Source organism: Diceros bicornis, chromosome 3 (genome assembly GCF_020826845.1).
Source record: "Diceros bicornis minor isolate mBicDic1 chromosome 3, mDicBic1.mat.cur, whole genome shotgun sequence".
Taxonomy (NCBI): Eukaryota; Metazoa; Chordata; class Mammalia; order Perissodactyla; family Rhinocerotidae; genus Diceros; species Diceros bicornis.
Window position 1 is genome coordinate 9207460 of NC_080742.1, and position 63426 is coordinate 9270885.

The following is a 63426-nucleotide window of genomic DNA, read 5'->3' on the forward strand; positions in this document are numbered from 1 at the left end:
CAGCGGGGAACAGGCACATAACAAAATATGCAAAGACCTTTGCTGTGCACCAGTCCGAAACTCTGAAGTCAATCTTTGTCTTCTCAGATCCTTAGTGTCATCAGTGACCAACTTAGGTTCGAACACTTGCCTTGGCGTTCTCTTGGGACCGTGAGGAAAAGTACATGAAATCATGTCAGTGAAATCACTTGCTTTTGGAAACATAACTTAGACATATTTATTTACGTATTTACTGTACTTTATTTAATATGCTTTCCTAAAACCAACTAACGTAAGATTGCAACAAGAGCCGCAGTTTACTGTTTCTACAGCTAAGAAACAGAGGAGAAGCAAATATGCAAAGTGCAAGTTTAATGTAACCGCTGGGCTGAAGTGTCCTGTTAGGTTTTGATTTTCCTAGTGATGATGGAAAAATAGGATGTACAGTAAGTTGCATGGTGATGATTATCACAGAGAAATTCCAGTTCATATTGTGTTTTACGTGGTACCTGATTTCTGAAGCAAATATCTCCCATGAGCTTCTCAGGAGAACAAAGGTAATGAAGACATTTCTGTGAATGTCATGCTACAGCAAATGTTTAATGCTGATCCTTCGAAGCTTTTTGTTCTTGATAAAAGCTAAGAATATAACTTGGAAGCACAAACCAATGAAGTGACTTTGAAGAAGATAAAACTAGTCTGGTCCAAGTTTTTGACCAACCTTGGTTGAGAAAGAGAGCTTAGATACATACACAGATTTTGTTATGAAAAATTGTTACTTGATTGTTTTTACCTCCATCAGCGCATGGTAATAAGAGAGTTTTATTTATCTTTAATGAATAAGTCACCGTTAAGGAAAAGAAAGAGACTTGAAGACACGTTCAAGTCAGTTCTTGAAGATATTTTAAAATCGACACACGACTATGTTAACATTTTCGTTCTTGGAATGAAATCCAGGTTTAGAGCCGCCAAAAAAAGATCTCACTGAATGCATAAAATTCCATACCAGAACCACATAGGTATGGATAGGAACACATCTAGTAGAAAAAGGATAAACTAAAACAATGGTTTCAACTCTGTTTTCCTCCCTCCAACAGTCAATTGTCATTAAAAAAAATTCTTATCTTTGTTTGTTTGTCTTCTTTTCTTATTAGATTTTTGCTAAGTCTCACCTCAGGGAATATATATTCAAAGAAGTATAAATGTGACTTGGCCTATCTGTCTATCTTTGGAAAGAATTGCCCTGAAATGCTGAGCTCCTGTAATGAAAAGCTCATTTGCTGAGAATATTTAACACATCTGGAAGGGGAGATGTTCTTAGTGTCCACAATGGTGGAGATATGCTGTTTCTCTATAGATTATTTTCTATTTCTAGGGCTTATTTTTACAAAGCACTTTCCATGTGCTCTCTCTCACTGCATCTGCCACAACGATCCTTTGAACTCCGGCCCTGCCGTCACTGGTGTGACTCTCAGCAGCTTACTTATTCTCCCAATCTTTTCTCCTCATTTGCAACAAGGAGTCCTCCAAACTACAACTCACGTCAGTGTGACCGGAGCATTAAAGGAGATAATGCACATGAAGCATTTAACACAGTGCCTGGTGCAGTAATAATCACTCAATAGCTCCTGGCTTTTATTCATATTGTTGTCATGTTCATAAACACCACAGCTCCAGAAAATCATGTGCATGATTGGGGCTATTGGTCTATGCATGCTTTGGAAAGGTCTGCCTGATTCCTTTGCTCTCATGGGAAATTTGTCTAAACCAGACTCCTTCAAACCTGAGATTCTGTTGTGGATTCTAAGATTTGATGAATTGATTTTGGCAGCAACTCTTCATGTCGGCAACATGTGCTGAAGACTGTAGAGCAGCCACATTTTCTGTTTATGTTTCCATTCAACAAGTAGTTCTCCAGCACCTCCTTTGTGGCAGGCACTGTGCTAGGAGCTGTGAATACTGATGGAAAACAGGATAGTCTTGGATATTACCGCCCAGTTGTGATGGAGAAGAAAAAAATGTATCCTTTATGAAGGGCAACATCTTCATGGGCAGGAACACAATCCATGAATTAGATCTTCTGAATCACGTAGAATCAGATGAGCTATTCCTGGAATCGTAGGGCTCATATTTTTAAGGATGGTCTTCCTGTCTCCTCATCATGTGAGTGTTTGTGTGTGTGTGTGTGTGCATGCGTACACACACACTCTTATAAGCACATACACACACTGTCGATTAATGAGCCTGAATAATTTCCCGATACTTCCTCTCATTTCTTCTAGCTGTCACCTCGATTGTCACTACTATTGATGCTACGAAGGCTTATCCGATAAATGAAAGCAGTAAGTCATTGTCTATGTTTGCTTCTTTATCATGCTATAGACTTTTTTTCATGATCAACTTAACTTTTGTACTTCTCAGGCTTAAAATACAAGAGATCGATTGTTCCTGGCATTGTGGGGCTCATAATTTTCATATTATTCATGACTGTCTCTCCTGTCTGTCAGCAGTTTCCGTATACATATATATTCTTCTATACATACACACACTGCCAAATAATGGGTGTGGACAATTGACTAATACTTACTCTCATTTCTTCTAGTTGTCACTTCTCCTGGTCCTGCAAGAGCTTACCCAACAGAGCAAAGTGGTAAGTTTTTTATATGCTTGCCTTCGTGTCATGCTGTCATATTTCTTTTACTCCTGTTCAAATTTCCTTTGGCGCTTCCCTGGTTCCTAGTTGATAACTCCAATTATTTCTTCAATTGCGGGGCTCGTATTTTTAATGAATATCACTTGTCTCTCTGTTGGCAGATTTTGTGTTTGGTTAAACACACACACACACACACATACACATATGCATCTCACTGTCAAGTGATAGGCATGAACGCTTGAATAATACTTGCTCTCATTTCTTCTAGTGGTCACCGCTGCTGATTCTATGAAAGCTTTTCCAAAAGAGGATAGTGGTAACTTTTTGTATATGTTTACTTCCATGTCATTCTGTAGCATATTTTCCCCTCCTGATCAAATTTTCTGTGGAACTTCCCTTCCTCGTAATCGATAAGACCAATTGTTGTTGGAATTGTGGGGCTCCTATATATACATATATTTTTTATATATATATAAATATATATATATACATACATATATTTTTTTTGTGAAGATTGGCCCTGACCTAACATTTGTTGTCAATCTTCCTCTTTTTGCTTGAGGAAGATTGTCCCTGAACTAACATCTGTGCCAAACTTCCTCTATTTTGTATGTGGGTCGCCACCGCAGCATGGCTTGATGAGCAGTGTATAGGTCCATTCCCAGCATCTGAACTTTCGAATCCCAGGCCGCCAAAGCGGAGTGCGTGTGCTTAACCACTGCACTACCAGGCTGGCTCCCAGTGGGGCTCATATTTTTAATGAATATCTCTCCTGTCTCTCTGTTGTCAGATTTTATATATGTATCACACTGTGAAAGGATATGCAAGAACATTTGACTAATACTTGCTCTCATTTCTTCTAGAGGTCACTGCCATTAATTCCACAAAAGCTTGTCGGACAGATGGTATAAGTACGTTTTTGTTTATGTTTGCCTTTACGTCATGCTACAGCATTTGTTTCCTGTTCATAAACTTTTGAACCTCCTTGGCTTAAGGTAGTAAAACTAGAATGGCTGGATGTTGCAGATTAGACTGAGTGTTACCTTAAATCAATCCATCATTTCCTGGGAGTCATCTTAATACAGTAAATGTCGTTTTGGGGATGAGATGACTGTAAATTAGAGAGTGCAGTGATGGGCTCTGGATTATTTCAACAATGGACTTAATTCGCTCGTCTGGTTTGTTTTCTAATGACTGGCAAACACATGGTATCAAGGTGCTTCTAGATTTTTTTTAAGTCTTTGGTCCTTGCTAGTAGCTAATAACATGAAATGACACATACTGAGAGCTTCCTATACAGAAGGCATTATGCTGGTTATGCATGCATTTTCTTGTCTAATTTTCATAATAATGCTATGAAGTGATAGAATAATTTTTTTCCCCATTTTAATGAGCTAATCCATGAGCTAAAATTAAGTCCCTTGTCCCATGCCACACAGCTGGATCTGAGGTTTCAACCCAAGCTATCTGAATTAAGCGTTCATACACTTACTCAATTGTCTTCTCTTCCTCTAAGGTATAGTCCTAGAGCAAGAAACCCCCAAGCCAAGGCCCTGAGATAAGATGGACACATGGTGGGGGGTGGATAAGTGCACGGGCTTCACAGTATCACAGACTGGACTTGAACCCCAGTTCTTTTAATGACTAGTTGCATCAATATAGGAAAATTACATTTTCTGAGCAACACTTTTCTCATCTGCCAACCAGGAATAATTACACCTAACTCAGTTATTGAAGAGATAAGGTCACCTATGTGGAATGTCTAGCATGGGGTGTCTCATTCAGCTGGCACAGAATCAGCACTGTTTTCTGGCCTTTTTCCCAATAGATGTACAAAGAAAGTTGCTAGAAGCATTGGCTCTAACCCTGCTGATCTTTCCTTCATTTCCAGTATCAAGGGGGCTCTGGACCTCAGATAACACGTTACCTGACCAAGGGCAAGGAGTTATGAACACATCACCTCGGAGATCCCTTTCCACAACAAGAGATAATGATTCTGGGGTTCTGACTCTTGAAGATAACACATATAAAAGGGAGATTTTCTCATGTAGAGACACAGCCTTGTGGTTCACTGAATAGCCATTCTGGCTCACCAATATTGTTATTAGTTATTTTTTGATATCATGTATTTTTTGAAAAACTGCAAAGAGAATTAAGTGCAATTATCCTATGACATCATAGCCACAATGAGAGACATTTGGGAAGGACAGATGTATGAACCATGACCTCCTAAAGTTTCAGAGAATTTGGATTAACCACTCTTCCATTTTATATAACGCCCTCTTCACTAAAACCTCCCACCCACCCCACTGTGAACACCACCAAACTTCCATGGATTGTACCCTTCATAGGAATCTCATTGCATGCACAACGTGTAATGGCCCAGAGGCTTCTGAATCAGAATTCAGCTTTATATTTATGCTTAACCATTTGATGTCTGTGGTATTTATTGCACTCGGAGATGCAGAATTACAGAATGGCTAAGAATGTGTTCTTTAATGTCATGTTGCTGGGATTGATATCTGGTTTCTGGTACGTACTAAATACATGACATCAGGCAAATTACTTCTCTCTCTGCCCTCAATTTATTTGTAAAATGGGAATGATAGTAGTAATCTCACAGGTTATTGTAAAAATCAAATAAGATTAAAGTTTTGCGTGCAAAGATCTCAGAACAAGTGTTTAGCGTTTGTTTAGTTTTTAATGAATATTAGCTCTTACTATTACTTAGAGACATAGTAGGGGTGAAGAAATGGTAAAAGCTATTTATCAGAAATGCTTTTTTCATTCGTTAAAAACATAACCTTACTTTTCATATTTTGGAATGTTCTAAGTGAATTTAGCAGAGGTTGTTGATTGACACGACCTGTAACCTGGATTCTGAGTTGTCTTGTTGGAGTTACCTATAGTAGTGTGGGGAGTAGATGTTTACTTTGGGTTTTGGTGGTGCGGGGTGTCACTGCAATGTAGGTCATTGGAAATAAATAACCGTGACCATCCTCCCATTAATACGTCCCATCCTTTCAAAAGAAAAGGTGAAACTAATCAAACGTCTTCTCTTAGACGCCCTGCAGCTTCAGCTCACCATCACCTCTGCCTACTACACCTACGTCCTCCTCCTCCTCAAGAGCGTGGTCTACTTCGCCATCTTCGCCTTCTGTCTGTTAAGGAGAACAGCAGTCTTTGGCAATGGAGAGTGTTCTAACAGCTGGTGGCACAAAGAAGTCAACTTTTCTTCGTTTATTTTACGTAAAAGTTTCTCCTGAGGATCTAGCTGGGCTTTCACTCTGGGTTTGGTTATTTCAGTTCACGTGTGTACTTTTCTATTATGTCATTATTGTGTAATGGTTTCTCAAACCACTGGGCAAACAGAAAATTTTACTCTCTAACAATGAATTCTGCCATTACTCCAGGGCGAGGCCAAGGGATAGTCCTTTAGCACCACTGTCTCCATGATCTCCATCAGCTCATGCAGCAACCCAAATAGTGATGCCTTCAGAGTACAGACAGCATGCAGCTTCTAGTCATATCCCTTAGTGCCCTTTACCCAGATGACTGCCTTGAAGTCTTCCATTTTACAAATCCTGATGCCAGAATTTCCTACTTGAATTCTGTACTTTGTTTTTCATAACAGGCATAATAAACAAAAATCAAAAGCTTACATTTTTCTGTGTGTACTTGAATTTGATTAAATCTCATTGAAAGTCCAGGGTAAGAAACAGCATGACAACTGAGCTATCAAATCCAGTGTTGGTTGTCATAATGGTCAATGCCACAGTTCTAATTCTTTCCCTGAGATAGTGGTTATGATGCTTTCTTTGGGGCACTGGCTCCAAAGGGAACCACAGTCAAATGAAGGCAACCAGGTTACCTCTCTTTCAAGGGTCACCAGATTCAGACTCATTTGGTTTGGGACATTCCGATACTGTCAGTATAACATCTAATATGACTTGCACTGTGTGTGCTCAGCTCTACACTACTGTTACACAAGCATCGTGTTTCCCGCTCCTCACAATAACCCCATGAGACCTGCACTAACACCAAGAGGCATCATGGTGGAGGGATTATGCCCCTGGACTCTGAACCCTGAGTACCTGGGTTTGAATCCAAGGTCTAGTATTAGCATCTATGTGACCTCAGGCCAGCTATTTGAACTCTCTGTGCCATAACTTCCTCATCTGTAGAATGGAGTTACAGCGCCCTGTCTCCTGGAGTGTGTGGATTAGATGAGATAATAGTGCCTGGTGCTTGCAAGTCCTCAACTGCATTAGCATCCGCTGTTGGCGGGTCTACTTTTGAACAGTAGATACTACACAACAAACAGCACTGAGAGTCATCTCTGATCTTATTTCCCCACAGAGAGGTCGTGTGTGGATGGAATAGGGACTCAGTGAGTTTCTGCTTCGTCCCAGGCAGCCCTGTTAACCCTCTAACAGCCCCAGAGGTTGGTCCAATTATGGTCCACACTGTACAGATTTGGGAAGATTATCTTCTTTCTCAAGATCACTATTTTGTAAGTAATCGTTGTTTAAAGCCAGGTCCCTCTGAACTCAGAGCCAGTGTTTTATTACCCAATATCATGTGGCCTTCTCTTCACTCAGTTTCAACAGGGAAAGACAGAACAAAACAAAAGGTGCGCTGCTTCCTTACTAAAGGCAACCTACAAGGAGTCAGTGAGAATTTTCTTAGGGACTCGTGGGTGTACCTATGTTTATTACGTGTGTATTTACTCTGTCATTACTGTAATTGCTCCCTTTGTTTCCAACAGTATGGAAACCCTAATTTATTCTATGAGGGGGTGTTGTAGATTTGCAACTGCCTTTTGGGGGGCTGCTAATGAAATGGACCGAGAGTCTTGGGCAGAGCAGTACTAGGCAGTGTCTCATGTGGCTTCACACTTCTTAGAGACTTCCTTCCACACTGGGCTTGGGCTGCCCTGAACTAGGTGGTACAGGGAGGGAGAGCACAGGTGGTGGTGGAGGAAACAGCCTGGGTGGTGGGAGGTCGCTGGTGTAGTTGATGGTGTGTTATTTTCTCAGGCTTCTTTTGTTTACATGCTCTTTCCAATGTGGTTGATTCTTGGAAAATGCTCAAAGTCAAACCAACCCCTACTGGTTGTGGTTGTGCAAGCAGTGGCTATGGTGTCATAAATAAATTAAGGACAGTTAATCCACAACCAATTTTGCTCACTTTCAAAAAGCCACAGCTAATGGGAGGAAAATATCCGTCTACACACACATGCAATTGCTGTCAACCATACTGTTAGGGTGTTGGGTAGCAGGTTCCCTGCTTTTTACATACAAAGCTTACTCCAATTAGCTACGGCATGAGTTGGGATTCTCAGGTCCAGGACTGTTCAGATGCTGCATCTCAGTCCACTCTCATGAACCTGTTCTGAAGGAAAGAGCAGACAGAATATCTTGGAGCACTAAAATAATCCTAACAATCCTCCAAGTATCTGGGCTCCTCCATGGTGTTTGATTTACTGAGGCTGATACCTATTGCCTTCATTTTCTCAGTGTAGACCGGGTGACACAGATCTGTGCCCATGAACCTGGTGGCATGGATGGACTATAGATGTGGGCAACAGTGATGTGCTTTTTCCCTCCCAAGAACACAGAGATACAGAGGCCCCGAGTTCAACTGTGTAATTGAATGTCATATACTGAATCATATAAGTCCCCCTAATGAGTCAGAGTCAACCTGAGCAAGGCTTATTAGAGGGCATTAACATCAGTTGAAAGTGTGATTGGGCTCAAAATAGAAGTTGATGATGTACACCTGAAATTTATACAAGGTTATAAACCAATGTTACTGCAATAAACAAAAAATTTAAAAAAAAAGAAGAGGGCTGTTCAGCAATGTGAGCATAAAGAGCAAATGTCCCCAACCCCACCCACCTAGGCATGGTACAGAGTGGGTGCCCAGCCCACAGACTCAATCTGTCCAGTCCCGGGGGGAAGGAGAGATCTACTGTTGAGATCAACGCTTTAGTCTTTCACAGTTTTACTTCATGGCAGCACATTAAAATTACACGCTTCCTTCTTCTTGGTCTGTGCTCTGAGAGCCTTGGCTTCCTATGAGGATCAGCGGCATCTACTGGTTGAGCCCAGCATGTCTGGATGAGAGCTCTTTCTCAGGTTAAATTAATACATTGACGTCTGGCTTAGACATCATCTGTGGGCTTGGTGTATCCGCGACTCCGCTCCTGAGACAGGACGTTCTCACTGTGACAACACCATTGAGCTCCCGAGGTTTCAGTCCCAAGGCAGACCCTGGAGCTGTTCCTCACCCTTCTCCTCCATGGGAAGCTCTTCCTGGTCAGGACCCGGCCTCCCAGTGACCACCCCAGTTGTATTTCTGTCGTTTGGCCCATTCTTAGAACAAACACACATGGAGTTGTTGTGATCTGCACAAATAGCCAGTTTCCACCCCAAACAGCACCATTTCCACAACACATGATTGAGTTTTTCTTGAATGACTCAACGAATAATGAAAGAAAACTAGCAGACATGCTGCCTTCCTATGAAGCATTGAGGTGAATATTCATGTTTAAATAAATAGCTCACCATATAATTTAGTTCAGTTTAATTCAAATTAGCTAAACACAAAGGGAAAATAATGGTAGTGAAATTATAGTGTGGGTCCAAAGTACGAGAACTCAGACTACTTCAGGACCATACTTCTAGGAGAAAGGTACTATTTCATGATAAACTAATACAAAACTTCTGGTGACCTTTTATATATATTCACAGTCCCTCCTTGTTCCCCTTTTGTATTTCCAACACTTTTGGTCAAATACATAATGAAAAAGAAGAAAAATAAAACTAATCATTTTGATATGTTGGATTTTATTACTTTTTAAAATTGTACAAAGAGCACATGTGCATAAGTTAAAAAACACAACGTTAATGTAGGGTGTTAAAAAAGAAATACAAAAGAAATCTGAGGCATGAAACAAAAAAATCCCATTCTGGTAATCAAAATTAAAAGATACTTTGCTTACTAGAAGAGTGCTCTTCCAGTATGTTAAGAAATCTTCTGATTAGGAATACAGCAGAAGCCTTTTCTGCAACTCTTCATTAGCAGATCAGACTCAGTCTCACCAAATACAAGACAGTTCATTCCATTATCTTACCAGTCACAGGCAGGCTACTAAATGTACGTGAATGTGGTACAGTGTCTGTGAGATTTTGCAATAAATATATATACAAATTTATATATATATATATACATATATATATATATTTTTTTTTTTTTGCTGAGGTAGATTCACCCTGTGCTAATAGCTGTGCCAATCCTCCTTTATTTTTTGTATGTGGCTTGACACCACAACCTGCCTGACTAGTGGAACAGGTTCGTGGCCCTGGATCCGAGCCCAGGAACCTGGGCTGCAGAATCAGAAAACTTTAAACTTAACCAGTAGGCCACATGGCGAGTTCATAAATAAGTTTTTTATTAGCCATTCAGTGAAGTAAGCAGTGGATGTCACCACTTCAACCTTCAATAGGGAGACCCCATCTCCTGTCCTTCTTTCCTCTGGTGTCTTTCAATGAGGGGTTTTCACACCAGAAACGAGAGAACACAAAACTGAGATGTGGTGTAAAGGCAAAATGCTCCATTTGCCTATGTCTTTATAACAACGTCTATGCACTGCAGATGAGCTGTGTTACAGACACTTACAGGACCACGGCTGTGGCCACACAAGAATTTATCTAAGGCATTTAGAAAAGGATCTCCTATTCACATGCCCACATTTTTGCTTCATGTCCAACCACTGTTGTGGAAAGAAGGGGCTGAAGTGTGTTGGGTGCTTCTGATGCAGACACGGGGCCTCCAGTCACCACGACTCTGGTCGCCTCTGCTTCCCAAGGACCCCAGATCCATCCACTCCTTTTCCCATCTGTGACTGAATAATCAGGCAGAGTTGCTGCTACTCCAATTTACTTCCTGTTCATTTGCTTGTATTTCTGAGGATGAAATATTTCCTTTGCTGATCTGAAGGGATTTAACAACGTGCCCACCTAGAGGCTCATCAAGAGCTGCTGCTCTGACTGGATCACATCCTTCATCTCGGAAGCTCCAGAACACTGGAGAGACATTCCAGTCCAGGGCCGGGGCGGACGCTGGAACCAGACTGGGGGGCCTGAGTCCCGGCTCTGCCACTTGCTCCCTGTGTGACCTGGGACAAGTTACTCACCCTCTCTAGTCTCACTGGCCTCAGGTGTGAATGGAGACAATAACAGGACCACATCTCACAGGACTGTGGCCTACACAGCACTTGTAAGTTAGGGTTTGTGAACAAACAACATCTGACACGGAGACCCTTTGATTAAGTCAGCAATTATGATCTTGTGTTCATTCTTTAGAAATTTGGGACTCTGAGGTAGTTTTCCTACTTCAGTAATTTATACCTCTGCAGAAAATGTTAAGAAATGTGACATTAACAAAATATGACTGATAAATTCATGTAAATAGGATAAATCTGGTTAAACACTCACGCTCATATTCTTTGATTTTACTTGGAATCTACTGGAAGAAAATGCTCCACATTTAACTACTTTGTTGTTATAGTTTCATTTTCAAAGACTTACTTTAACATAAGAAATACTCATAGTTCTAGAAGTGGTTTTCCATTGTCCTGCTTCCCTTCAGCTGCTTCAGATCCTGCATGGTTAGAAAGGTGATAAAGCAAAATTATTGCATCGCATTAAATTAGAAAGGATTTCTTTAAAATTACAACATATGTCCATAACATTTAAAATGAGAGATACATATGTTTAATCTTCAAGACATTTAAGTTAATAGAACTGTTAATATAAAATACAGTTTTACTTTATTTCTTGGGGTTGAAAGCCTTTAGAATGGGATCTATCCCTTGCACTAATCCAATAAAATGGGTTTCACTTATGTACTTCTAAAATAATTCCTATAGATCAAGAAATATCCCTTGCTGTTATTCCTCCTCCACCTCTCTGAAGAGAAGCTTGCATATGTTTTTCGAGTGCCGATAACTTTGAGCTTTGATCCAAATTACTTAATCTATATATTTTCCAAATTGCTCTCAGTAAATTCTCTTTTTGAAAAGCGACTATAAAACTGGATAAGAAGAACAAAACTAACCATTTCAGCACTCAGGAAATGACCACAGGCATACAACAATATGAGAAGTGCTTATGCTGGAAAAACTGAAGATCTCAGGCAACAACAGTGGTGTGCTTCCCTGGAACTGCTCCCATTCCTTCCCTACCTCTCAACACCCTGCTCAATGGGCATGAAGGTTCTTCCTCTTTAGGGCAGACTATGCAGACTGGCAGAAATGTTACACGGTTGAAGGGAGCGCACTTGATTTGGGGTAGGGAGTGGTGCAATGGTGAACTGACAAACTCAGTTCTGTGCAAGCAGGAGGGCCTGAGGCTCTGCAGCTTTGAAGGTGCGGTCATGGTTTCAGCAAGCATATGCTTGGCTGAAGCTGTGTGTATGCTTAGCAGAGACGTAAAATTGCCCGAGTTAGTCAAACACTGCTGGTTGACTCTGAGGCTGTTCGCATATTTAGAAAAGGTGTGAAAAGACTCAGCAAAAAGTACAAGCTGGGAAAGACTCAAAATGGCCTGAAATTTGAATGTGCTCCCAATACACACACATATCCACCTGGCAGAGCATAGAAGTCTTAATCAAGGTGCATCAGCACAATCTTTGTGCAATCACTAGCTACCACTAAGCTATGTAGACACTGGGGAACACTAGGAAGCTAGACTTAAAAATAAGAGAATTAAAAAAAAAAAAAAGACCTGAGACGAGACATCAGACACCATACCTCACAGGGTTCAAAACTTCACAGATTTAGCTAAGGCAATTTTCTAAGTGAAAAAGCAGTAATAGCAGCATTATGGGGGGAAAAATCAGAATCTAGAGTTGCTACAGTATATTTTCAACAAAATATTTTTCAATAAATTAGAAGCAGGCAAATAATCAGAAAAGTGTGACTATTTTCAATAGAAAAAAAGAAACCCACAATTGAATACAAACTGTCTCTGAATGTATCCAGATATTTTATTTATCAAAGACTTCAAAGCAGCTATTATATATATGTTCAAAGAAGTATGGAAAACCATATTTAAAGAATTAAAGGAAAGTATGACAACAAAAAATGAACAGATATAGATTCCTAAGAAGGAGAAAAGTTACAAAATAAACAGACTAAAAATAAAATCTGGAGTAGAAAAGGATAATGATTGAAGTGAAATATTCACTACAGAGGGTTAAGAGAATATTCACATTAGAAGAAGACACAGTCTGTAAGCTAGTAGTTAGAACAATAGAAATTGTCCAATCTGAATATCAGAGAGAAAAAAGACTGAGGAAAAATTCAGCAGAGCTCAGAGACCTATAAGATAACATCAAGCATACCAACATACATGTAATGGGACACACAGAGAAAGAGAGAAGGGGGAGAAAGAATTATCATGGAAAATGTTTGAAGAAATAATGGCCAAAATCCACAAATTTGTTGTGAATTATTAATCTACACATCTAATAATCTAAACAACCACTGATTAAGATATAGACAAAGGGTCGGCCCTGTGGCTTAGCAGTTAAGTGTGCACGCTCCATTGCTGGCGGCCCGGGTTCGGATCCCGGGCGTGCACTGATGCACCGCTTCTCTGGCCATGCTGAGGCCGTGTCCCACATACAGCTACTAGAAGGATGTGCAACTATGACATACAACTATCTACTGGGGCTTTGAGGGAAAAATAAAAATAATAATAAAAAAAGATATAGACAAAGAAATGCACATGTAGACACATCATAGTCAACCTGCTGAAAGCCAAGGAATGAATGAAAACACAATACTTCAAAATTTATAAGATGTTACTAAAGCAAGACCTAGGGGGAAATTTCTTGCTTTAAATGCCTGTATCAGATAAAAAGAAAAAGATCTAGATCAATCATGAAAAGAAGAACAAGCTAAACCCAGCCGAAGCAGGGTAAGGGAATAATAAAAATTGGAGCGGAAATAATTGAAATGGAAAACAGAACACAAGAGACAAAAATCAGTGACACCAATAGTCTTTCTTTATAAATATCAACAAATTTGACAAATCTGAAGCTAGCATTACCAAGAAGAAGTGAAAGAAGACACAAATTACCAAAATCAAGAAAAAAACCTCACTACCAATCCATCAGAAATTTAAAAGAATTATAAGGGAATAACACAAATAATTTGTCAACAAACCAGATAATTTAGAAGAAATCGATGAATTTGTAGAAAGGCACAAATTGCCAAAATGGTCTCAAGAATAAGTAAAAGGTCTTAATAGACCTATATATAATAAGAAATTGGATTAGTCATTACATATCTTCCCACAAAGAAAATCCCTGGCCCAGATGGTTTCAGTGGAGAATTTATTAAACATTTAAACATGGAATAATATTGATCCTTCACAAGAAGGATTCAATCAGAAAATAGAGACGTTGGTAACACTTCCCAATGTTTTCTGTGAGACCAGCATTACCCTGATATGAAAACCAATGACATAATAAGAAATCCAGAGACCAATAGGCACAAAAATCATGAGCATAAGTAGAACAATTCTCAAGTAAATATTAGCAAATTGAATCCAGAAACATATATACCGGATTACAAACATGACATAGTAAGATTTATCCTAGATGTAACCACTTGTATTAACATCAAAAATCAACTAATGTCATACACCATATTACCTTAATATAGGACAAAAACCACATGATGATCTCAGTAGATGCATACAAAGCTTTGGAAAAATCCAATGCCCATTCATGATAAGAACTCTCTACACACTAGGAATAAAATGGAACTTCCTCAACCTGATAGAGGGCATCTGTGAAAACCCACAGCTACCATCATACTTCATGTCGAAAGACTGATCACTTTTCCCCAAAGACCAGGATCAAGACAAGGATGCCTGCTCTTGCCACTTCTATTCAACACTGTGTTGGAGGTTCTAGATACTGCAACACGAAAAAAACAAAATTAAAGATATCCAGCAGATGGAAAAGGGAAAAGTAAAAGAGTCATTATCCACAGGCAACACGATTCTGTATGTAGAAAATTCCATGGAATCCACACATATATAAAACCAAAACTCAGACTAAAAAACAAGTTAGCAAAGCCACAAGATAAAAATATTCAATATACAAAATTCAATATACAAAATACAGTTGTGTTTCTATATATGAACAACGAACAATTTGAAAATGGAAATGAAAAAAACACCAAAAAAACAATTACAGAGGCCGGCCTGGTGGCGTAGTGGTTAAGTTTGCGCACTCTGCTTTGTTGGCGGCCCAGGGTTTGCTGGTTTGGTCCCAGGTGTGGACCTACACACTGCTCAGCAAGCCATGCTGTGGAGGTGTCCCACATACAAAATAGAGGAAGATTGGCACAGAAGTCAGCTCAGCTATAACCTTCCTCAAGCAAAAAGAGGATGATTGGCAATGGATGTTAGTTAAGGGTCAATCTTCCTCACTAAAAAAACAAACAAACAAAAACAATTACATTCACAGTAAGGTCAAAAAGAATAAAATAATTAGGAATTAATTTAACAAAACAAAAACAACACTTGTATGCTGAAAATTATAAAACAATGCAGAGAAAAATCAAAGAACATCTAAATAAAGGCAGAGGGTGTCCATGTTCATGGATTAAAAGATTCAGCATTGTCATGATGGTAACTCTTCCCAAGTTAATCTATAAATTCAATGCAGCAGGCTTTTGAGGCAAAAATTTACAAGCTCATCCTAAAATTTACATGAAAACACAAAAGACCCAGAATAGCCAAAATGATTCTGATAAAGAACAAAGTTTAGGACTGTTAAGGTCACCCTGAGAAAGCAGTTGGGGGACGGAGCCCCCAAAATGTGATTTGGATGTTGAGACTGACGATGCCACACACCCCAGAGGGACTGACAAAGTTCATTACTTACAAAATCGAGGTCTCAGGGGACAGCAGGGCAGGCCTTTCAAGCAAGGCCTCACAGGACCTGATTTCAAAGTCACATAAAAATAAAATCACGGCAATCAAGCCACTGTCGTTGTGGGGCAAGGAGAGCACACAGGTCAATGGAGAGAACTGAGAGTCCAGAAATAAACCCTTATATTTATGGTGAACAGGTTTTTGAGAAAAGTGCTGAGTTAATACAAGGTGGAAAGGATCATCTTTTCAACAAATGGTCCTGCAACAAGTGGATATCCGCAGACAAAAGAATGAATTTAGTTTCTTACCTCTGCCATACACAAAAATTAATTCAAAATAGCCAGGAGGGGGTGCTAGAAGTTAGTCTAAGTAACAAAATGCAATCAAAATACTGTATATTTTCAGCAGAAAGCATGGTATTGTAAACAAATAGGAAGTGTAACAACATCACATTTTGCATTCGAATGCAACAGCCCAATGAGGACAGAAATTAATCCCTGAATCACAAACAGCCAAGCAGGTTACTTAGGGCACAGGCCCTGGAGACTAGCAGACTTGGTTCAAATTCTTGGCGTGCTCTTTATTAGCTAGACACCTCAACTTAAGTTACTTAACCTCCCTGATCCTCTGTTTCATCTGCAAAATGGGGATCAGAAACACCTACTTTACTCTTGCGAGGAAGGAATGAATATGTACAATGTTTGTCATTCAGTAATGTGTATATGTTATCGTTTCATGGATCAATGATTTCTGTTACACCTTAAAAAATTAATGTGTAGTAAAAGAAATCAATTCAACTCAGAAGTGCTAGAAGACATTTCTACTACCTTTTGAGATCCACCACTGTTAACTGAATGAATGCTCTTCAAGAATATCTTCAGCTCTTTGCTTACTGGCGTGGGAGAGTTATTCTTGAGTTTCTGCAATCTTTCTTAAATTTTCTTCATGGTCCTTTACACTTTATTGTTTAAAAAGAAATTCTATATATACATTCTGAATTCTGTATATATAGAATGGATGGTGGCACGGGTTTTGGAATTTGTTAGACTTGGACTTCAATCCAGGCTCCTTGAGCCACTTCTTAAGTGACCCTGAGCAGGTAAAACTTTTTAAGATTCTGATGGTCTCATCTGTCAAATGTGGTTGATTATAACTAAATTGAAGTATTATTATAAGAGTTAAATTATTATTAGAATTGAATTATGCTTAAGACTGAATTAGACAGCAGCTGTTTAAAAAACAAACAACTTGGCACAATCCCTGGCACGTGGTGGATGAAGAATCCAGAGTCAGCGTTATTATTCCCACTTACAGACACTTTCCCAAGCACACATCCACCAAGTGGCAGTGCTTGGACTCCACCTGTCATGCTGTGTTTTTCAAAGCAATATATCCTCACAGAATTACAAGGTCTCATGTCAAACTCTCCAAAGTGTCCCTTTTTGGCAGCTCCGTCCTGAGAAGGACCATCTCCCCTCAGCTCACTGTTTATTGGATTACATCAGTGGCTGCCTGGGGAGCTGGGTTCCCAGGCTGAGCCCCATGACTGGGCCACTCATAGGGAAAGGAACTCTGGAAGGCTGGCACCATGTGGAGTGGGTCAGAACCCCCTGTTCCCTGAAGACCACATGCTCCTGGCAGCCACAGAGCCTGTGGGAAGAGCAGGCAGGCTGTGAAGCTGTGGTTGAGGTGTCTGGGCTACACTCAGCTTCCCTGGAACCTGCGCCTGGCCCAGCCCTGCCACAGCCCTGGCAGGAGAGGCTGCTGCCTCTGGGAAGCCTCAGGGCAGCACAGAGCAGCACAGCACAAGGGACATAACCTGGGCCCTTTGTCCACCTGGTGTGTCTTCCTCTCTCCTCCACTGTCAACTCCTATTTTAATCACATGTGATGAGGAACGTTTTGCATTAGAGTCTCTTGTTCCCTTCTCTGTCCCAGCCCAGACTGACTCTATGAAACTATTGTTCACCCACAGCTTCTTTTAATCTTCTATGGAAAAAATACACACTATATAATTCAGTTTTACTGACAACCTTGTAAAAATCTTCCAAAATAAACATGTGGTACTTCATCCCATAAGTATATGTAAAATACCCAGGCTTGGCTCCAAGTGCTCTTGACACAGAGGTATGTGCCCTCATGAAGCTCATTACAAACACTCTTGACCTGCCTCACTGTGGTCAGAAAAGGGTACAGATTTGGTATCTCAGTAGCACTGCCAAGGCTTTGAAAATTGCACTGATTGGAACTGCCCACCAAAAGCAGGTAGGAGCTTGCAACCCCTAACTGTGTCAATTCCCTGCAAACAAAACATTCAACATTCTCCATAGTGTTTAAAACTGTGGGGCCAGCCCGTGGCTTAGCATTTAAGTGCACGCGCTCCACTACTTGTGGCCTGGATTCGGATCCCGGGCGCGCACCGACGCACCGCTTGTCGGGCCATGCTGAGGCCGCGTCCCACATAGAGCAGCTAGAGGGATGTGCGACTATGACATACAACTGTCTACTGGGGCTTTGGGGATAAAAGGACGGGGGGAAGAGGAGGATTGGCAACAGATGTTAGCTCAGAGCCGGTCTTCCTCAGCAAAAAGAGGAGGATTAGCATGGATGTTAGCTCAGGGCTGATCTTCCTCACAAAAAAATAATAAAATAAAATAAAATAAAAGCTGCATAGAGCCCCTGACATGATATTAAAAATGTGCAGGAAACAATCCAAAATTATTCAATATATGGAGAACCAGGAAAATCTCAACATCTTGATATGGAAAAGTCATTAACAAATGTCAATCCTGAAATGACACAGATGTTGGGAGAACAGAGAATTTAAAGCAGCTGTTATGACCATGGGAAGAAATGGAGAGAGAGGTAGAGATAGACATAGAGTGTAACACAGATAAGAGAGATATAGAGAAATAGAAAAAGATAGTGGAGATAGGCAGATAGATACACACAGAGAGAAATAGAGATAAGGAGAGAGACAGTAAGAAAGAAGAGAGATGAAGAGAAACAGAGAAGGAGAAGGAGACAGAGCTGGAAGAGAGACAGAAAGAAAGCAGAGAGGGATGGAGAACAATAGGAAGTAGAGAACAAGAAAGAGTTGTGGACCTAGAGATGGAGAGAGGGAGGGATATGAAGAGTGATAGAGAAAGCAAGGGGGGAGACAGAGAAGGAGGATGGTGGAGAGAGAAAGAGCCAGTGCAAGAGGCAGAGGTGTCAGCCATTTATGGAGTCGTCTAAGTCCAGGACGTCATTAGGGTTGGATAAGGTAGTTGCCTAAGTTTAATATTTCTCCTGTATTTATTGGTTGTAATACTCCCACGAAGAAGAACTTTATTCATAAGCTCTGTGGTATCCTGAAATACAGTTTGTACAGAAATAGCAAAGTAAATGTTTGATTCTTTTTTTTATTTCTCTTTTATTTTTTTATTTCTGTTCTTTTAGTAGGAAATGGTATTTGATGCCACAATATGGATGCTAAGAGAAATCATTACTTCTGATTTGTTATTGCTTTCTATTTTTTCAGTAGATAGCTAACAAAATAAGTATTGCTTGGAAAAAACAAGATTCAAATTACAGATCATAAGGTTATTGCTAATCTTTAAAAATGTTTTATTTGCATTTTCTCTCATACTTAAATCTGTGTTCTGTTAGGAAACAAGTTAGGTATAAATAGAAATTTATAAAAATATAAATATGAGCACTATTACAATTACCACTAGCAACACTACACCCAGAAGACGCAATTTAAGATTTTTTCTCTTTCTGTCTCCCTCACTTGCTATATTCCTTCCATTTTCTGTCTCTGTCTCTATCTCTCAGGGTACATTGTATTTCACGAATACATTCTAGCACCAGTAGTGCCATCTTTTCATTATTGTAGTTTATAGTTCTTTTCATATTCTTATGCAGTACTTTTCTTTTATTACATTTTAAGAATTTTTTTTCCACTCTAGTGTGATGGCATTTGCTCCTTTTTGAGCTGTAACCATGACTCTGTCCAGCAAGGAAGTTCTGGGACTCTGAGGCACTTGGGCTAGCTTCCTGCATAGGGACCTGGAATGTTCTCTTACAGAGCTGCTGCTGCGACCCCTCATGTCCCTGCACATGGGGTCCCTGAGACAAAAGGAAGAACAGGCTGGGTCCCCTCCTTTTCTCATTTCCCAGCTGTCTGTTAGGACAGCAGAAGAGGAATCACCTCAGAGAGAGGCCAAAACAATGATGGAGACAGGTATTCTCTACATTCTACTATGAATATCGTAAACATGTATCCAAATACATTTATAAAAGAGGGGGGTGAGAATCCGTGTGCACCACTTCAATTCTCTCGTCATTTCACTATTCTTGCCTGATCACCTATCTAACCCTCTACGAATCCAATCAAATCCAAGATATGGGTACACTTCCTGAGGGGAGGGCTGCCTAATAAAACACAGGATCCCAAGGATATCTGAATTGCAGATGAACAAATTGATTTGATGCATGCACACACACAGCGACACCCACACAGACACGCACGCACACATCCATTTACTTTTGAACAGAGTCAAATGTAGACCAACATAACGGATCCTAATTTCTTTTAATAAAGTGGGTTCAGTTTTTATCAGATTTCTATTGTTGCCTCAAAGTTTACCTACAGACGTGGAAAGGAAGGGGGTTCGGGGCGAGAATAAAGACGCTGCATCGCAGGCCAAGCCCACGGCAGCAGCGTGAACATGGAAACCCTGAGTGGCAGGACAGTTCCCCGACTCAGGACTGCTCCCTGCACTAGGGGACAGGCCAGCTTCATCCGTGCTTCTCCTGCCCACCCCATGGGCTCCAGATGGTCCCTCCCTCTGTCCTGGGCTCTCAGGGCCCCTGGCCTCTCCTCTTCTGGAGAGGGCCTGCTCTCAGCCTGCCACAGGAGGGCTCTCAAGCAACGGGTGGTGAGAGAGGCAGGGCTCCTCCCCCGTCCTCCCCCAGCACGGCCCCCTCTGGGTGATCAGCCTGGTGGTCTTCTAGGAGAGCCCCTCAGTCACTGCCCTGCCTGGGACACTGTCCAGAAGCAGCTCTAACTCCCTGCCTCGTGTCCTGGGCTCACTGTCTTCTGAGCGGGACTGGAGTTCTGAGAGGGTGCTCTGCTCCTCCTGTCATCTCTCCCTTTCCTTCTGAGGCCCAAGGAGGAAGGCATGCTGCGGGCTCTAGCCCTCCTTCTAGCTTTCCTGGCTCCTGGTAAGTAGGCTGCCTAGATGCTCAGGGGAATTTTCTTTTTTTGGCAACGGGAGGCCACACTAAGGAATTCCTATTACCTCTTTCTCATTACTTTTTGTTGTTCCTGTAGCAGCAACTCAGATATCTTCCAACTTGGAAGGAACACAGATGTCAGTCACCAGACAGGCTGGGTCATCTGTTGTAATCACCTGTGATATTAAACAAAGCAGCTACTACCTCCACTGGTACCGGTACAAGAAGGGAATGGCCCCACAACGCCTTCTCTACTACGAGTTCTCCAGCTCACAGGTTGTGAGGGAATCAGGAATCAGTTCATCGAAATACCAAGCTTCTTTAGGCACAAGGAGCACCGGTGAACTTTCAATCAAGAATCTGGAAGAGAGGGATTCTGGTGTGTATTACTGTGCTGCCTGGGAGAGGCACAGTGATTCAGACCTCCCCTACACTGCACTAAAAATTTTGCTTGTGGCTGCCAAGAGCAGCCTTGGCAACAGGATAGACCAGCCCCTGTCTCCCTTCCTGCCCTGACTTCACTGTGCTCTGAACAAAGAGAGACCCTGAGCTCCATGCCCAACCCCCACCATTATATCCCACTGGCCTCCCTCCTCCCCAATGATGCATAGCACTTCCCTAAAGATGGATCTCCCATCTCCAGGCCTTAGGCAAGCAGTCTGACTGGCAGGATATTCTTTCAGCTCTCCTAGGAGCTGATAGAGTCCATTCAATCTGCTTCTCGGGACAGATAAAGTCACCTAGATTTGATCTGTTGGAGGAGACATTTAGCAGAGCAATATGGAAGCTTAGAGGTACTGAATCATTTATGCAACCATTTCCCAGAGAATGGAGAATGAGAAATGATAGAATGAAAATCTTGGACTTCATGAACTCCTCAAGCTGGTATCTGATTTATCTTTTGAACAAACAGATACTTCCCTCATCGTAACCAACCATGGCACTGTTGATACAGTGAAAGTGTAGGAATAAAGTGATTGTTGTAGAGATTCCAACCATTGTGTTCTACTCACGTCTTCTTTTGAAGTTCAGCCACAGCCAGAACTGTTCTGTCTTAAACAAGTAAAGCCAAGGCTCCTTACACCCCTCCTCCGAACACTGACACAGCCAAGTCCTAAACCGGAATGAGTCTTATCAGATTAGTTTTTTCTCAATAATTAGAATTAAAGTAAACTTTGGGTGAATAGACAATGAATAGAATATATTTGTACTGAAAAGTCATATACGAAAATGCTGTGGCTGCCGTATTGGTTCAGGTTTAGGGGATGTACAATTAATAGTGAAGTACAGAAATGTTGGATTCACATGTGTATGGTCTTTTGTTTATTGGATCCTCTAACTTTCTGCCAGAACTCTTAAACTTGACTCTAGTTTAGAGTTTAAATTCATACAACAGCGTTTCTCAAACTGTGGTCTGTGGACCACCTGCATCAGAAGCACCTGGGAGGCCTTGAATAAAAGTGCAGGCTCTGGGTAACATTCAAGAAAATAAATCAGAATCTTAGAATGAAGGCTGAAAATGTATATTTTTCAGTGACCTCCACATTGATTCTTATTCAAATTCATTTTTAAGAACTGCTGTCCTAGCAGTAACAGATAGGGTGACTTGTCCACCTTTGAAATAGGCGGGTTCACAGCATGACACAAGAAGGCATTCTGCAGAGGTGCTCATTGGCTTCCTCCCAACCCACAAACTCCTCCTCTCTTATCACACCCCTGGATGCTGCTGCTCTAACAGGTCATCGCATTTCTCCATGATAATTCCACCAGAACCACAAGTGAAAATTTCAGTTCCTTCTCACTTCTGCGACCTCAGGCAAGAAGAATTGTATCCTAAATGAACCAGCTCTAACTTGCTCTACTGTACCAGTGACCATGTATGTTAACTATTTTTCAGCTTTATGAAAGTTTTTTCCTTATCTTGAAGCATAAACATGTCCTCATTTATATTTTTCTACTAGTATTACGGCTTTGTTCTGCACATTTATTTCTTTGACCTGCTTTGAATCGAATTTTTGTAATGGGGGTAAGGTAGGAATCTGAATGTGGAGATCCAATTTCTCCCCCAAATTATTGACTAATCCATCGTTACTCGCACTGTTTTTCATTGCCACCCCTGAGATAACTAAGTTTCCATAGACTCACACAGCCCTTTCTGCGCTCTCTCTGCTTTTCCACTGTATGTGTCCACTTCCACGTGACAGTTTCTCTAAGAATACAGCTAGAGATGGAGTCACTGTGTATGCACAACTTCACCTTTACAAATGGGGCCAAATCCTGATTTTGTTTATGCCTGTGCCAGGGACACAGCATTCTAATTAATATAGCTTTATTATGATTCTTGCTTTCTGGTAAGCAAATTTTCTCACTTTTTTTCAAAATTTTCTTGACTGTATTTTATGTGTGGATAAACACTCAATATATGTACATTTACTTATTTATAAAGTAATAAATTACATGAACTATGGTAGAAATGCATTGTGTATATTACAGAATAAACACAAAAATAAACAATTTAAAACTATGTGATATAGAGAAGATTATGTTAAACAAAATAAGCCAGACAGAGAAAGACAAACACCATGGTATGAATTCTCTCATATGTAGAAGATAAACAAATACAGGGACAAAGAGTACACATTAGTGGTTGCCAGAAGGGAAGGGGGTTGGGTGTGGGCATAAAAGGTAAAGGGGCACATATACATAGTGACTAAAATTTCACAATGTTATAAACTACTATGACCTCAATAAAATAATATGATGCATGTGATGAAAAAATACAAATAGTAGTTCTGACGCTCTTCCCACATGCCAGTGTGTTGTCTTACACACCCCACGTTAGACACCACAGCACCACCAGCACCAATGCAAATAACACACTTCATTCTCATTTCTTCCTATTTCCTGACTTGCACACACCCCTAAGACGAATCATACTCAATGTCTCATTTTTTTTCAAAGCAAATTCTCATAACCCCTTTACAGTGCACCTTTGCTTCATTCTCTGAATTACTTCTGGGCTTATGAATGGACACGTGATGGTGACTTTTCATGTTCTTTAAAAGGAAGTTCCCCCAAACCTGAGAAATCTTGGGCTTGCTTAGCTTTATAAAGAGCCCTTTGTGAGGAATGTCCAGGGAGCCCGACTTTCTTGACCTGTTGACTGAGAATACTGGTGTGCGCCTCATAGAGGTTCATTATCTTCACTGGTTATAAACATGAGGTTACTGCTGTGAAAGGGCCTGGCCCCACACCTGGCGTGTCCTGGGTGCTCTGCATGAGGTTGTCGAATTTGAGATGACAGGTTGACTGCATGAAAGGTGCTCACACTAGAAAGGAGGGAGTGGATGTTCTGAACCTGCCTCAGTGGCTCACGGGCCTGTAATATTGAAGGAGTCATCTGTGTTTTGGAAATGGTTTTCCCCTCGTTAAACTGAGAAACAGGGGCCAGCTTGGTAGTGTAGTAGTTAAGTTCCTGTGCTCTGCTTCAGAGGCCTGGGGTTTGCAGGTTTGGATCCCAGGCTCAGAACTATGCACTGCTCATCAAGCCATGCTGTGGCTGCATCCCACATACAAAATAGAGGAGGATAAGCACAGATGTTAGCTCAGGGCCAGTCTTATTCACCAAAAAAAAAAAAGAGAGAGAGAGAGAGAGAGAAACCTTCTGGAAGGAAGGATCCCCCTTTCATCTTTAAGGTCTAAGCTTCTGTGATTCCTTAGCAAATCTGACTTAGTTTTAAAAAAGGGGTTACTAATTCTAGTAAAAAGCAAATGAATTTTTTAAGAAAAAATATTTATTTAACACAGTGTTATAAAGATGTAAATTGGAGAAAAAAGAAAGAAAATTGTATTCACATTCCTCTCATCAAAATGTATTAATTGGTTTCTTCTTCAGTTTTCTTGGCTTGTCCACTTCACTAGTAATTATCCTCTTGTGTACACCTAGTTTAATCCATATGACTGAAATGAACAAGTTGGATTGAATTAGTTCTCAGATTCTATGGTAACCAGAGGAGTACTGTCCAGGGTCAGATAAAGTACGCCAGAGTCTCAGAGGTGAAAGTGAAAGGACCAAACTTGAGTACCTGGATCTCTGCTCATCCATCGGCCTGAGTCTGGATCTGCTCTCACCCACCCACTGCCTCCAGGCTGGCTGAGGTCTGCTTCCATCAGAGCAGGTTCATTCCTGGGAGCAGCAGGAAGACCCGGGATGAGAGGAAGTCCTGCTCCCTCAAGCAATGCCTAGTTCTCTCTTCTTGGGGACCAGTGGGGTCTTGATGAGGACCCTCGAGACTCCACATGAGGGCTGAGAGGGACTCTTTGACTGTGTCCTGCCCAAGAGTTTTCCTCTACTATTTTTTAAACATGTATCTCTTTCAGACGAGTATAACGTTTCAGTGCCCCTCAGAGAAGAGCACAGACACACCACAGCAGGAAGAGAAGTAGAGGACAGGAAAACAAATGTCACCTGTTGAAATCACCTTCTAGGCCCAAGATGGAGCCACTCCTGCCCAGGGTGTCAGGTCAGCAAACTGAAACCTAGATGACTTTCCTGGCCCTGTAAATGCTGCGCTTGACCAGAAACGTAGTCTATCCAGCCAGCCAGCCCCCACCTGCCAAGAATCTGTAATGATCTCCCTGTTCTCAATAAGGTCAGATATGCAACCCCAGCCAACCACCTTAATCAAATATTCCTTCTCTATTCCCCAACTGACCTGCTGGCCTTCTAAGGAAATCGCTGACCTCCCAGCTAGTCCTGCCCTGTTTCTGCATTGCTGCTTCTACGGCTCCATAGATCTCCTCTTGCCCAAAACCCTGGGAAGAGGGCTCCACTGCCTGTGAGGCGCTGGACTCCCCAGTCCATGGATTGTGTTCCCTTGAATAAAGTGATCAAACTCATTACTAAATTGTATTATTTTTGTAATTTCACATGCTGAAAAGAGTATTTAGCTGGAGGTTGGAACAAACTTCATTAAAATCTATGGATGATTATTGTCAACAGTTGATCATTAAATTTGAAGAAAAGAGAAATATAGTATTCAATTGTGGCAATGTGTAATACAATTTATTTCCATAAAACAATAGATGGTTTTGGATTTTCTCACCCACAGTAATCTTTTCTTATTGGTGAAAATCTAGGAAGTAGAAAAAAACAGAAAGAAAACATTTCACCCAATTTCTCACCACCCAAATGTTCTCCATCTATATTGAGACTCTTTCTACCTGTCTTTTGTCACCATAATTGTCACTTTCTTTTCCACTTAACATTTTAACACACTGGGCTGGACATCTGCAGAAGGTATAAATGATAGCCCTGGAATATTCTTTTAGCAAAGTATTCTATTAGCTTTATGTTTGGCCAACACCTCACTAACTCAGCACAACCCAAAAGCCTACATGTGGGGACACTTAAGCTTTGAATCTTGGTTATAGGTGAGCAGGGCTGACTTTCAGTTTTTACTATAGAAGAGGAGCTCAGGAACTGGGTCTAGCCGTACATGCTGAAGGAACCACAACTTCTTCCTCAGGCTAAGTTCCCTTTCCAACTGTTTCCTCCCCTTGGCCATCAGGGTATAATTAGCATAACTAATTAGTCTGACTATACCCTCAGGCCCTGGGTATAATTAGCATAAGTGAAAAGGGACTTTCCTTTTAGTTGGAAGTCTAGCAACCTCTATTTATCAAATCTTCATCTCAGATGCATTCCTCTCTAATCCTTTACAATGCCCTGTCTCACCACTTCCGAGGATATGGTGCAGGAACAGGAAGACCTGGCCCAGCCCCCTGGCCATCACTGCCTCCTGGTTCAATTAAGGATTCTTCCTTTTGCCATGCACACACACACTCAATTCTCCAAAACTGTAATATTCCCTATAATTTCTACTTTACGTAGATCATCACTGAAACCTCTCCATTTTCCAGGTAAAACAAGAATCCCATGACTTCCTGAGCATTTCTGTGCGTCTGGGACTGGGTTACATGCTTGGCTCACATTATCCTGTCTACTCTCCAGGCAACCTAGTGAGGTCCCATTTTACAGATGAGGAAAAGGAGGTGACATAAATTGCCTGGGACTACAGAGCTATCAAATTATTCTAGGGCATTTAAAGCCCTTTCTGATGGGACTTCTGAGTGAAATGCTCCAATGCAGCTGATATGGTGGGCATGGGTTTCTGGCAGAGATTGCTGTTCTATGCTTGTCCCTGCCTCCCAAGCAAGCAGCACACTCATTGCTCTGTTATTATCAAGTGGTAAATGAAGCAGGAGATTTGTCTCCAGCCAGACCTCGCTCCATATCCCTACCTCATTCTCTGTAGGTGTTGTCAAACTCTGAAAACAGAACCCAATTTGAAGGCAAAGCATTTATTTGGGATCAAAGAATTTCAATTCAAGGGCCGCAGATTTAGATAGAAACCCTAACTGTGTCCTCATCACAGGAGATGGCATGAGGGTTTTTATGGGAAAAAAGAGAGTAAGATGAGGTAAGTTGTATTAAAGAAGAGTTTATTGGTGCTGGATGAGGCAAGGATAGGTTTATACTTAATAGACTGGCTTGAGTCATCAGGCAAAAGGGTTGATTTATACTTTCTTGGCTGGTTAGCAATTTGTACATCTGCAAAGTACAATTTCATCAGTTCTTACAAACAGTATATTATTTTCCTTTCTGACTTCTTGGAATGTTGGCAGTTTGGTCCAGTTTGGAAGATAAAGAAAACAAGAAAATAAGCCTCTGAAATGGCTACTCCAGCTCTATTTTGATATGACTCCACTCATGTCATCTTTCACATTTCTTCCTTTTGATCAAGATGTTTCTCCAAAACATTCACCAATCAAACACTGGAAAGTATTGCTGATTGAGTATTGGAAAGCATTACTGATCAGCCATCAAAGCATCATTGGTCTCTTGTCACCAGGAAGGCTCATTCCCAGTTTCTTATATCCCACATAGGAAGGAAAACAGTTTCCTTCAGACCATTTAGGCCACATTCAAGTAACAAGAGGGCCAGAGCAGAGGAAGCCTCTACTGTCAAGTTCTTTTAAGAGTAAGCATCTTCTGCAGTTCCTTGAAATTTCTCGTGTGAATTTGCATATACCTTAGTAATCATTTGAAAACAGTGAGCGACCATTATCCAAGTGGTGTTTTTATAACATCAAGCTATACAGAGGAGACAAAGTTTTACAACAACGAGAATTCTTATAATAAGAAGCAAAATGCTAAGTCCAAATTGGAGAATAAAGAGGAACCAGGAGCAATGCCTGAGGGCAGCCAGTTAAAGATCAAAGAACCACAGGATGTCAGTGGGCACTGTGAAGTGTCAGCGAGACCAAAGGTAGTATGCTAACCCAGGGGAGTCCAGTCCACAGGTATATAACCAAACCTCAAAGACAGTTAACAGGACTAGAATCCAACATCTACAAAGGAGCAAATGTAATTTTTCTCTCCACAATTACCCTCATTTTTCTTTAACCAAAGATAATCACAGGAAAACTAATTTGTTTGTGTTAAGCAAATTAGAGTTTCTGAATTCTGGAGAAATCACATAGGGAGAAAAAGTAAATGTGTCATCTTTGTTCACAAAGATATATCCTACCAAATTGTTGATAGCTTAGGAGAAAAGATTTCTTTAAATTGGGGGGAAAAAAACACATTAGGGCCTCCTCCTTGGTTCGTGTATTTCCATGTAGTTAGTATTTGTTCTTGATTTTTGTTAGAAGTTTCATGACACCATCAGTTTCTCTGTTAGATTTCTATAATTTCTTACACAGTTGATTTTTGTGCTGATTTTGGGGGTCTAAGCTGAGTTGAAACACCTTTTTAACTGAAAATTCTAAGTTTATGTACGCTTTAAAAGCATTGGTAATCACAATTAATGAAAGGAAAATATAAAAGATCTGAAGGAAATTGGTTCTTAAAATTCATTACCTCATTCTCTATCCCCTATGCTTCTGTTTTTGTGGTTAGAAATTTACAATTAAGACATGCCTGCTTGTGAAAGAGCCCAACACCCCCACCTCTACTGAAGGCCTAGGTCAAGGCTAAGACCTCCCAGTATGTGTGAGAAGGGGTCCGGGTAGAGGGGAATGAAACTTACTTTTTCTCTGTTTTCAGGTTGTTTGTTCATTTCATCTTCCCCCTTTCTTAATAAAACAGAACCCTTTCCTCTTCAGGCACCATCTCAGTGCCTGACTCCAGGGAGAAGTGAGCTCTGTGAACTGGTGATAATCAGGGGCGTGGCCAACAGGAGGAACAAGCTCCTCACTCGTCTCCTTACAGAACAATATCATCCTCATTTCCCAAGACGAGTTGCCCAGTTCCTCTGTTTTGAACGCTCACACCACCCTAAACCCCCATGTTCACCCCTCACTGGCTCCTGCTTTGCCCTTTATGAGCTCTGTGACCTTGAGTGAGGTCTTAACTCTTCTTAAAGGGGAGAATTGAGGCTGACACTCAGGTTCCTGATAGGACAAAGTGGGTAGCAAAGTCCTTCACTGAGACAGGAAGAAGAGATGGTTGGGGTGGGAAAGAGTTCACCCTGGGCTGTGTACAAAGTCAGTTTGAGCTCCTACGTCAGACAAATGAACATCCCAGTGGTCAGCTGGATACATGTGCCTGTGGAGCTCAGGAGAAGGTGTGGGATGGAAATGGACCTGTAATTTCCTCCTATCATTACTTACCCCATTTGCCCAGGAGAAATAATGCCATAAACGGGAAGAAATCTCTTAGGCAGAGTAGGTAAAGTGAGAAGAGAAATCTGGAAAACAGCAACTTTTGGTGGACTGGTGAAGAGCAGTCTGTAAAAATACCCTAGGGCAGATTGAATGTCTTGAATTAAGGAAAGAAAAACAGACAAATGGAAACTCAAGAATCCAGAAAAAGGAAACCCAGCCTCATAGAGGAGAATCTGGGGTGTAGTAGAGACATATTGTTCTGAACTTCCAACATAGAGACATATTGTTCTGAACCTCAAACAGAAGCAAACAAACCAGAATAGAGTGTTCAGCCCCCTGAAGGTGCCAGTAACATTCTAAGCTATAGGCTGTGTGGGTAGCTGAACAGATGGAAGCAGATTGAAGAAGCAAAGTCTCTGCAGCTGGTTGCAGTTCTCTGTGGGCCCAATGATACATCACACAGCCTGGACCACCCTCCCTTCCTCCCATCAACTCTGGCCTGACAACTCACTGGGGTTATTGAGGACTGATTCTGTGACAGGCAGTGGGAGAAAGGAGAACATTGCATTAAGTCATGTGGTCTCCCCATTAGGCAGCTCTCCGTGGTTAGGTGCCATACCATTGCATCTTTATTACACACAAAGAACTTAACATAATGTCTTGCACACAGTGGGAGCTTCATGAAGCGTGTTTGGAATAATAAGTCCTCTCAGAGTTCTGTGGTGGCTGTCTGTACTATGTGGTCTGATCTAAGGTGAGGACCTGGCACTAGTGTCTTCACATAGCAGGGATGTGCTAACAGGTAGTGAGGACACTCCTTCACAGTGAGTCAAGAGAGTCACGTTCACCCCCCGCCAGTGGGAGGTTTGACTTCATGACTCAGCCAAGCGACGGTGGTCTGAGACTCTTCTCAGCAGTGGATGCAGACTGCCCTGGAGGAGAGCGCAGTTCATTCAGACACGCTGTCACTCTTCCCAGCATTAGCTCTGACAGCCCTTGGAGCTTGTAAGGTTTTTTTGTCCCCCAATTCCCTTTGACAGATATTCTCTAATTTTGTAATTTTTTAAAAAATTCTAAGTTTTTGCTCATTACTCTCCTCCTTCCCTTCTTTTTCAATGTGTGTGCATGGTGCAGGTCATCTAGAGCAACCTCAGCTTTCCAGAACTAAAGAGCTGTCAAAAACAGTGCACCCGGAAAGTGTGGTAACTGCTGTAACAATTTCTACGACGTCCATACATTGGGATCAAGAAAGCCCTGGTCGAGGCGTGCAGCACCTGCTGCACATTTCATCTGACAACACTGTCACAATGGAGGCAGGCATTCCTCTGGGCAAACTTGAGGCAGACAAGACACCTGCAACTTCCATCTCTACCCTCACTGTTCACTGTGTGGGGAAAGGAGACTCAGCCACTTACTATCATGCCCTCTGGGAGGCGCACAGTGGCAGACGTTGGAGCCATGCCAGTCAGTAAATGTCCAGTGATTCTTCATTCACTGTTAAGAACTGAGAAAGCACAGTTACCACCTGTATGCTTTTACTCAGGTTTCTAAACAAACAATCATATGGGTGACTGTGTATGGAGTTGCCAAATTCTATATTTTCTCACAGAGGAAACTTTGCATAATTAGGTGCAAACAATCACCTTCCTGTTTTCAGGAATCTACTCTCTCCTCAATGTGCTTTCCCATGGCACCCACGTTTATTGATCTGGATCAACCTCTCCACTCTCTCTATTTGATTTTCTGCCAAGATATGCACATCACATCATTTCTGTGACTTCTTTTGTTCTAGTCAGTATACATCACATTAGTTTTTTATGATCCACCTTTCTGCTTTGGTTAAAAAACTGGATATTAGTGCCAGGCCTGTGGCATAGTGGTTAAGTTTGGCGTGTTCAGCTTTGGTGGCCCAGGTTGAAGGGTTGGGATCCTGACTGCAGACCTACACCATTCATCAGCCACACTGTGGCGGCATCCCACGTACAAAGTAGAGGAAGATTGGCACCCATGTGAGCTCAGGGAAAATCTTCCTCAGGAAAAACAATAAATAAACCATACTAGATATTAGATTAAATGCTATACATTTTCCTAGAGGCTAAACTGTAACAAACGCAGCGTGATCTACCACCGCAATAATAATATCAGATGCATGCCCTGGAGAGGTGATATTTATTTGATTTTGCACAAAAGTTATGAACACAGCTACTTGATGAGTCTGAATCAAAGTCTACTTTGGGTTGGAGTTTGAGGATAGTTCATTTTCTGGCTTAAGATTCCACTCACCCAACAGGAAGTGTTTGACTGACTCCTCTGAGCCAGGCGCTGTCACAGCAGACATTACAGATCTCCTCTGCTCTGTCAAGGCTGCAGGTTGCTCCTGTAGAGCCCTTTCTCCTGCTGGGCTGCCATTATCTGGCTACACATGTGGTACAGCAAAGTGGTTAGGACCTAGGCCTCTTGTACAGAGAGATCCAGGTCTGACCCGGGCTCTGACACTGACTAGCTGTGTGTCAGGCTGATGGCTTCTCAGGCCCATTTCTTCACAAGTAAAAGAGAGGTCCTTGCACTTGCCTCACGGGTTGTTGTGAGAGTTCCTGCGATGCTGCACACTAGGAGTTTGGTCCAGTGCATGGCACATTGTGAGAGATCAGTAAATGTTCACTGATAAAAAAAGCAAACAAAATAACAACTAGCACACATAAACATACAGGAACACACAGACACACACACACACACCTTTGTACACCAGGGCTTAGCACAGCATCTGTGATGGTGTGGCTGACTGTTACAGTTTAGTTACAGAGAGATTAACTAGATAGGAAGAGACTCTCACGAGTAGTCATCCCAAATCAATTTAAATCTAAGTGTTCAATCATGGTTCTATAGCCCCTTGACTTACACACATTGGGGAGGACAGTGGCCTTGTACTTGGAGCAAGTAACCTCTATTGAGGGGCAAACAAATCCATATTTGGAGTCATTTCCTCCTCCTGCCCTTCTCCTTAGGGCTGAGGTGAGCTTCCCCAAGGACACTTTGACCACACACACCAAAGGCAAACTAGCCAGAGGAAACCAGCCCTGTCTTAAGTGAACATTTGCCAATTGAACGGTGGTTTAAATGCTGATTCATAGAAACACTGAAAGTATCTTCTAGAACGTACAACACTGAATATAGTGGGAACTCATGTAATAATGTCTCTTGAAGTGAGATGAATATTTTGAGTATTCTTGTGGTGCTCACATTACCTTGTGGGTGGGGGTTTTTGTGTACTGGAATGTCTGAAAGATCCTGATGATTTTGGCTCAACTTATTTTCCTTCAGACCTGAAGTGGGTGAGACACAACGACTCTGAGTAATCGAAGCAACATTATATGACCTAATGAATGCTGAAGAAAATCCAAGAAATTCTTCAAAATTACTATTTTCACATAACAGGTCTTTTACCCAACTCCCCACACATCCTATCACTGTGGGAAAATGTTGTCTGTAACCTAGGAGTCATCTTGTAAAAATCACAATTCAAACAATTTGGAGAATCATCTGAAAATCCTGTTGACTGGTCTTGGGGGCTCTTTGTGCAGCCCTGAGAACGGGTGGAGGAATGGACACAACTCTGGAGTGGTCACCTCTGGATGGTGGCATCATGGACATATTTTTCTATGTCATTTCTGTGGTCCTCAAACTGTCCATTCGAAAACACTTATGACTTTTGAATTTTATTTTAAAATTTATTTAGAGAAAATTCATGTTTCATAATATTAAAACTACATCTGCATATTATTGAGCACTTAGACACCACATGTGAAATTTGGTGATTAGAAAGGCCTGTAATGGGCTAGGTTTCTCCCCTTTTCTCTAACAACTTTGCCTTCTTTTCAAAACAAGACCTGTTTTCTGTCCTGATTCACACTGGTCCCGTCTGCCAAGTAGAGAGAATGTTCATGCGTGGGGTTCTCAGGGTGGCTTACTGGGCTTGGAAATCTCTTTTTCCCTACACTGTAGAGATATGAAATATTACCCACTGTGGTGAAAATACTCAGTCCCCCTTTTTTCTTTGCTAGTTACTGAGATTTGTTTTTATTATTTATTTTTTATTCTTTTTATTATTTTATTGAGGTCATTTTGGTTTATAACATTGTGTAAATGAAAGGTATACATCATTATATTTTGGCTTCTGTACAGAGAGCATCGTGTTCACCACTGAAAGTGTAGTTTCCATTTGTCACCATATACATGTGCCCCTTTACCCATTTTGCCCCCTCCCACCACCTTCCCCTCTGGTAACCACCAATCTGTTCTTCTTGTCTATGTGTTTGTTTGTTTGTTAATCTTTCACATATGAGTGAAATCATGCAATATTTATCTTTCTCTGACTTATTTTGTTTAGCATAATGCCCTCAAGGTCCATCCGTATTGTCACGAATTGCATGATATCCTCCTCTTTATGGCTGAGTAGTATTCCACTGTATATATATATATATATATACCATATCTTCTTTATCCATTCATCTGAGGGTGGGTACTTGGGCTGCTTCCAAGTCTTGGCTATTGTGGATAACATTACAATGAACATAGGGGTGTGTATATCTTTTCAAGTTAGTGTTTCTGTTTTTTTTTAAATACCCAGATGTGAAATAGATGGATCATAGGGTATTTCTGTTTTTAATTTTTTGAGAAACCTCCATACTATTTTCCATAGTGACTGCCCCAGTTGGCGTTCCCTCCAGCAGTGTATGAGTGTTCCCTTTTCTCCACATGCTCTCTAACACGTGCTATTTCTTGTATTTTAATAATAGCAATTCTGACGGTTGTGAGGTGATGTAACCTGGTAGTTTTTTTTTTGTTGGCCAGGAAAGATTTGCCCTGACTTAACATCTTGCCAATCTTTCACTTTTTTTTTCTCCCCAAACACCCAGTGCATGGTTGTATATCCTTGTTGTGAGTCATTCTAGTTCTTCTATGTGAGCCACCACAATAGCATGGCAACTGGCAGATGAGTGGTGTGGTTCCATGACCCGGAAAAGAACCTGGGCTGCCAAAGCAGTGAGCACTGAACTTTAACCACTAGGCCATGAGGGCTGCTTCCTATAGTAGCTTTGATTTGCATTTACCTAGCAATTAGTTATGTTGAACATCTTTTCAGGCGTCTGTAGGCCTTCTGAATATCTTCTTTGGAAAAATGTCTGCTCACAATCTCTGCCTATTTTTTGATCAGGTTTTTCATTTTTTTGTTGTTGAGTTGTATGAGTTCTTTATATATTTTGGAAATTAGCCCCTTACTTGATATATGATTTGCAAATATTTTCTCCCAGTAGGTGGATTGTCTTTTCATTTTGTTGATGGTTTCCTTTGCTATGCAGATGTTTTTAGTTTGATGTAGTCCCATTTGTTTATTTTTTCTTTTGTTTCCCTTGCCTGAGGAGACATAATATTCAAAATGATACTGCTGAGATTGACGTTAAAGAGTGTACCACCTATGTTTCCTTCAAGAAGTTTTACAGTTTCAGATCTTACATTGGAGTTATTAATGCATCAGAATTATTTTTGTGTACAGCGTAAGAATGGCCTACTTTCATTCTTTTGCATGTGGATGTCCAGTTTTCCCAACACCGTTTACTGAAGAGACGTTCCATTCTCAATTGTATGTTCCTGGATCCTTTGTCAAAGATTAGCTGTCCCTAGATGTGTGGTTTTATTTCTGGGCTCTCAATTCTGTTCAGTTTATCTGTGAGTCTGTTTTTCTGCCAGTACCATGCTTTTTTGATTACAACAGCTTTATAGTGTATTTTGAATTCAGAAAGTGTGATACCTCTAGCTTTGTTCTTTTTTCTCAGGATTGTTTTGTCTTTTGTTCTTCCATATAAAGTTTAGGATTCTTTGTTCAATTTCCATGAAAAATGTCATTGGGGTTTTGATTGGGATTGCATTTAATCTGTAGATTGATTTAGGTAACATGAACAATTTAAGCAGGTTAATTCTTCCAATACAGGAGCACAGAACATCTTTCCTTTTCTTTGTGTCTTCTTTGATCTCTTTCAACACTGTCTTATAGTTTTCGGAAGTTTTCACTTCCTTGGTTAAATTTAATCCTAGGTATTTTATTCTTTTTGTTGCGATTGTAAATGGAATTGTATTCTTGATTTATCTTTCTGCTAGTTCACTATTAGAGTATAGAAATACAACTGATTTTTATATGTTGACTCTGTGTCCTTCAGCTTTACTGTTTTCATTTATTATTTTTAATAGTTTTTTGGTGGATTCTTTGGGTTTTCTATATATAAAATGAGATCGTCCACACATAGTGACCATTTGACTTATTCCTTTCCAGGTGTGATATCGTGTATTTCCTTGTCTTGCCTAATTGCTTTGGCTAGGATTTCCAATACTACATTGAATAAGAGTAGGCATCCTTGTCTTGTTCCTGTTCTTGGGGGATAGCTTTCAGTTTTTCACCAACAAGTCTGATGTGATCTGCAGTTTTTCCATATATGGTCTGTATTATGTTGAAATTTTTTTCCTTCTATATGCACTTTATTGAGAGTTTTTTATCGTAAATGAATGCTGAATCTTGTCAAATGATTTCTCTGCATCTATTAAGGTTATCATGTGATTTTTATTCTTCATTTAGTTAATGTAGTGTATCACATTGATTGATTGGTGGATGTTGAACCACACTTGCTTTCCTGAAATAAATCCCACTTACTTGTGATGTATGATCCTTCTAGTGTATTGTTGTATTCAATTTGCTAAGATTTTCTTGAGAATTTTTGTATCTATGCCTGTCAGCAATATTGGCCAGTAATCTTCTTTTTTTGTGTCATCCTTGTGTGTTTTGGTATCAGGGTAATATTGAGCTTGTAAAATGTGTTAGGAAGCATCCCCTTCTCTTCAATTGTTGGAAAAGTTTGAGAAGGATAGGTATTAAATCTTCTTTGTTTAGTAGAATTCACTGGGGAAGTCTTCTGGTCCTGAGATTTTTTATTTTTGGAGGTTTTTGATTGTTCTTCCCATCTCCTTGCAACTGATTGGTCTATTCAGACTCTATTTCTTCTTGATTGAGTTTTGGAAGGTTGTATAATTCTGGAAATTTATCCATTTATTTTCTGGGTTACCCATTTGTTTGCACATAGCTTTTCATAATATTCTCTTATAATCATTTGTATTTCTCTGACATCTCTTGTAATGTCTCCTCTTTGATTTCTGATTTTATTTGTTTGAGACTACTCTTTTTGTTTTTTGGTGAATCTAGCTAAAAGTTTTGTAACTGAGCAAAAAGGGGCCCGTTCTGCCCACCGCAATCCAGTGCCAATCAATTGCAAACAAGTCGGTGGTTGAGAAAGGAAAATTTATACAATTAGCTAGCATAATTGGAAGATGGTGGATTAGTGTCCTAAAGAACCATCTTAAAAGTTGTACAGAATCTTGAGGCAGTTATATAGGAGAAATGGGCAGGGAAGGAGGGCATTTTGGGATGTCCATCATGTGGTGTGACAAACTTCAAGGAGCCTCATTATCTCTTTCTTCTGTCATTTGTGACGGGTACCAACACAGAGTTTTGCTTTCTGGAGGTCACCATGTTCCTGGGGGACTCAGAGAACAAAGTTATCCTTATCACAGGTGGGAGATATATGTAACCAAGAGTCATGGAACTAGCAGATCACGTATTTTGCAAAAGTGAGAGGTGCTTAATCACCTAGGCTAGGTGCAGGCTAGAGCGCATTCTCAGAGACTAGTGATTACAGGGTTACAGTTGCAATATTGCCTCCTTTCCCTAAGATGGCTTCCCTCATGCTAATGTAAGATCTAGCTGTTACAGTTTGTCAACTTTGTTTATCTTTTCAAAGAACCAGCTCTTAGTTTCATTGATCCTGTCTCTTTATTTTACTCCTATAACATTTATTTCCACTCTGAATTTCATGATTTCCCTCCTTATACTGATTTTTGGCTTCATTTGTTCTTCTCTTTCCAGTTCTCATAGCTCTAATGTTAGATTTTATTTGAGATTTTTCTTGTTTTTAGAAGTAGATCTGTATTGCTATAAACTTTCCTCTTAGTACCACTTTTACTGCATTCCATAGATTTTGTTATGTTGTGTTTCATTATCATTTGTCTTTAGGTATTTTTTAAAATTTCTCCTTTGGTTTCTTCATTGATGCAATAGTTATGCAGTGTAATATTTGTGACTTCCAGATTTCTTCTTGCAGTTGATTTATAGTTTAATACACTTGTGATTGGGAAAGATGCTTGATGTGATTTCAATTTTAGTTTAAATAATCTATTATTTCATAGGAGATAGCATTCTATAAATTTCTTCTTTGATTTCAGGAAAGATAATGTCATCAGAGAAATTACTTTCTCGTTTGGGACTGCTGGGTAAAGAATCATATTACCAAATGGTAAAAGTGGCTTTATTAAAAATGGAGAACTTTGTTTACATTCCTCAAGTGTATTTGTGTCGGCATATTTGCATTTCAGTTACTGAAGAGTTTCTTTCTTTCAGAAATACATTCCCAAATTGCTAACGATGTAGCCCTGGTGTTGGTGAGAACAAACGGGCCTTTCCTTTGATGCAATCTCTGAGCTGTTTCAACACAACTAAACACCTGGAAATGAAAAAAAGTCTTAATTCTCTGAATTCTTTTTCTAGTAATTTAGAAAAGTAGTTCGTTGACCAGTTGGGCCTGATCTCTTCTTTTTCAGCTCTTATTCTTTCCATTTTCCATCACTGCCTTTCAATGATTAGAGCCTTGGTGGAAAACAGATACTTGGGTCATTTTATCTGAGGAAAATTTATAAAATAAGGGATGTCACAAAACTTAAATTCAAGTACTTGACATGGAACCCAGAAAATCAAATTGCCAGTACAGAGTTTTTTCACTGCTAGTTACATCATGAAACTTATGGGAAGGCTGAGATTTTGTAAAGCTTTAACCAATGTGATCATACTGGATCAAGACATTTGGAAAAGGGACTAAGCTCATAGTAACTCCCTCTGGTAAGTAACTTTTTTCTATTTTTACCATAATAATTAAATACTGATAAATGCTTTTTAGAAAAAAACACTTTAAGATCACCCTTATCTGACTGCGACATACTTGGCCTCAGCATTTGAAAAGCAAGTTTGCAGCTACTGGTCACTACATATGTAAACAAAGTTACTTGTTAAATGGTTTGTTCAATTCCCTGATTATAAACAGATTGAAATTCTACCATTAGAACACACACACAAAAAATGATAGACTCAGACTAGAAATTAAGATATTTTGAGAACCATATCTGTAAACCATTGGTATAAGTTATTGGTCCCAGTTATTGGTCTTGCTGAAGACCATCTTTTAAGTGAGAGACAATTTTAATAATTACCTCTTTTCTATATTTTGTGATAAATATAGTGCTCCTTTCTCTCAGTAACCTGCAAAACCTGTATTATTCATTTTCATCTCATAACTAATAGCAGTGCAAAAAGTGAATTCTTAAAAAAATTATTAAAAAACATCAATAAATCTCACTTCTTATTACTCTAGCTTCTTAGAGGTAGGCTGAGATCAGTCAAAATTTATGTTATCGCATCTCTTATACTACCTAATGATGGGCTAATTTAAGGGAATTTGTAAGCTAAATAAGCCATTTCAGCTCCAAAGTCCATGAAAAGAGTCTGCATGGTTTTATATCCTCATTTGCTCATGTATCATGTGAACAGGCATTCGTTGAAGATGGTTTCTGTGCTGGATACTGAGGATAAAAGAGGGAACAAGACACACATAGAACAAGTCCCAACATTCTAAAAGCTTCTAGTCTAGTGGATAAGTGTTCTAACTCCATCCAGATCCTTGGAGGCAGTTCTCTGCCTGACCTAGCAAGGAGGACATTAACAAGGAGTTAACTAGCTAGAAGAATTCTGAGTCCCTAAGGGGTGGAGGCATTAGGTCCATTTGGTATTTCTGTATTGAAAGGTTTGTAATGAGTTTTAGATATTTTGTTTATTTGATTCCAAAAATAACCAATGGGAAAAAATGAACAAAAATTGCTAAACCTGTCATTTGGTGAGAGGATGATTAACATCAAGGATTAAAATATTTAACTGGGCAAACATATTCAAGAATGTCACGAGCTGGGTTTGTTTTTTTCTAAATTAAGCCCAGTAAATTTTTTCAATTCTCATTAACCTTAAAGATGAAATCTTGCCTGAATGAGGGAGAACATTTCACAGGGATGTTCCAAGCCTACTGGATCCACTGAAATGAAAGTTTTCAAAGAATTCTCACAAAGTTGATAAAACATTGAAAAAATGAAAGAAATTATAGTTTGGTTTCCGTAGTAATTGTGATGATATGAACAAAGATTTCATAACTTGAAAAGCAACGTTCTGGTCCTTTTTTCCCCAACTGACTACACATTCAATGTAAATTGTAGCAATCAAATTAAATAATTATGACACAGATATAATTCACCTGGGTCCTGCAAACTGTTTTTTAAGAGAGTGTGGTGCAGAGAAAAGTATAGACTTTGCTTTTGGGTCATTTTCTGTATAATCATCCTTTAGCAAATAAATTTTGATTCACTCATAATTGCTCTACTAAAATTATAAAGGTAATACTTGCCAATTATGAAAAGAATTTCAAAATACAAAAAATAATGAAAACATTAAAATTGTACATTAATAGGAATCTCTGTTAACATTTTGATATATTTCCATCCATTCATTCAATCTATGCAACAACCATCTCAAGTGGATGTTGTGAGGATTAAATGTGGTTAAATATGGAAATTTCTAACATGGTGAGTAATGAAAATGTCAATTCTCCTAAATTCACATTACTAGCCTTGGAATTCTACATGAATTCAGGAGTAGAGATAAATGTCTTAGGAAAAAACTTTCAATTTCTAAGACTAATTGTTACCTGCTTCTAAAATGATTAGAATAAAATAAGCATTATCTTAAATATTGTTAGCCTGAATATAAGGTGATAGCTCATTTTCCAGTAGAAATATCTGGATGTAAAAAAAAGAGCAAGTTTTGCAACTTGAATATGTAAATTTATAGTGATATAGGTAAAAGTCAAATATCCACTTATAATATTTAATTTCTTAATTGGATTATAAATGCAAAGTTAAAAATTAGATCAGTACAAATATCATTTGAGGAATGGTGCTCCTTTTGCCCTCACATTTCATTAAAAATTGTGCTCAGACTGTTGAAATGCATCTGAAACATCTACCTTAGAGCAACTTTCTAGGTTATCTCAGGGGGTGAGAGTCTGTTTTGTGATCCTGTACGATGATGTCACTGGATATTTTATCTAAAGACAGTTATCCATTTATAAAGTAAAAAGAAGGCATTTTTTAAAAGTTATTCTTTTATTCTATAAATGTACAATGTAAGCAAAAACTGTAGAGCTTTATTCCCGAGTAATATTTACCAAATGCATGTTCAATTTCTTTAGATTCTTTCATGAGTGGTGGCTCCAAAACTAGCATTGGAGTTCATTTCTCATAGAGATCTTGCCCAAGTCATACATTTTGATCAGAGTAGAGTATTAGAAGAGCATCTTTCAAAATGAGAAGTTACACGAGGACTGAAACATAAGGCGACTCCTGTTTTCTGAGGGATATTTTGGGGAAAGAGAGCCTCACTTTCTCCTCTGGTACTTTCAGTCTGTTTGAATGCTGCGTGTTTTGTGTCTATGTCACAGAGCTAGGATTCGCAAACATATTCTCCCACCTCTCACGTGACATTTGAGTTAGACCTTATTAAACTATCAATCACTGGGGCAGAAAAAGAAATAAGCTATAATGCACAAACTATTTGGCATTTATTTCAACTGCCTATTTCCAAAATCTGTTTGAGAAGTCCTAGAGTCAAATACACAAGTATGGGGTTACCTCATTTTCTGGTGCTCCGCTTTATTGCTCTTTGCAGATACTGCATTTTTTAAGAAAGGAGGTTTGTGACAACCCTGCATCAAGCACCTGTTTTCCAACAACATTTACTCGCTTCATTTCTCTGTGTCACATTTTGGAAATTCTGGGATATTTCAATATTTTCCTCTATTAGTATATTTATTATGGTGATCTGTGATCAGTGATTTTCGATGTTACTATTGCTTTGGGGCGCCATGAACCAGGCCCATATATGATGGTGAAGTTAATCAATCAATGTTGTGTGTGTTCTGACGGCTCCATCTACTGTTTCCCCATCTCTCTCCCTCTCCTTGCGCCTTATTCCCTGAGACACAACAATATTGAACTTCAGCCAATTAATAACCCTACAATGGCCTCTAAGTGTTCAAGTGAAAGGAAGAGCTGCATGACTCTCATTTTAAATTAAAGGCTAGAAATGAGTAAGCTTAGTGAGGAAGGCATATCAAAAGCCAAGATAGGGCAAAAGCTAGGCATCTTGTGCCAGTTAGCCAAGTTGTGACTGCAAAGGGAAAGTTCTTGAAGGAAGTGAAAAGTGCTACTTGAGTGAACACAAAAATGAAAAGAAAGCAAAACAGTCTTCTGTTGATATGGAGGAACTTTTAGCATTCTGCATAGAGGATCAAACCAGCCTCAATGTTCCCTTAAGCCAAAGTCTGGTTCAGAGAAAGGCCCTGACTCTCTTCAATTCTATAAAGCGACTTAAGGAAGCTGCAGAAGAAAAGTTCGAAGTTAGCAGAGGTTGATTTGTGAGGTTTTAGGAAAGAAGCCATCTCCATAACTTGAAGGGCAAGATGAAGCAGCAAGTGCTAATGTAGAAGCTGCAGCAAGTTATCTAGAAGATCTAGCTAAGATAATTCATGAAGGTGGCTGCACCAAACAATGGATTTTCAATGTAGATGAAACAGCCTTCTGTTGGAAGAAGATGCCATTTAGGGCTTTTATAGCTAAAGAAGAGAATTCAATGCCTGGCTTCAAAGCTTCAAAGGACAGGCTGACTCTGTTGTTAGGGGCTAATGCAGCTGATGACTTTACCTTGAGGCCAGTGTTCACTTACCATTGTGAAAATCTTACAGCCCTTAAAAATTATGCTAAAACTACTCTGCCTGTGCTCTATAAATGAAGCAACAAAACCTGGGTGACAGCACATCTTTTTACAACATCTTTAAGCCCACTGTGGAGACCTACTCCTCAGAAAAGACGACTCCTTTCAAAATATTGCTGTTCATTGACAATGCACCTGGTCACCTAAGAGCTCTGCTGGAGATGTACAATGAGATTCATGTGTTTTCATGCCCGCTAACACAACATCCATTCTGCAGCCTATGGGTCAAGGAGTAATTTTCATTTTCAAGTCTTATTATTTATGAAATATATTTCATAAGGCTGTAGCCGCCATAGTGATTTCTCTGATGGATCTGGGCAAAGTAAATTGAAAATCTTCTAGAAAGGATTAGCCATTCTAGATGCCATTAAGCACATTTGTGATTCATTGAAAGTGGTCAAAATATCAACATTAACAGGAATTTGGAAGAGCTTGATTCCAACCTTCGTGGATGACTTTGAGGGGTTCAAGACTTCCATGGAAGAAGTAAATGTAGATGTTGTGGAAATAGCAAGAGAACTAGAATTAGAAGTGGAACCTGAAGATGTGACTGAATTGGTACAATCTCATGACACAACTTTAATGGATGAGGTGTGGCTTCTTTGGGATGAGCAAAGAAACTGGTTTCTTGAGATGGAATCTCTTCCTGGTGAAGATGCTGTGAAGGTTGTTGAAAGGACAACAAAGGATTTAGAATGTTACATAAACTTAGTTGATAAAGCAGCAGCGGGGTCTGAGAGGATTGACTCTAATTTTGAAAAAAGTTCTACTGCAAGTAAAATGCTATCAAACAGCATCAGATGCGGAAGAGAAATTGTTTGTAAAAGCAAGCGTCAATCGATGTAGCAAACATCATTTTTGTCTTATTTTAAGAAAAGGCCAAAGCCATCGCAAACTGTAGCACCCACCACCTTAATCAATCAGCAGCCATCAAGATCGAGGCAAGACCCTACACCAGCAAAATTATTACAACTGGCTGAAGGCTCAGATGGTTTGCATTGTTATGCAATGAAGTATTTTTTAATTAAGGTATGTGCATTCTTTTTAGATGTAATACTATTGCACACTTAAGAGATTATAGTGTAAATATGACTTATATATGCACTGGCAAACCAAAAGCGCTGTGTATCTTGCTTTACTGTGGTATTTCCTTTATTGCAGTGGTCTAGACCAAACCTGCCAGATCTGTGAGTGTGCCTGTACAGTCAGCCTACGAAATAAAAATAGAAGATCAAAATCAGTAAGGAAAGCAGAAGGAAAAAAGATCTATGATTATCTGGCAAGAAGCACAGGGTCAAATTTTATGCTCAATGGTAGGAGAATAAATGTAGTAGAATTCATAGTTTTCATTAACTGATGAAATAAAGCCCACTAAATTGTCAAATAGGACATGTTTTTCCCACCATAAAATTAGGAAAGAACTTCAACTCACGAGTCCTTTAGGAGGCAAGTCAAACAAAGAGTGGACATTGCCTTTAACATCCATTTTATAAAATGGAGGAAATGGTCTTTCAGCAAACCCATTTTATCCCACCACTGCATCAAGGCTATGGGCATCATAACTTGAATGTCAGCCACAGATGGTGACTCTCAGCAGATATGGTCAGGCAGGTAATTTATTTATTTTGTTGTCTAACGTGTCAATAGGAGGATTTGAGGACAGGCATCCTGCCATCTCTCTAGTCATTCTACCTTGAAGGCCCGCTGCCAGGAGTTTCAAGTTGAACTTTCCACGTGAGCTGGAAAGATGTCAGTTTGAGGCTGAAATTTCTGGTGAAAACTCGGAATGCAAATAGGTTGTGCTGTTAATTAGGGAAAAGAGCCATTTGTTTTGGACAACACGAGTGAAGCAGTTCCATATACTAACTGCGTGTTATCAGGCTTTAGCTAATGTTCCCTTTAATTTTCTTATCACTGTGAATGCAGCGGATAAGACAAGACAATGATTGCCTATTAACTGGGTGTGTGCAAGGCACGTTTCCTGTGATTATGGCTTTGAGAATTCCAGGTATGTTAGAGCAAAGTGGAAGGCAAACGAAGTAACACATCTTCACGCTTACTTGCCACGGATCTAATTGCTACCCCAAAATACTGAATCCCTATGAGTAAGGGCATGGTTGGGTCCCAGGAGATTAAAATGTCTTTTTGGAGCATGCAATCATCACAAACAAATAGTTAAAAGTAATGACAATGATAATGACGACCATAATAATGACTAAAATCTCTATTTCTATGGAATTTTTATTTAAATCGCTTTTCAGATATTGTTTCATTTTAGTCTCACTTCAGCTCTGAAAGGGATGTTGAATTGATTTACACTAACATCATCATTTTCAAACAAATAAAGCACCAAATCCTTTCATTTACTTGATTTCTCAGCCACAGAATTTGTTGTGAGCAAAATACACCAGGACCAGAACCCTGGTCTCTTAAGTTGCAGGCCATCAGAGTACCCTAGAATTTGAAGTACCCAGAGAAGCTAAATTATTCCAAGGTGTTTGATACGGGTTGATCACTGTGGAATTATTATACCAATCTATTCGGTGATGGAATAAAACTTGGCACAGGTAGGCATCAGAAGAATGGAATTTTACAAGGTACGAGATGGAAGGCAAGAAGAAATGAAATTGGAATAATAGTTAAGAAAGTTTAGGAAAAACAGGAATGTGATGAGTATTGGACGTAGAAAACTTAGGAGAGATTTTAAAACAAATCTTTGTGGCAAAGAACAGCATAGACAACATTGTGCAAATACTGTAATACGATTTGGCTTTGTGTACATGAAGATTAACATAAAGGACTTAAGTATAACTTAGGTAATTATCATGAAAGTGTTTGTCCAATGGACAAAGTTTATGATTACAGGTAAGTTTTGTGAGTTGATACATTTCCTTTCCAACGGTGAGAGGGTATTGTCAAAGAGCCTGGGCTTTGGAGTCAGGCTGACCTGGATTCACCACTTTCATCCTGCTTATGTGAACTTGGGCGATTATTCTCTGGCCTCAGCTTCCTAATCCATAAATTGGTATGACAGTATGTATCCAGCAGAGATTGTATGAGAATGGAATGAAATAGTGTGAATAAAGTACTTGACACATTGTCTAACACATAATACGTGCTGGATACAAGTTCCTCCAATTCAAATGTAAAGGGAGAATTGTATCCAGGATGGAGAGTTGTTTGCAGCCAATAATATTGACAGAGCAGCACCTCTCCAGAGGATTCAGTTGTACCTCTAACTGCTCAAATGGAAGGATATCTTACTGTTCACTCAGACACAAAAATGAGTTTGGAGGTATTTGTTTCTCTTTAGCAGACTTTTCCCCCACTTGGCAAGAAAACTGAGATTAAAATGTGTTTGTTTTTCATTTCATTGTTGTTATATTTGCTTTAGATTGCAAACCTTTATTTTAATTGATATCATCCGTAACACCAACATTTACTGGTGCTAATATGTACAGCAAGTAAGTTTGGGCTTCATGCCCGTACATCAGGAAAAGAGTTTAAATTCATACAGAAAATGTTCAAGAGGTAAAATCAATTATCATAGAAACTTGTCATAGATTTGAAATACATATTTAAATATGAAATAGCTGTAAGTATTTATTCAATAAAAGAAGAATTACAAGAAGAAACTAGAGAACACTTAAATGAATATCAATACGTAGGTTTGAAATATCATACCATCAACTACAATGTAGTTGATATTTGGTAAAGTTACATAGAATTCAAATTGTTGCATCTTAATAAAGTATAAACAACTCAGGCAATTTCACTCAAATGTATTATTTGATTATGCATATGAATATATGTAAGTGAATTAGGTTTATTTATATTTTTACCTGGTTTCCATTCTATGCATCATGAAAATGATTTTGACCATAAAAAACACTGTTAATAAATTTTAAAAAGAATATTTAAAGAAAAACATTTAATATAATTATTTAAAATATAGGGACGCAACACATATACACAAGTATACCATTTAATGTTCACTTAACTATTACATTGAGAAAGTTATGGAAATTCCATATTTATTTTATCCTGAAAAGAATGAAACTTAAACAATCTAGCCAAGGAAAATGAACAGGAGGCAAGAATAGTGTGTCTTCAGACAGAAATTTTTCCATTCATCATTTGATTTTCAATTTCTTTAGTATAATGAATCAAAAGTATTCCCATGAAGAAACAGAAGTTCCTGAGATGAAAATTAGATTCTTTAATATATTGAATAAAGACTAAAATTTTGTAAATATAATGTCTGATTGAAAAATTAGTCTTGTTTTATATAATATACTTTTTAAATTACAAACAAAGTATAATGTTGAAGAAATATACTGACTTACTATCATAATCAATGAAATACCATTTACACTAAAAGGAAGATGTATAAAATTAAACTAAGCACAGCACATTATGACCTAATTACAGTTACAGCATGAGTAAAAGACTCAGCATGTTTCCTACTAATTTACTATAAAAATCAGAAGCTTTGCTATATAGGCAGAACTTCTCAAGAATTTTTTCCTGTTCTTCTCAAATAAGAAATCTACTTCTTGCTTTCTTAAGAAATTGTCCATTGAATAATTTAACTTCTAACTAGCCCAAAGAGAATATTAGTAAAGCATTTTGTGTGTCAATTGGAAATCAAATTGGAAAGAGTTTTAATATTTATAATTCCCATCGTTAGATTAACGCTAAATGTATAATCAACTAACGTTCCAGCATTCAGGTGACATGCCTTTGTAAACTATGGTGTTTTGTTTTATATTTTGACATTACGTCTGCAAGAGACTCTGGAACTGTGACATTTAACATTACCCCAATTATATATATACTTTATTCAGCAGGTGAATGCAAAGAAAACAGTGGAACTCTACAGCAGTTCAGCAGCCTTATAGGGTAGACACAAATTTTAGGGGAGAAACTGAGACTCAACATATGGTCTATTTTTCATCAGGCTTAAACTTCTAATTGTTACTGGATACATACCCAGGTTCTTTACCTGCCACACAAGACAGGCCAAATAAAACTGGAACACCAGGCTCATGGCAAGGAAAGAGTGTTTATTTCGGGTGGTGTCAACAGGGAGACAAGAGCTCTCAAATTTGTCCCATCTCCCCGAAAGATGGGAGGCAAGGGGTTTTAAAGGTTGTGAGGCATGTGGCTGCTTGCAGGGAGGGAGCCTGTGGCCTTGCTGGTTGGTGATTTTCCACCAGCCTGCATTTGGCCTTGTGGTTCAGCTGGCAGGGAGGAGGATCACGAGATAAGGGAATCAAAGGTGGGTGTCCTTGGTTGTCTGTCTCCGTGGTGGATGGTGTATTCTGGCGCCAGGAAGCCAAGGAGTTGAGGTCCGAGATGCTTTAGCTTCCAGATATTCTCTGGCTATCAGTTTCCCTGTAACAAAACTTCAAAGGACCTGTAACTAGCCAAAATGTTAGCATGAGGGCACGTGGGCTCCAACAATCTGTGGCTTCTATTTGCCTTGTGAAGTTCAGCTATACAAAGGATTAAAACACTGCTATTTACACATGAATGTAACTTAGAGAAGCAGGGAAAGGGGATGAGTGCTTTTGGTTTTAACCCCACATATGCTGGGTTTAATGTAGGGGAACTGATATCAGGTCCAGCATCAAAATGAAATTCCAAAATAAAATTTGCTCTTAGTGAACATTACCTAAAGTGAAACAAAATTCTGATAAATGCATTTACTTGATTAGATTAATAGCATTTCTGAAAATAATCAAGAAATTTTTTAATGGAAGTTTTGGAAATACTGCTATTTTGCTGCTAAATTCAAGACTTCGTAAATAGATTGGAGATGCAGCACTAATACTGCCCTACTCAAAAACCTAGAGTGGTTCAGATGTGAAATTGAGATGTTATATAAAAATGGACATCAAGTAGGAGAACTCCATAACCTCAGAACTGGGCATGGGATCCACATTTGGACTAAAGGTCAACTTGATTGTCAAGTACACGTTGAAATGGATTGCCATTAACAAGTGACTGCACATTGTTTTAAAGAAAATGAAAAACTTTCTCCTGATATTTATTTATATGAGAAATAAGACAAATATGGTACATTCCAGAAACAGGTAAATGAAGAGTGAGGTTTCACAGAGTTGCAGAACATGAGAAAGTGTTATTTCAGTAAAAAGAGTATAAGTTAGAAAATTCATGGCATGGGAAAGAGAAGTGCTTTAGGAGGGACCAAACATTCATGTGTAGAGAGATCATCCAAGTTACCTGGTATCCTCCCCCACACCCAACACCAACCCATCAACCTTGAAAACATGCTCCACGATGATAGCACAAAAGAGATTTTAAAAATTACACGTGTTCATGAACGTTAGAAGCCTTGAAATGGAGAGGTTAAAAGTCATACCTGATCTTAACATGTGGAGAAAGAACAAAGGCCAAGTTTCAATCCAGGCTCTGCCACGTAACAGCTGTGACTCTGGGCAAGTTACATGGCCTCTGGAAGCTCTCTTCCCATTGAAAATAAGAACAATAAGTACCTCACAACTCATTGTGCAGGAAAGGCTATGGTAAGCACCAATTCAATGGCGGCTTTTCTTCCTTTTCCTATGCACTAGGTTGTTCCAGACCACACAATCCTCGTGCTTCCCTAGCGATTCTGTTCAATTACTATTCCATTTTCTCCCACAGGTAGAAGACTTCCTGCAGACATTTCCCCCAAGCCCACCATTTTCCTTCCTTCAATTGCTGAAATAAACCTCCATAAGGCTGGAACATATCTTTGTCTTCTTGAGAATTTTTTCCCAGATGTTATAAATGTATATTGGAAAGAAAAGAACGGCAATACCATTCTGCAATCCCAGGAGGGAAAAACCATGAAGACTAAAGACACATACATGAAATTCAGCTGGCTGACCGTGACGGGAAGGTCAATGGATAAAGAACACAGATGTATTGTCCAACACGAGAAGAATAGAGGAGGGGTTGACCGAGAGATTCTCTTTCCTCCAGTGAATGAAGGTATGTGTGCATAAATATAACCTCCCAGAACACCTTTTTTCAAAGGGATAACCCACCATTTCAGTCAAGTATTAATGAAAAACAAACAAATATAAATCTTTCTTAAATGTTGTTCCACTTATTAGTCGCAAAAACATCCCTCTATTTCCCTATAGAATTAAAATAGTATAGGCACTGGAACATAAAAGAGAAAAAAAAATTACTGACCCTTTCCCAGCCTAAGTTTCATCTTGAAAAATATAAAGGTCACAATGATGTTTTTTAGGGTAGTTGTACGGATTAAATGAAACAAGTTACGTGAAAACACCTAGCAACTTAGTACAAAAGAAATGCTCAAAAAGAGATTCGGCTTTTGGTGGTCTTGCTTGATCAGGAAATAAGAACAATTATATGTCTTTCAGGAATGTTCTACTCAGCAAGCAAACTCACTGTTATGTTCATCTTGCTATACACAAAGTATTACCCAAAACAATGTTTTTAGGTGACAAAATGGTGTTCATTTGAGAGAGCCAGATCGCAGTTCAAGAAAAAATTGAATAATTAGGCCACTGTAGTTTTGTTATGGTCTTAGGTTTTCCAGATTTGTATTTTATATACCACCGAAAGATGAAATTTCATAATTAAGATTGGGTGAGGTGAATGTGTACACAAATACTACCATTCTACATGCTGAATGTAAGTCTTGCAAGCATTGGTAAATGCAGCTCAACAAACTTTATTGCAGAACTAACATGTGTCAGGCCTGGGAGAGATGTGTGGATGAGCACACTGGGATGAATTACTGTCTCAAGGAGGATGCCCTGTTGTCAGAGAGTACATTCCTTTCCTAATCACTCAGCGTCCCTCGTGATTCAGGCATGATGTCGCAGAGGACTCCCTGTGATGCAGATGCTGTGCATTTTTAGACAGTGTGGGCAGAGGGCTGACTGTGCCTTGGTCCAGGCAGAGGTCTTGTAACTCACTAGACTCACGACCTGCTGTCCTGAGTATGAAGACAACAGACCAAAGGCCCCAGGGCACCTATAGATAAGAAGGAATCAGTTTGTACTTTTCCCCGTGGTTCACAAGCCCTTTTGAAGCAGTGGGAAACAAGCACCGAACAAAACGTGCGAAGAACATTGCTGTGCACCAGTCCCAATTTCTGAAGTCAGTCTTGATCTTTTCGGCTCCTTGGTTTCTTCAGTGATCAAATTAGGTTCGAACGCTGGCCTTGGCATTTTTGAAGGGCTGCAAAGAAGAGCAAATGAAATAATGTCAGTGAAAACACTTGCTTGTGAAAACACTTGCTTTTGAAAACATAACATGGATTTAGTTATTTATGTATTCCTTGTGTTCTTTAATATCCCTTGCTAAGTTTCACTGCCGTAAGATTAAAACAACAGCCCCAATTTGCTATTTCTACAGCTAAGAAACAGAGGGGAAGCAAATATGCAAAGCACAAGTTTAGTATAACCACAGAGCTGAGCTGTACTATTAGGTTTTGATTTTTCTAGTGATCAGGGAAAAATAAGACATGTTAAGTTCCATGATGATGATGATCAGAGAGAAGTTCCAGTTCATAATTTTATATACAGATTTTATTATGAAAAATTGTTACATTATTGTTTTTACTTCAATCAATGTAGGGTAATAAGAGATTTTGGTTTATCTGAAAATTAATAACTCACTGTAAAGGAAAAGAAAGAGACTTCTAAGACACATTAAAGTCCGTTCTTGAAGATATTTTCACATACAAACATGATTATGCTACCATTTTCATTCTTGGAATTTATTCCAAATCCTATACCTCAAATCCAGGTTTACAGCCACCAAAAAAGATCTCACTGAGTACATAAAATTGCATACCAGAACCATATCCATATAAACAGGAACACATGTAACAGAAAAAGGATAAAACAAAACAATGGTTTGGAATCTATTTTCGTCCAACAATCAATTATCTTTAAAAAACTTTTTATCTTTGCATGTTTGTCTCTTTTACTTTATACTGTAGATAAGTCTCCCCTCCCATTGTATATGTTCAGAGAAGCATAAATGGGACTTGGCCTATCTTTCTATCTTTGGAAAGAATTGCCCTGAAATGCTGAGCTCCCGTAATGAAAAGGTTATTTGCTGAGAATATTTAACATACCTTGAAGAGGAGATGTTTTTAGTGTCCACAATGGTGGAGATATGTTGTTTCTCTATAGATTGTTTTCTATTTCTAGCGGGTATTTTTACAAAGTACTCCCCATGAGCTCTATCTCACTAAATCCTCGACAACCATCCTTTGAACGCTGGCTCTGCCATCACTGGTATGACTCTCAGCAAGTTACTTACTCTCCCAAACTTCTTTCCTCTTTTGTAACACTGAGTCCTCCAAACTACAACTCATGTCAGTGTGACTGGAGCATTAAGGGAGATAATGCAGTGAAGCATTCAACACAGTGCCTGGTTCAGTAATAATCGCTCAATAGCTCTTGGCTTTTATTCATATTGTTGTCACATCCACAAAGACCACAGCTCCAGAAAACCATGTGGATGAGTTGGGTATATTGGGATATGCGTGCTTTGGAAAGGTATGGCTGATTCCTTTGTTTTGATGGGAAATTTGTTAAACGTGACTCTTTCAAACGTGAGATGCTGTTGTGGATTCTAAGATTTGATGAATTGGCTTTGGCAGCAGCTCTTCATGTCAGCAACGTGTGCTGAAGACTGTCGAGTAGCCACATTTCTGTTTATTTTTCCATTGGACAAGTATTTCTCCAACACCTCCTCTGTCTCAGGCACTGTGCTAGGAGCTATGAATAGAGAAGGAAAGCGAGATAGTCTTGTATATTACCATCCAGTTGCGATAAAGAAAAAAAATGTATTCTTCATGAAGGTCAACATCTTCATGTGCACACAATATGTGAATTTGGTTCTACTGAGTTACGTAGAATCAGTGAACTCTTCTTTGAATCATAGGGTGCATATTTTTAAGGATGGTCTCTCTGTCACTGCATTATACTTGTGTGGGTGTGGGCATACGTACTCATATAAACACATACACAAACGGTCGAAAAATTGGCATGAAAAATTGACTAATATTTCCTCTCATTTCTTCTAGTTGTCTCCTCAATTGTCACTACTATTGATCCTACAACGGCTTATCTGAAAGATAAACGCAGTGAGTTATCATCTATGTTTGCCTCTATGTCATGCTATAGGCTTTTTTTCCCTCCTGATCACCTTAACTTTTGAACTTCTCCTGCTTAACGTAGAAAAGACCAGTTATTTTTGGAATTGTGGGTCTCATAATTTTGATATTTCTACGGACTCTGCCTCCTGTATGTCAGCAGATTACATACATGTGTGTATATATGAATATATGTATATATTCCTAATATATACACACATTGTCAAATAATGGGCACGGACAATTGCCTAATATTTCCTGTCATTTCTTCTAGAGTTCCCTGCTATAGGCTCTACAAAAGCCTCCCCAACAGAGCAAAGTGGTAAGTTTTTGTATATGCTTGCTCTCATGTCATGCTATGGCACTTTTGTCCGTCCTGATCAAATTAACTTTTGAAACTTCCTGGTTTATAGTAGACAAGACCAATTATTCCTGGAATTCTAGAGCACACACTTTTAATGAGTATCTCTTCTGTCTCTCTGTTGGCAGCTTACATATATATATATATATATATATATATATATATATATATACACACACACAAATATATATATACGTGTATATCAACTGTCAACTAATAAGCATGAAAAATTGAGTAAATTTTGATCTCATTCCTTCTAGAGGTCCCTGCTATTAATTCTACGAAAGCCTTCTAAAGGATGAAAGCCGTTAAGATTTGGATATGTTTGCCTTTATTTCATGCTATAGCACTTTTTTCCTTTGGATAAAGTTAACTTTTGTACTTCCTTGCCTTAAAAAAGAGAAACTAGAATGGCTGGATGTAACAGAATCGATTGAGTGTTATTTTAATTCAACTCATCATTCCACAGGTGTAATAGTAAGATAGTAAATGCTGGTTTGGTGATGAGATGACTGTAAATTAGAGGGTGCAGTGATGGGCTCTGAATTATTTCAGCGATGGATTCCATTGATTTGTGTGGCTTTTGTTTCTAATGACTGAGGAATTTGTGATATCAAGGTGCCTCCAGATTTCTTTTTAAGCTTTGATCCATGCTAGCAGCTAATAACATGATCTGACACAGACTGAGAGCTTCCTATACAGAAGGCATTGTGCTGGGTTTTGCATGCATTTTCTTGTTTAATTCTCATAATACTCCTAGGAGGTTGTGCAATATATTTTCCGCATTTTATAGATGAGGACAAGGAGTTAAGATTAATTAAGTCTCTTGCACCACGCCACACAGCTAGATCTAGAGTTTCAACATGGCCATCTAAATCAAGAGATCATACACTTACTCAGTTCTCTTTTCTTCCTCTAAAATATTGTCCCAGAGTAAGAAACCCCAAAGCAAAGCCCTGAGACACCATGGACACATGGTAGGGGGTGGGTAAGTGCATGGGCTTCACAGTAACTCAGACTGGACTTGAACACCAGTTCCTTTAATGATTAGTTGCATTGATATAAGAAAATTACTCACATTTCCTAAGAGACCATTTCCACATCTGCCATGCAGGATCATAACACCTAAGTTAGTTATTGAAGAGAAGGTGGCCCATGTGGCATGTCTAGCATAGGGTGTCTCATTTAGCTGGCAGAGAATCAGTACTAGCATGTGGCCCTTTCTCCCTACATATGTGCAAAGTAAATGACTAGAAGCATTGGATCAAGCCCTGCTGATCTTTCCTCCATTTGCAACATCAAGGGGGCTCTGGACCTCAGCTCACACCTTACCTGACCAAGGGCAAGGAGTTATGAACACATCACCTTTGAGATCCCTTTCAACATCAAGTGTTAATAATTCTGGAGTTCTGTCTCTTGAACCCAAAACATGTAAAAGGGAAATTTCCACAAGAAAAGACTCAGCCTTGTGGTTCAATGCACACCAGTGTGGCTCACCATCATTATCAAATTAAACAAATCAAAATCTTAAATCTTGTTCCATTTATTGGTAGTATAAATGTTCCTCTATGTCCTCAGAGGATTAAACTAGTATAGGCTTTGAACACAGAAAAGAAAAAGAAAAGGAAAACTTAACTAACCTATCTTGGCCTGAGATTCATTCTCCAAAATATTCAAGTCACAATTCTGTTTTTTAGGGTTGCTATATGGATTACCTGAAGCAAAATAGGTGAAAACACCCAGCTACTTAGCACACAAGAAATGCTCAAAAAGAGATTCCAGTTCTGAGGATCTTACTTGATCAAAAAATAAGAACAATTATACGTGTTTCAGGAATGTTCTACTCAGCAAGCAGAGTCACTCTCACTTTCACCTTATTGTACTAAGAGTACGACCCCCACAAAACATTATTAAGTGACCAAACGGTGTTCACTTGAGGGAGCCACGTGGCAGCTCAGCAAAAAATCGAATAATTTTTCCTCTGCAGTTTATTACGGTCTTAGGTTTTCCAGATTTGAATTTTATACACCACAGCAAGGTGTAATTTCATAATGAGAGATTGGGTGAGAGTAATGTGTACACATATGCTTCCATTCTACGTAACGAATGTATTTCTTGCCATTGGTAAATGCAGCTCAACAAACATTTACTGCAGTACTGGCCTGTGCCAGGCCTGGAAGGGACGTGTGGATGAGCATACTGGGGTGAATTCCTTTTCCAAAGAGGATGCACTCTTATAAAGAGACTACATTCTTTTCCTAGTCACTCGCGGTCACTCGTGATTCAGGAACGACGTCCCAAAGGAGTCTCTTTGATGCTGATGCGGCACTTATTTTAACAGTGTGGGCAGAGGGTTGAATGTGCTTGTGTCTCAGCAGGGATCCTGTAACTCGCTAGACTCGGGACTTGAGTCCTGAGAATGAACAAAACAGACCAGAGGCCCCAGAGCACCCATAAATAAGAAGGAGTCAGTTTGTACTCTTCCCTGTGGTTCACATTGTACTCTTCCCTGTGGTTCACAAGCCCTTTTGAAGCAGTGGGGAACAAGCATAGAAGAAAATGTGTGAAGACCCTTGCTGTACACCAGTCCCAGTCTCGGAAGTCAGTCTTTATCTTCTCGGATCCTTAGTTTCATCAGTCATCAAATTAGGTTCGAACACTTGCCTTGGCTCTCTCCTGGGGCCGTGATGAAGATCAAGTGAAATAACGTCAGTGAAAACACTTGCTTTTGAAAACACAACATGGATGTATTTATTTATGTATTTACTGCATTTCTTAATATCATTTCCTAAAATTCACTATCGTAAGATTAAAACAACAGCCCTAATTTATGATTTACACCACTAGGAAACTGAGGGGAAGCAAATATACAAAGCATAAGCTTAATAAAACCACTGGGCTTAAGCGTCCTATTAGGTTTTCATTTTTCTAGTGACCGGGGAAAAATAAGACTTGCAGTAAGTTCCATGATGACGATTATCAGAGGGAAGTTCTAGTTCATAGTATGGTTTACTTGGCACCTAATTTCTGAAACAAATGTCTCCTTTGGGCTTCTCAGGGCAACAAAGCTAACGAGGACATTTCTGTTAGTGCCATTCTTCAGCAAATTTGCAGTGCTGTTTCTTGGAATTTCTTTGTTTTTGATAAAAGCTAAGAGTATAACTTGGAAGCACAATCAAGGAAGCTATTTTGAAGAAGGTAAAACTAGTTTCTGATCCACCTTGCTTGAGAAAGAGAAGTTAGGACACATAGACAGAAATTATTATGAAAAACTGTTACGTGATTGTTTTTACCTCCATCCTTGCATGCTAATAAGAGATTTTGATTTATATTTTAACGAAGAAGTCACCGTTACAGAATAGAAAGAGACGTCTATGACACGTTAAAGGCAATTCTTGAAGATATTTTAACACTTAAACATGATTATGCTAACTTTTTCATTCTTGGAATTTATTCCAAATCCTATACCTCAAACCCACTTTTGTAGCCACCAAAAAAAGCCCTCATTGTGTGCATAAAATTGCATACCAGAACCATATCCTTATGGGCAAGAACATATCTAGTTTAAAAAAAAAAGATAAAGGAAAACAGTGGTTTCAACTCTGTTTCCTCCATCAGACAGTCAGTTATCTTTAAAGAAGTTTTCTTTTTCTATGCTGCCCTTTTCCTTTTTTACATCATAGATAGCTCTCACATCAGATTCTATATATTCGGAGAACTCTAAGTGTGTCTCTGCTTAAATTTCTATCTTTGGAAAGAATGGCACTGAAATGCTGATCTCCTGTAATGAAAAGGTCATTTGCTAAGAGAATCTAACATACCTGGAAGAGAAGACATTTTCAGTGACCGCGGGTGGAACTGTGGTGTTTCTCTAGAGAATATTTTCTATTTCTATGGGTTATTTCTACAAAATACTTTCCACATGCTCTATCTCGTTGAATGCCCACAATGATCCTTTGAATGCTGGCTCTGTTGTCACTGGTATGATTCTGGGCAACTTACTTGTACTCGCAAATTATTTCCTCATTTTTAACAAGGAGTCCGCCAAAATACAGCTCATGTCAGTGTGACTGGAGCATTAAATGAGATAATGCATGTGAAGCATTTGACACACGGCCTGGCACAGTAATAATCACTCAATAGCGCTTCGCTTTTATTCATATTGCTGTCATGTCCACAAACACCACAACTAGGAGAATCATGTGCATGACTGGGGATATTGGGATAGGCAATATTGGGATTGGAAAGGTATGGCTGATTCCTTTGCTTTGAAGGGAAATTTTCTTAAACCTGATTCTTTCAAACATGAGATTCTGTTGTGGAGTCTAAGATTTGATGAATTGATTTTGGCAGCAACTCTTCATATCGGCAGCTTGTGCTGAAGACTGTAGAGTAGCCACATTTTCTGTTTATGTTTCCATTCAACAAGTAGTTCTCCAGCACCTCCTTTGTGGCAGGCACTGTGCTAGGAGCTGTGAACACAAAAGGAAAACAAGACAGTCTTGGATATTACTGTCCCGTTGTGATAAAGAAGAAAACAATGTATCCTTCATGAAGGTCATCATCTTCATGTGCAGAAACACAGTACACGAATTAGATCGACTAAATTACGTAGAATCAGATGAGCTATTCGTGGAATCGTAGGGCTCATATTTGTAAGGATGGTCTCTCTGGCACCGGATTGTGTCTGTGTTTGTATGCATACACACGTACTCTTGTAAACACATAAACACGCTGTTGAGCAATGGGCGTGGATAATTCACTAATAGTTGCTCCCATTTCTTCTAGGTGTCACCTCATTTGTCACTACTATTCATTCTACAAAGGCTTATCGGACAGAGGAGAGCAGTCAGTTATTGCCTATGTTTGCCTCTCTGTCGTGCTATAGGCTTTTTTCCCACCTGCTCAACTTGACTTTTGGACCTCTCAGTCTTAAAATACAAGAGACTAATTATTCCTGGAATTGTGGGGCTCATAATTTTCATATTTTTGGTGACTGTCTCTCCTGTCTCTCAGCATATTATGTACATCTAATTCCTCTCTGTATACACACACTGTCAAATAATGGGCATGGACAATTGACTAATACTTGGTCTCCTTTCTTCTAGAGGTGACTGCTATTGGTTCTACAAAAGCTTCCCCAACAGAGCAAAGTGGTAAGTTTTTTTATATGCTTGCCCTCATGCCATGTTTGGGAATTTTTTTTCTCTCCTGGTCAAATTACTTTTTGACCTTCCCTGGTTTATAGTGGACAAGACTAATTATTCCAGGAATTGTAGGGCACATAATTTTAATTAGTATCTCTCCTGTCTCTCTGTTGGCAGTTTACATATGTATATGTACATATTTATACACACACACACACAGATACATGTTTCAACTGTCAACTAATAGGCGTGTCATGCTATAGATGTTTTTTCATATGGGTAAACTTAACTTCTGAAATTCCCTGCCTTAAAATAGGAAAAGTAGAATGACTGAATGTTCCAACAGACTGAGTGATATTTTAAATCAATCCATCATTTCCTAGGAGTCGTCTTATCACAGTAAATGCTGGTTTTGGGATGAGATGACTGTAAGTTAGAGGATGCAACGGTAGGCTCTGAATTATCTAACAATGAACTTCATTCGTTTGTGCAGGTTTTCTTTCTAATGACTGGGAAAACTTGGTAAGACAGGGCTTCTAGACTCGTTTCTTAGTCTTTGTTCCCTACTAGCAACTAATAACATGAACTAACACATACTGAAAACTTCCTATACAGAAGACATTGTGCTGGCTTCTGCATACATTTCTTGTTTAATACCCGTAATACTCCTATGAGGTGGTGCAATATTTTTTCCCCATTTTATAGATGAGGACAAAAAGCTAAAATTAGTTAAGTCCCTTGCACCACACCACACAGCTAGATCTGAGGTTTCAACCCGACCATCCGAATTAAGAGTTCATACACTTCCTCAGTTCTCTCTTCCTCCTCTACGATATGGACCTAGAGCAAAAAATCCCAAAACCAAGGCCCTGAGACACGATGGACACATGGTAGGGAGTGGGTAATTCCCGGGCTTCACAGAATCACAGACTGGATTGAATATCATTTCTTTTACTGATTAGGTGCCTGAATTTGGGTAATTTATTTACATTTTCTGAACAATACTTTCCTCATCTGCCAATCAGGATAATTACACCTAACTCAGTTATTGAAGAGATAAGGTCACCTACGTGGAATGTCTGGTATAGCTGGCACTGAATCGGTACTAGTTTCTGGCACTTTCTCCCTACATATCTATAAAGAAAGTGACTGGAAACATTGGCTCTAGCCCTGCTGATCTTTCCTCCATTTCCAATATCAAGGGGGCTCTGGACCTCAGGTAAGACGTTACCTGACCAAACGCAAGGAGTTATGAACACATCACCTCTGAGATCCCTTTCCACACAGAGTGCTAATGATTCTGGGGTTCTGACTCTTGAAGATAAAACATGTAAAAGGGAGACTGTCTCAGGAGGAGACTCAGCCTTGTGATTCATTGAATACTTGGTCTGGCTTATATCATTATAGTTGATTAGACAAATATAAACCTTTCATAAATGTTCCATTTATTGGCAGCATAATTGTCTCTCTATTTGCCCACAGGATTTAAATTGTATAGGCTTTGGAACATAAAAAAGAAAAAGAAAAAGAAAAATTTACTTAACTTTTCTCAAACTGAGATTCATCCTCCAAAATACTAAGGTCACAATGATGCTTTTTAGGGTGGTTGTATGGATTAAATGTAACAAGATAAGCGAAAGCATCTAGCAACTTAGGACACTGGAAATGCTCAAAAAGAGATTCCACTTTTGATGATCTTACTTCATTAGGAAATAAGAACAATTATACATCTTTCAGGAATGTTCTACTCAGCAAGCAAAGTCACTCTCACTTTCATCTTGCTATACCCTGGTATAATGCCCAAAAATGTTATTATGTCACCAAATGGTGTTCACTTGAGGGATGGGGATGGCGGCTCAACAAAACATCCTATAATTTGGCCACTGCAGCTTTATTATGGTATTAGGTTTTCCAGATTTGTATTTTGTATACCGCTGTAAGGTAAAATTTCATAATTAGTGATTGAGTGAAAGTAATGTTACATAAGTACTTCCATTCTACGTAATGAATGTATTTCTTGCCATTGGTTAATGCAGCTCAGCAAACACTTACTGGCCTGTGCCAGGCCTGGGAGAGATGTGTGGATGAGCACACTGGGATGAATTACTGTCCCAAGGAGGATGCCCTGTTGTAAGAGAGTACATTCTTTTCCTAATCACTCAGCGTCCCTCGTGATTCAGGCATGATGTCCCAGAGGACTCCCTTTGATGCAGATGCTGTGCATTTTCAGACAGTGTGGGCAGAGGGCTGACTGTGCCTTGGTCCAGGCAGAGGTCTTGTAACTCACTACACTCACGACCTGCTGTCCTGAGTATGAAGACAACAGACAAAGGCCCCAGGGCACCTATAGATAAGAAGGAATCAGTTTGTACTTTTCCCTGTGGTTCACAAGCCCTTTTGAAGCAGTGGGAAACAAGCACCGAACAAAACATGCGAAGAACTTTGCTGTGCACCAGTCCCAATTTCTGAAGTCAGTCTTGATCTTTTCGGCTCCTTGGTTTCTTCAGTGATCAAATTAGGTTCGAACACTGGCCTTGGCTTTTTTGAAGGGCTGTGATGAAGAGCAAATGAAATAATGTCCGTGAAAACACTTGCTTTTGAAAACATAACATGGATTTAGTTATTTATGTATTTACTGCATTTCTTAATATCATTTCCTAAAATTCACTATCTTAAGATTAAAATAACAGCCCTAATTTGTGATTTACACCACCAAGTAACAGAGGGGAAGCAAATATGCAAAACATAATTTTAATTAACTACAAGGATAAAGTATCCTATTAGGTTTTGATTTTCCTAGTGATCAAGGAAAAATAAGAATATAGTATGTTCCATGGTGATGAATATCATGGACAAGTTCCAGTTCATTACGTTTTTACTCTGCACTTAATTTCTGAAACAAAGGCCCCCATGGTCTTCTCAGGGCAAGGGAACTAATTAGGTCGTTTCTGTTAATGACATTCTACAATAAATTTCTAATGCAGATTCTTGTGAGTTTTTTGTTTTTGATAAAAACTAAGAATATAACTTGGAAGCATAATTCAATGAAGTGATCTTGAAGAAGGTAAAACTAGTCTGGTCCTAGTTTTTGGCCAACCTTGATTGAGAAAGGGAACTTAGGATACATACACAGATTTTATTATGGAAAATTGTTACTTTATTGTTTTCACCAAAATCGATGCATGGTAATAAGAGATTTTGATTTATATTTTAATGAATAAGTCACTGCTACAGAAAAAAAAGAGATTCCTAAGACACGTTAAAGTCAGTTCTTGAAGACGTTTTTACACTTAAAAATGATTATGCTAACATTTTCATTCTTGGAATTTGTTCCAAATCTTATATATCAAGCCCAATTTTACAACCACCAAAAAAAGATCATAAGGCACTCTTTATAAGTGCATAAAATTGCATACCAGAGACATATCCACATGGACAAGAACACATATAGTAAAAAAAGAATAAAGCAAAACAATGGTATCAACTCTGTTTTCCTCCATGCAGCAGTCAATTATACTTCAAAGAATTTTCATCTCTGTGAGATACCTCTATCTCACTGACTCCGCTACAATGATCCTTTCAATGCTGAAGCTGTCGTCACTGATATGAGTGTCAGCAAGTTACTTATTCCCCCAACCTTATTTCCTTGTTAGTAACACTGAGTCCTCCAAAGTACAAGTGACATCATTGTGACTGGAGCATTAAATGAGATAATGCACGTGAAGCATTTAACACAGTGCCTGGTGCAGTAATAAAGACTCAATAGTTTTGATTCATATTGTTGTCATGTCCACAAACACCACAGCTCCAGAAAATCATGTGCATGATTGGGGATATTGGCATATGCATGCTTTGAAAAGGTCTGCCTGATTCTGTTACTCTCATGGGAAATTTGCCTAAATCAGACTCCGTCAAACCTGAGATTCTGCTGTGGATTCTGAATTAATGAATTGATTTTGGTAGCCTCTCTTCAGGTCAGCAACATGTACTGAGGACCGTAGAGCAGCAACATTTTCTGTTTATTTTTCCATTCAACAAGTATCTTTCCCATACTTCCTTTGTGCCAGGCACTGTAGTAGGAGCTATGAATACTGATGGAAAACAAGATAGTCTTGGATATTACCGTCACATTGTGATAAAGAAGAAAACAATGTATCCTTCATGAAGGTCAATGTCTTCATGTGCAGAAACACAGTACCTGAATTAGATCTACTGAATTACATAGAATCAGATGATCTATTCCTGGAATCATACGGCTCATATCTTTAGGGACAGTCTTTCTGTCAGCGGATTATGTTTGTGTGTGTGTGTGTGCGCGTGCGCACACACACACATACTCGTACAAACACATACCCACACTGTCAAATAATGGGCTTGAATTTTGACTAGTACTTCCCTTCATACCTTCTAGCCGTCACCTCAATTGTCACTACTATTCACTCTACAAAGGCTTATCCGACAGATGAAAGTGGTAAGTTTTGTCTATGTTTGCCTCCCTGTCACACTATAGGCTTTTTTTCCCTCCTGATCAACTTAACTTTTATACTTCTCATGCTGAAAATACAAAAGACCAATTATTCCTGGAATTGTGGGGCTCATAATTTTCATATTTTTTGTGACTACCTCTCCTGTCTGTCAGCAGATTATATATAGGTCTATATTCCTCTCTATATACACACACACTGTCAAATAGTGGACATGGACAATTGACTAATACTTGGTCTCCTTTCTTCTAGTTCTCACTGCTACTGCTTCTACAACAGCCTCCCCAACAGAACAAAGTGGTATGTGTTTTTATATGCTTGCCTTCATGTCTTGCTATGGCATTTTTTTGCTTCTGGGTCAAATTACCTTTTGAACTTTCCGGGTTTATAGTAAGCAAGACAAATTATTCCTGGAATTGTAAGGTACTTTTTTTTTTTGCTGAGGAATTTTCGCCCTGAGCTAACATCTGTTGCCATATTCCTCTACATTGTACGTGAGCTGCCGCAGTCATGGCATGGCCGCTGGTAGACGAGTGGTGTAGGTCTGCACCTGGGAACCAAACTCAGGCTGCTGAAGTGGAGCACGCCGAACTTAACCACTAGGCCACCGGGGCTGGCCCGAGGCCACAGATTTTTAATGATTATTACTCCTGTCTCTCTGTTGTCACAGTATATATATATATATGTAAAGGTCACTACCATTAATTCTACAAATGCTTATCTAAGAGATGAAAGCCTTAAGTTTCTGTATATGTTTACCCTTATGTC

At 39.3% G+C, this 63426-nt stretch overlaps 1 pseudogene; it reads left to right on the plus strand.

Annotated features, from left to right (window-relative positions):
- The first annotated feature begins 48980 nt into the window (after positions 1-48980).
- Positions 48981-49368, plus strand: LOC131422667 (T-cell receptor gamma alternate reading frame protein-like; annotated as a pseudogene).
- The last annotated feature ends 14058 nt before the right edge of the window (positions 49369-63426 follow it).